The 62,661-nt window shown below is 38.9% G+C and overlaps 3 protein-coding genes, 1 long non-coding RNA gene and 1 pseudogene across 5 annotated transcripts in view; all 5 read right to left on the bottom strand.

Annotated features, from left to right (window-relative positions):
- Positions 1 to 8,156: 8,156 nt before the first annotated feature.
- LOC148733151 (sulfotransferase 1C2-like) lies at positions 8,157 to 17,045 on the bottom strand. Of its 2 annotated transcripts, none has more exons than XM_088758106.1 (5): positions 16,909 to 17,045; positions 11,350 to 11,495; positions 10,111 to 10,485; positions 9,436 to 9,530; positions 8,157 to 9,040 (listed from the first exon to the last, which is right to left on the bottom strand). In XM_088758106.1, the coding sequence occupies exons 2-5, from the start codon at positions 11,489 to 11,491 to the stop codon at positions 8,747 to 8,749; spliced, it is 906 nt and encodes a 301-aa protein (XP_088614232.1). In that variant the 5' UTR covers positions 11,492 to 11,495; positions 16,909 to 17,045; the 3' UTR covers positions 8,157 to 8,746. The 2 variants fall into 2 exon arrangements, with proteins under 2 accessions (XP_088614232.1, XP_088614231.1); XM_088758105.1 differs by lacking the exon at positions 16,909 to 17,045 and adding an exon at positions 13,446 to 13,621.
- Positions 17,046 to 18,293: 1,248 nt separating this feature from the next.
- On the bottom strand, positions 18,294 to 35,190 carry LOC148733150 (E3 ubiquitin-protein ligase UBR4-like). The gene is made up of 35 exons (XM_088757957.1): positions 34,832 to 35,190; positions 34,289 to 34,329; positions 33,805 to 33,946; positions 33,652 to 33,733; positions 33,429 to 33,525; positions 33,250 to 33,326; positions 32,991 to 33,045; positions 32,694 to 32,764; positions 32,010 to 32,100; positions 31,435 to 31,493; positions 31,244 to 31,287; positions 31,069 to 31,149; positions 30,849 to 30,882; positions 30,118 to 30,157; positions 29,120 to 29,246; positions 28,660 to 28,728; positions 28,012 to 28,188; positions 27,301 to 27,419; positions 27,012 to 27,084; positions 26,592 to 26,695; positions 25,606 to 25,717; positions 25,048 to 25,176; positions 24,574 to 24,663; positions 23,961 to 24,086; positions 23,454 to 23,525; positions 22,975 to 23,036; positions 22,213 to 22,303; positions 21,917 to 21,951; positions 21,178 to 21,372; positions 20,851 to 20,935; positions 20,395 to 20,534; positions 20,096 to 20,186; positions 19,468 to 19,560; positions 19,326 to 19,392; positions 18,294 to 18,566 (listed from the first exon to the last, which is right to left on the bottom strand). Exons 1-35 carry the CDS (start codon positions 35,099 to 35,101, stop codon positions 18,499 to 18,501), a joined length of 3,309 nt encoding a protein of 1,102 aa, XP_088614083.1. The 5' UTR covers positions 35,102 to 35,190; the 3' UTR covers positions 18,294 to 18,498.
- A 1,732-nt stretch (positions 35,191 to 36,922) lies between these two features.
- LOC148733149 (uncharacterized) lies at positions 36,923 to 46,777 on the bottom strand. The gene is made up of 3 exons (XR_016000625.1): positions 46,161 to 46,777; positions 45,661 to 45,743; positions 36,923 to 39,315 (listed from the first exon to the last, which is right to left on the bottom strand). It is a non-coding gene; the product is annotated as an uncharacterized LOC148733149 (long non-coding RNA).
- A 4,945-nt stretch (positions 46,778 to 51,722) lies between these two features.
- Positions 51,723 to 62,661, bottom strand: part of LOC148733147 (uncharacterized) — a 56,590-nt gene continuing 45,651 nt past the window's right edge. Inside the window, exon 13 of the mRNA XM_088756519.1 lies at positions 51,723 to 53,963. Within this exon, the coding sequence (XP_088612645.1) occupies positions 53,908 to 53,963 (56 nt within the window). The 3' untranslated portion in view covers positions 51,723 to 53,907. The remainder of the gene's footprint in view (positions 53,964 to 62,661) is intronic.
- On the bottom strand, positions 54,437 to 56,442 carry LOC148733148 (uncharacterized; annotated as a pseudogene).

Below are 62,661 nucleotides of genomic sequence, written 5' to 3'. Positions count from 1 at the left end.
TGATAAACCAACTAGGGTAACAAGGGTAACAAGTGATACGTCTTCTCTGATTGACCTGGTAATAATCAGCAAGCGTAAAGTGATTTAAAACACCAGAGCAATCGAGCTTGGAATCTCAGACCACATGCTTGTACATGCATCAGTCCAAACAAGGATCAAGCGACCCCCTCCTAAAATAATTATGGCTCGTTCTTATAAAAACTTTGACCAAGCCAAATTTTCAACGGATATCGCTGAGACCCCTTGGTCTGTATGCGAGGTATTCGACGACCTGGATGATTGTCATTGGGCGTGGACGCACATTTTCGGTCAGATATGTGACGGACACGCGCCCTTGCGCAAGATCAAAGTCAGAAGCCAGTCTTTACCCTGGGTTACTCCGCAGATACGCCATCTGATGAACTTACGCTTTAACACTCAGTTCTTTAAGCCAAACAATTCAAAAATTACGCACGATGTTAGAGTTGCTAAATGCAAGTTCTCCATCGATCTTTTTGACGAAGTAAAAGATTGCAAGTCATACTGGAAGTTGGTCAAAAAAGCTGCTTACAGCTCAGTGCCGCAGCCCATACTTGGTATTAGGTCATCAGATGGGGATATCGAAAAATCTGATCACAAGAAAGCGCAGATCCTTGATGAGTATTTCTCTACTCTTGGTGAAAATTTGGCAAACAATCTTCCTGTTTGTAGTCAGGAGAGTGGTAATATCTACTTCTACCGCTTTACTCCCTACATAACGAATATTTCAATATCGTATGATAATGTTGCTAATAACATTAAAAAGATGAAAACAAACAAAGCCAGCGGACTGGATAATGTTTCCCCAAAACTACTTAAACACGCAGGAAAGGAGCTGATCCCACCATTATAATAATAACTTTAATAATAATAACAACTTTATTTATCCTGGTAAGAAACCGGTCAGTCGATCAAGATATAGATCGATTATTATCTCTTTATAACCAAAGTGTTGCAAGAAATTCAATCCCTACCTTGTGGAAAAACGCTAACGTCTCTGCCCTCTTCAAGAAAGACGATGAAACTGACAAAAAAAGTTATCGACCAATTTCCCTACTATGTATGCGTCCCAGGAAAGCTGATTAAACAGGCTGTTGCCACCACAATAACTACTCATATTTCTGAGCATAATCTCAGCCACTCTCACTGGTGGGCCTACAAAAGGGCCACTCAACCGAATCGTTGTTGGTAAAAATGTTCGAGGACTGGAGACGTGCACTGGATAAATATCTAGTGGTTGGTATCGTCTTCGTTGACTTCCGCAAGGCCTTCGGTTCCATCTCTCATCGTGTCCTTTTGAAAAAGTTGCAAAGTTCTCTTTATGCACTTGTTTAACGTCCCTGGATTAATGATGTACTATCCTGGACTTTATTTCCTTACAGAACTGCTGTCTGACATCCCAGAACCGGAAAAGTTTATTTCTGAGCTTCTCGCCTCACTGCCAAAGTAGATCCCCACTCTAAAGAGCCAACTTCAGTTAATCAGACCTTGGAATTAATCGCCTGTAACCGAGACTTAAAGTGTTATAGATAAATCTTTGGAATAATTTGGACTTTTAACTTTGATTCAAACTTACAAGGCAGCAACGAAGCAAGATTTGTGACGTCAGTTAAAGTTCTTTGTTTAAAGTGCAACGAATGTTGCAACCCTTCCTCAACAGGGGGTGAATTTTTTTAACCACTTCCATTTCCTACCTAACTGGGAAATCAACAAAATGAAATTCTATTCGAATAGACGCCCTGAAATGCATCAGTATTGTGGCAATGAGCCAGTGGTCGACTTTCTTCGAAGCTTGTATTATACGCACACGTTTTCGAAGCGAATTTTAATTTGAACGCCAAAATGTCACCCGGACGACTATTCGGGACTTCCCTCATTTTCTGTAGAGTGACCTTTGATTTGTCTGAAAAAATCGTGTCACTCTCTAACCCAAGCAGCCCAGTCTCCCTCCTCCACCACCATGACGACTTTTCGCTTATCTCCAGTTGTCTCCCTAACGTATTCACAGATGTCCTAATTTTTGGAGTATGCAAACCCGATTCCAAGAAGATGAAGAGAAGATCTAAGGAACAACTTATTATTTCAAATTCTGAGAGCGATACTTTCAGTTTTTTTATTGTTTACATCATGGGTAAAGGTATGTGTTCAATCATGTTTATTAGACGATCCGAGAAGCGAGACCTCGCCCCAAGTGTCAGTGTGTCTTTCATGGCCCAATGACTCTGGCGCTTACCCCAGAAGAAGAAGGGCAGAAGAATGGGCGGCGAAAGCTTCCCTAAAGACGATAACGAGGAACTACAGACGAAATGCAGTGCATTCCAAACAAGGACTTAATGTCTTTGTGCCTTTCTCTTTTTGCGACTTTGAACCCTTCAGGCCTTTTGAGCCGTGATCCAAGGTGCATCAGCGGGTACCTGCCCCGCTAAGACTTGACCCCCTTAAAGTACTTAAGGATGACGTAAACCTTAACAACTGAAGGTGTCTTAGGGAAAGTTGCAAATTCCTTGGATTTCTTGGTAATAGATATGAGACACACAAAAGCGTTGATACACAGCCGTTGATCTCGTTGATCGTGTACCTGAGTCACCTCCCTTCTTGCAGAACCTTTAGTGCTTCGCACAAGAGTCATCAACATTGGACCTTTTCGAGTGGTGTGTGAAAAATGAAATACGCTATGATTTTGTGAGCCTCGAATTAGTAAAATAGTATTATTTACAAGATAACAATTCTTTTCTTACCTCACAGCAATTCATCCGTGAAAGATGATAGAGAAGGAATGGGGCTGAAATTCCTTGCAAATTCCTTGGATTCCTTGGTAATAGATATGAGAAACGCAAAGGCGTTCATAGACAGCAGTTGATTTCGTTGATCGTGTATCTGATTCATCCTCCCTTCATGTGGAACCTTTAGTGTCTCAAATATGGCCATATAAAGTATATCTTGAAACAAAAGCTTTAGAACCAAACAATGACTTATTAATTACAATAGCGAAATTCACGAGGTAAATTGGAACACAGTCGATTACTGCACAAGCGCGAAGTTTACATATTTGGCGAAAGTGCGTTTAAGTCAAATCTTACCCTGGGGAGGAGGGAGTTACTATTCGTTCAAGGTCACTTGCTACTCAGGGAGGGTCGGTCAAGACACAAAATGTCGCAACTGAGAGACTGACAAAGAGTGGTGAACTGAAATGAAATTTGAATCAGTGTGAATGGTTACGAATGAAACTTGTTTGAATTAAACTCATTCCGTGAAACTGAAAGGCAGTCCAATTCCACATCTCACACTGGTAAGCCGCAGATGCAAGAGCGAGTTTTTGCTTGCGATGGTGATGCGATTTTTTCTAAATTTGTGGCGCCGCCAGCGCGCAGTGCAAATCACCCGTGTAGCCACCCGCGCGCAAGTGCTGCGATGGTGACAGCTATTACATCGCTGAAAAAAAATCGCGAGAAATTCAATGAGTTGAACTTTTCGTGACAAAATCACAGACTTTGTCACCCGTGTAGCCTTATTGACGAGGTTTTTCATTCTCTGGGAAAAAGAACAAACAAACAAAAAAAAAATCAAAAACCGAGATGAATTTTGAATTATTCGAGAGATGAATAACCGAACGCCACTGAAGGTTTTATGTACCATGAAGATGGCATCTGATTTTCCAGACGGCAAGAATTGTTTTCACTCTCCTGATCTCAAACGACATTTTCCACCGACGATGAATGCTTACCTGCTATAATTAGGGGATTCCCCTTCATAGATTTTCATGTCACGCAATGTCACCATACCATCATATCCCTAGGTCTCAACCCGTACCGGTTTGTTTTGAGAAGCATCATGTGTCATCCCATACGTGCATCAGACCCGAAAGATAGTCGTTGTCTCGCTGGAGAAATGTGTCTTCCTTTTATGAATTGAACGATTTTTCTTCCGTCATGATCAGCGAATAAACGTGCTTTGACTTGTCTCGCATCAATCAGTATACATAGCTACGTAAATCAGTATGCATGTAGATAAGATTTATTCAGTAAACATCGGTTAATTATACCGTTGCTGAACAAACAAAGACTGATTAAACCCGGCCCGAGCCCGCTGCAACCTATTTTGAACCCGCCCAGGCTCCTTTCAAACATTCACTGAACAACTTTACTTACAAATACAAATTATGGGCAATTGTTTACATTAATCAAGAGTTCAGAGTTCTCCCCCTACAGACTCTATAATCATAAAATAAGGGCCGAGGAAACGTGAGCTGAGAAATCCTTTGATAAACTAAAACCTTCAGTTTACTCGATAAGACGTGATTTACCCGATAGTACTCGTTCTTTAACGACGACACCCAGATAATTTTTTTTTTATGGATACCATTCTGTGTTTTTCCCACTAAAAACTAAGGCGCACATGTCCAATTTTTCCGGCGACTAGTCAACAGAAAAAAGTATTTGAAAATGTTAGACATCTGAAAGTGATGCACTCTTGATCATGAATCATAAAATTAGAGAATGAATGAAGTCAAAACACGTCATGTCATCCGAACTAAACTTTTCTCGTTTTATTTTTGCTCCCACTCTCGTGCTGTCTCTGCCTTACGATTTCTCAATGTGGATCCGAATAAAACAGCACTGCTCAACGATTTGCCATAAATAGATACATCTATATTGTGATGTCCTCTGAGGACGATAACTTAGACTTTTGACTCCAGTTTAGCGTTCAAACGAATCAATCAATCAATCAATCAATCATATCCTTTATTTAAACACGATGAGGTTTAACGCTGGGGGCTTGTGGGATCGAGTGAATATGATTACAATAACAATAAGAATAGTGTCCCTTAAAATCACTCTACAAAATAATAAGAATAATAAAAGTGATTTACATTATTTATCTCTAGGTAAATTGACTACAGCGTTTAAAACATAAAAATTGTTAAAAGCATTTAAAATCCTGGTAGTGCCTGGGTAGTGACTGGACTGACTGTGCGCTGAACTCGAGATCCTTAAAATAAGAGTCCCTCTTCACTTTGCGATAAAAAACCGAAAACTGGTCTATGAAATGTTTCGAGACAGCGTTCCAGAGTATAGCGCCTCTATAGCTAATGGAGTTTTTAAGAAACTGCGAGTTAAAACGCGGGACAATTATATTATTACTCCTTCCAAAGTTGTATGTGGTGCATTGTTTGTTTCTTAAGTATGACAGAGCTGTAGGTGCTTCACCTATAAACACGCTATGGAGCAGTTTAATGAATGAATGAATGAATGAATGAAAAACTTTATTTATGTGTCAAATCGATCTAGCCGAGGGTAAGAAACTCTCTACTAATAGGGGACACCTAAAATCAATACAATAAGTTAAATTCAACTAATTTAACAATTTTACAATAGATAAAATTTAAATACGTCATTAACATTAAGAACTAAAAGTTTAAACTACCTTATTTTATACTCATTATTAAATCAAATAAACACATAGAGCGTTCCCTGAGCCAGCTAATTGTTCATGTGCTACATAAAACACAATTCTCACAATCGTATTCTAATTTAGACGAAAGGTTAGTTAAACAGATCTGTTTTTTAAAAGATTGTAGAGAAGGTGAGGTTTTTATGTTAGTTGAAAGTCGATTCCACAGCAAAGGGCCGATATATCTTAAGGAATTTTTTCCATAAGTAACAGTATTAAATCTAGGAATGTGGAAATCTGCACCTCTGAGGTTGTCAGTGGAACTTTTCAATGAAAACAAATTTTTGACAGTCGGTGGGCACAGATTATGCCTCACTTTAAACATCATGCAAGCTATATTTGCTCCGAGAGGTTTTTCCCCGGGTACTCCGGTTTTCCCCTCTCCTCAAAAACCATCATTATTTGAATTTATTTAGTTTAAGTTCATTTGTTGCTCGGAGATATAAGCACTTGCGTGCTACCTTGAAATTCGAGGATAAATAAAGTTGTTATTATTATTATATATATTATATTATATCCTGTAGCCCTCTTTCATAAAGAGATTTTAAATTAGCCTTCTTAAGTAATTGCTCATATGTAGATTTACTATCTCTGAAGACTGCACGCAAACCCCTCTCCTGAGTGCGTTCAAGTTTTCTCTTGTCACTTGCTCGGCAAAAATTCCAGGTGAGATGGCAGTAGGTGAGGTACGGGATGTATATAATAGAGTTTATAATAGAGGGTTAAAGTATTCCAGTTCGAATGTCGGTAAAATTCCTCAGTAGGCATATCTCGGGGCAAGTTGTATACAATTCTGGCCGCCCTACGGTGAAGTACTTCTGGCGAATGTAGAAGCTCTGCATTAGGGCAGCCGCCCCAGACGACTAGTCCGTATAGAACTATTGGTAGTATTATCTTGAAGTATAAGTCCAATCGGGCGTTTCCGTTCAAGAACGAACTCCTTTTCAATCGGCAAAGTTTGTTTACAAAATTCTTTTTCACATTAGTAAGGTGGTGGGTCCATGAAAGTCTCTCGTCGATAGTAACACCCAAAAGACGAGAGTTTTTCACCCACTCGATCCGATCCTCCCCAATTGTCACCAAATTTAGTGGCCCGATGTGCGGTTTTCTCATCAACAGCATAAATTCACACTTTGCCGAGTGAGGGGTTAAAGAGTTCTCTAGGCACCAACTGTTCAATTCCGATAAAGCTTTGTTTAAAGAAGTGAAAGTGTTGTCGACAGTGTCCCCGATGCAGTAAACGGTTGTGTCATCTGCGTACATGTAGACAAAGCCAGAGGTAACAGCACTTGGTAGATCATTGGTGTGCATTGCAAACAATGTTGGGCCAAGTACCGATCCTTGGAGAATCCGTTACATTTAGCACATTTGAGTGTTGGCCGTTTACTACCGTGAATTGAGTTCGATCAGCTAGATAATCTGTCAGCCATAATAGAAGAGAACCTTGTACTCCAAATTGAGAATTCAACTTACGCAGCGGAATAGCATGAGATACACAGTCAAAAGCTTTTCTGAAGTCGACAAATGCCACAGCAACCACTTTACCAGCATCAATAGCTGTTCTCCAGATTTCCGACAGGTGTACAAGCAATAGTCCAGTTAAGTGCCTCTCACGGTAAGCTCACTGTTTATCTGTAATTAGGTTATTCTGGAAAACATGTCGAAGTAGAGACTCTGATACACAAGATTCCATTATTTTGCCTGGAACACTAAGAAGCGATATAGGTCTATAGCTGTTTGTGTCAGCTTCGCCATCTTTTTTATACACTGGAATCAAACGAGCCTTCTTCTAGTCGGTAAAGGTTTCTCCTAGGTGAGCGCTGATTGAGAATAGATCAACCAATGGAGAGACAATCGCAGGCTCAGCTAGTTTTAATAATTTAGGCGCAATGTCATCAGGACCCGCAGATTTATTTGGATTGATGGCTTTCAATTTACGTCTGACAAAATCTTCGCAGATGGTAATTTCAGTCACAGAGGGCCCTAAGCAACTGATGCGATCGCCCTGGTGTGGAGCATTTCTGTTGGCTCGTCTAAGTCTAGTGCCGATATTGGCAAAGAAGTCATTTATTAGGTTAGCCTTTTCTACGTCGTTGACGGCAAGGATTCCATCCTGCCTCTTTAAAGGTCCAATTCTATTTCTTCTGACGGGATTTGTCGCATCTGCAATTAACTTCCAGTAAGCCGCTGCAGATTTAACTTCAGCTAACTTTTCCTTGAAGAACTGCGCCTTCGCGTTTCTTATCTCAGATGTAATCTCGAATGTGTGTCGCTCTCTAAAGTGTTCTCAGTAGAGCATATTTTGGGCACTGAAAGGGCTAGAACAGCATTAAACAGCTCTCACCTTTCCCCGCGTGTTGACACCAAAAAGTCTTTTTCTCTAGTTCGCACAGGGTTGGCTGATTTCTTATTTAGAGAACCCATCAAAACACCGATACATATAGCATCATGCATTAGTATGACACTGTGAAGAGGTAGTACCCTGACTCAACCGAGCCCCTGTCAGTATTATCAGAAATAGACACGACATTTCAGTTTAACCTCATATTAGCCAGATTAGCTGGAGATTTCCAGGGGGTCTTAATCCGTGGACTGATTTCGAAGATATAAAGCAAGAAGATACTTAATTATGTTCTACAAACTATAGTTTATATTCTCTTGCTTTTTGACATAAAATACAGCAAAAGTCTGGAAATAATAGATATGTATTCCATATAATTTTTTTAATTTAAAATTGTAATATTGATTTTGTAGCAGAAAATGCGGCCTGGACGACTGAAAATACCAAAAGATGAGACAAAGAACCTGCCTTCTGGAAAACGTCAAAGCCTCCCCCGTGAGCATCGCAATTAATGGTCATTTTGATAGTGGAGAAAACTACACACTGCACAAACATGCAAATCGATCACTTTTGCCGTAGACCTTACAGGACATGAAAAAAAAATTTGTGCCTTGAAAGAAAGTACTACCTGATTGTGGTTCCAAAGTCGCGGCTGTTTACGAAAAAGGTTCGAGTTGAATTATTTTTGTGCCCCAAAGGGAAATATACGCATTCTTCTAATAGCAGTTTTTTCGCTGCATGTGTCCTCTTTTCTATGAGAGGCTTGATTTGGGAATAAGTAGAACAACTCAGTAACAGGTGAATTCAATTCATTTCAGCGGTTTATCTTCATCGTAAACGTCATTCTTGAAATCAAATCAAATTTCTAGCTTAAGGTACTCTTCAAGCTCAGTCAAGATTAATTTCGATTTGCATTTCTGTTTCATTTTCGGGTTACTATAATGACAGCAATTCTTTTAATTTAGCAAGAGTCTCAAGATCTCCTACTCTTTCACTAAAGACTTTGTCAAACAACTCGTTCTGTTCTTCAGTGAAGTAATCTTTCCATCCTCCTACTTGACCTTTTCTTATAAAGCCCTCCCCTTTTATTCCTTCAAACCAAGTAAAGTTGGTGTAATTCGAGCTCTTCATGGCGTCAAAGGACGTTTGTCGGACGATGAGGTCACGTGTTGCAGGAGAGATTTCTTTACCAATGAACTTTGCAATCTTGTCAACAGCATCTCCTGGATCCTAAATGAATGAAATTTCATAACTTTTTGGTGCAAAATTTGCAATATTACTTTCAATATCAAAAATTAAAGAAACGTATGGAAAAAATCACTTAGAATTGTCACACCATCAAACATTTTTAAAATCTTGCAGAATTTACCATCTTACGATTTTTTCATACTTATGTTATTTCGAGTATCTACTGATTAGTACCACAGCAATGAATTTTTTAACGATTGACGAGTTCACGTGAGCGAGCCATGCGCAAGGTCTTTGGAATTGATCACTGCCGCAGCAAATTTTTCATAAATTTCTTACAAAGAGTAAGAAAATCGATCGTTGGAGCTTAATGGAGGATGCTTTAAATCGATTACTTGGGGTTCAAGATCCATAAATGGTTCAGTACGGTTTCTTACCTTTATTCTGTCCTCATACGTAAGAAACAAAATGTTGGGATCGTCTCTTTGCTTCCACCAGCCTAACACGTGATCAAACTGCAAACCATATTGAACTGCACCGTAGAAAAAGAGAAGGTTCTTTTGAGAACGCACAAGTTTTCTATTTTCTGTTGTTGTTGGTTTTCAAGATATTATCGGTGATTGATTGTGAAAACTCGCCGCAGCCCCTCAACCAGTCATCAAGGTTCAAGCCATTCGTCTCAGTTGCGTCAGTATCAGTCACTTAAAGTCTGTCTTTTTTTTTATCTTCATTTCTCGCCGGTTCCTTTGAAATTTTTGCCGTTGTTTTGATGACTTGTTGTGATTGTTTAGGTTTTGGTTTGCGTCACTAATGAGAATGCGCTCTGCGAATCGCCAATCTTGGCATGGATGCCTTAATACTGGTCAACCTCGGCAGTCTTAATTTTGTCCTTATATTATCTTTTTATCATATTCTTACGTGGGGTTGGGCCTTGTCCATTACGGTATGTTGGCTTGCATGAAAATCACTTCCCATTCAAAGATTTATAAATGTCATACTTTTATAAGATTGTATTAGGCAAGTGTAGGTGTATATGTTGTGCCTTTAATGTGTTTATACGACGCCTTCTGCCACAGATGTTTATGTACAGCAAAAAAAGGGGCTCTACTTACTATTTCCATTGATAAGACGTTTGAAGGCCTCGTCCCACGTGGGAATTTCCACTGAGTAAGGCATGTTGTGGAGGTGATGATACATGGACACAAACACATCTTTGGGATTGCGCATAACATAAATGTATCGAGGCTTGTTAGCTTCATCAAAGCCCTTAGGTACCAAGCAATAGGGAAGGTGAGTTTTGAATACACGAGGCTCGGGGAAGCCGTTAAACATGTTCACGGCGGACTCTGCATCAGTCACGGTGTAAGGAAAAGATTTTATTTCCAGAATAAACCCTTCTAGAAATGGAACTCTTTCATCCAATCGACGCTCGTCAATTTTACCATCATGAAGAATCTGCCACACGATTTCCTGAGTCCAGGTCGAACCTGCGGTAAATTTCGACAGAAACCTGTGCAATTTTTAGGTAATTTTCAATTATACTATTTTCAAATGGCCAGCAACACCTAGTTTCTGTGTGGGATCCAGAAACTCAATTTTATTTTCAAAAACGAACAAGACCCATCGCACAAAGAAACCCCATTGTTTTCTATGAGAAGCAAATGTTTAGTATTAAAACTTATTTTCTGTGATCTTACACATTGAAGAGTCAGTGCTTAATCGTTTGGGTGCATCATTCAACGGATTTCAAAAGTGTTAATAATAACGCAAGTCTAATGAACACAACAACTCACAGCGAGGTAAACCGACACCAGAAGATCAGCTTACTCAAATATAAGTGTAAGTTCATGTACTCCTGTCGTGACAATTGTTTTCAGGGGTTGTGGCTTTCATTTGTTGTTATTGTTGTTTGTATGTCCTCGTTCTTAACTTGTCACCCTGCGATCTTGTAAAAAACGTGTTTTTTGGGGATAGGGTACAAAACGAAATGGCTAACGAGAAAAAGGAACGTTGGGAATTGGATTCGGAATGATCGTAATTTGAGGATCTACTTCTCGGCTCACTCCATAATCAAGACATTTCGTTCTCTTCTTGTCTTAAACCCAATCGAAGCCTGTTTCAGTACAACGTTACTGTCATGCTCTTCGTTGTTGTTGCCGCATGAATATGTCTTGCTGCCTTTATAAGCCTAGAGTATTCACAATGAGGACAACGAACCAAATGACTACAGACCATTAAGATAGATCATATCCCCTGCCCAGTTGGCTGAATGTATCAGAGCAAATCGTATTTTGCGTTACAATAATTTTCACTTCAAGTTAAAAGTAAAGGCCCCTGATACTTAAACAAACCTGATCGTAGATATGACGTAATAAAGATATCCTCCTTCTGGGCCGGCAACTTAGGAAGAATGCCAATCATTTCTTTTCTTACATAATTTCCGGGCGAAAGAAGGAAGTCTTTAAAGTTCAGCAGTTCTGTCCGATCACCCATGAGTCTTTGAGATAATTCACAAGAGATAGAGATTAAACAATGTTAGAATCATTCTGAACTGAATTCGCTTGATGAAGTTTACAACGTAGGCAATGATTTATAAATATACAAATGTCAGAAACTATTCAAGTTGAGTAAGAATAAAAAGTAAAACAGACTTAGATAATGGGAAAAAATTCTTAGAATCGAGATCACTTATTTTTAAGGTCAGAGGTGAAATTCGACAAAAGCCAGGCCAAGCGTTACGTTCGCGAATGTCTTCGCGGATGTCTTTGACTTTCTTGCCGAGAATAATCTTAGCGGTATCTGTTAACGCTAAAGTGCAGTGAGACCCTAGCTTGGAGAGAATCGATTTGATGTGATGCTTGAGGAACTCACTTTCTGAGTGGAACGTATACGTATTCAACGCTTCAGTTCAAGTATGTAACGGAAGCTCACTCATACATGATTTAGATACACAGAGGATAACTAAATTTTCGTCTGGGATTAACAGCTTTTGCCCAAAATTAAGAAACGACCGCAAATGAAAAGGAAATGAACAGCACGACCCAGACTGTAAATAACCGTGCAATTCTGCGGAACCGCGTGGGCGTTCATGTAGAGCTGAATCCTACGCGAGGAAATCCATTAATCCATCATCTCTCTTTTTGCAAGAAAACCTGAACATCTCTCGCCGATTCTGTTAAATCTTCACTGGCTTCCGATACATTATTATTGCATTTAAAATTCTACTCATCACATACAAAGCTCTTAACAATCTTGCACCATCATACATTCTTGATCTACTCACACCTTACGTTCCAGCTCGTCAACTACGTTCATCATCTAAACATCTTCTTGTGATTCCTCATTTTAATTTGAAGACATACGGTGCAAGATCTTTTTCTTTAGCTGCCCCCACAGTCTGAAACACTTTGCCGTCCGAAATTACGAACAGCTCCTCAGTGTCCGTTTTTAAAAACAAACTTAAAATTTTCCTTTTTAAAAAAGCATCTTTATAATTTACTATTGTGTCGCTCTTGTTAGGCGCTTTTGAACTTTGAGGATACTAGCGCTATATAAATACTGTATTATTACTATTATTAATATTATTATTATTAACCTTTTATTCGTTTGATTCAGTCTTAGTCAATGAGCAATAAATTGCTGTTTCAGAAAATTTTATGATGTTTTTATTTGGGAAAACTTATTCGGAAAGCATCCCTTGGTGAAACAAGTCGAAAATGGTATGTAAAACAAACATTCTCTAGAAATACGAGCTACTTCCTAAATGACGCCATTCTACTGACGTAATGCGGTTGTCACGTTATATTCAAACAATCATTTATCTTTGGTTTGAAGAAGTCCAACTCCGGCATCGCGCTTAAAAACCTCCAGTTTCAAAATAGCCTGTATCTGTTTCCGTCGATTTTTTTTACATTGAGTGCATCAGTCCTATATTTATGCCTACAAATTTTAATCTTAAAAGCACAGTCCGATGATTTGCCGCACAAAAAGTTTCCTTTCAAAGCTTGTTTGTTGTTCGATGTTATCCTGATATACATTTGGTTACATTCAGAAACCCGAAATACATTTAATATAATGAATTCTCTCTGTATTGAGCCACACGGATCCTCGGTGGAATGTATCTAGTACTAGGACGTGCAACCTTTTTGCCTCCTATTTCCTTGTCATAAAGATACTTCCCGTGAGGCCGTTACGATTTCTCAAATTGGAGCACAATCAAAACAACTTTGCTTAACGATGCGCTATATCGGATATCAATCGCAGTATTTCGATCCACAGTTAGCGAATGGATTCCGCTCTTGGAAGTGTTTTCATGAAATGTATATCATGGAAAGACTGGCAGATCTCCTGGACAAGTCCATGCATGCCTTACCTGTTGAAAAATTCGACATGTACAGTGTAGCGCACATTTTAGTCACTGAATCGAAGAACAATAAACAGCTCTCACCTCACTTAGTTTGCTGGTTCAGAAAGGTGTCTTTCAATCTTGGATGGGGTTAACCGATAGCGAACTGCGAGAACTCCTTACATGTAATTACAACATCGACTCGTATGGCATCACGCAATAATGAAGTAGGAAGTAGTGCCCAGACTCGACCGTGTTCCCGTCAGTTTTTTTTTCTTTTGACAACGTCTGAACCGGAAACAAACAATAATTTTGATTCACATAATAGTCAGGTTTGTTGAAAATTTTGTTGGAAACTAAGGAACTTACTTTAAGACAAAAAAGATGTTTGAATGTGTGAAAAAGGAGCATACTTTCAAGCAAATATGGTGAATTTGCACTCGTTTTAGAAGACATCAGACATGGTTTGATAATACTCTGGTTTTACTGAGGATTTGATGATTCTAACCGGAGAATTACAGTTTTATCAACTCTCGTATTCAAGATTCTTTGGGCTCGTTTGGTCTCCATTTCAATTTATACGTCTGTGGTAACGCCCCAAATATGATCGGAATGTCGTCGCGAATTGTATACAAATTTCATCTTTTTTTTTTTTTAACAGAATTAAATATTTTATTTGAATATTGAAAATCTCTCCGTTTTTTCCGTCCCCATATTTCCAAAAACTGGTCACAATTTAAGATTGAATTTGCTATTGCTTAAATATTTGCAAAGGTAATCAATTGATTTCGAGTGCAGTTTGGAATAAATATGCACGAGGAAGTTTTTTCAAAAACCAACAAAATTGCGTGAGACCGTAAGGCGAGTGAAATTTGTGGTCTTATTTGCGGTTAGCGAGCCACGGGGAACTCTTGCAGTTACGCCGATACGGCGCTGGAGCTCCATGAGTGAGGCGCTCGAAAAGTAGCAGACTGGACTGGTAGTAGTGGACTGGACTGGACTTTACTTTTTTGTTAAATTGTATTAATATTAAATGGAGTTAATATTTTAGTAATTATTTTAAAATTTTTAAAAAAATAAAAATTAATCTAAAAAACTACCCGAACGCTCCTCAGCGATAGCGCGTGGCTCACGTGATATAAATTCTGTTCTACGTGCAGCCTGCCGGTGAGTGAAATATGCTTTGTTTCCAACCTTGCAAAGTGTTGACAGATTCAAAACACGGAATAACGAGTTACAGTACCTTGTATGCGAAAGAAATGAATAAATAAATTGGAGAAAACGCCTGACTGAAGTACATTTAAGGGCACGGTTTTATTGATACCTAACGTACCCAAATCAGGCGTTACTCCACTAAAATAAAAAAATAATAATAAAAAAAAAAAAAAACACAACAACAACCAAAAAGTAAACCACCAGGAATTTGTCAACGGAGTTGACTGATTGTCTCCAGTGACAACACTAGCGTATGTACGCTTGGATCTAGCCTTCTCTTCTCCATTGTCAGAGAAACCGCTACTTCCACAGTTCAATTTTTAACACAGAGTTAACAGAAACGAAATAACTTGGCAATCGCACTCGAGAGATTACGTGTCTCATCGGATTGTTAATCTTAAACTTGCCAATACGGTTGTCAACACACCTTTTATTAACCTATATAATCCAGATATTCCCAGAACAGAACCTCTGAAAACAAACCGTCTTTTTTACTGACAATCGCACGCCAGATACCGGAAGTTTTCTCGCGCGGGCCTCGCGTGGACATGACCAAATAGACGAATTTGAAAGTAAAATGTTGACATCGAATTATTCTGTAAAATGTACTACAGTCAGGCGTTTTCTCCAATTTTTTTTATTTATTTTTTCGCATACAAGGTACTGTAACTCGTTATTCCGTGATTTGAAGCTGTCAACACTTTTCAAGGTTGGAAACAAAGCATATTTCACTCACCGGCAGGCTGCACGCAGAACAAAATTTATATCGCGCGAGCCACGCGCTATCGCAGAGGAGCGTTCGAGTAATTTTTTAGATTAATTTTAATTTTTTTAAAAATTTAAAAATTATTAGTAAAATACTAACTCCATTTAAAATTAATACAATTGAACAAAAAAGTAAAATCCAGTCCAGTCCAGTCCAGTCCAGAGTCCAGTCTATATTTTCCAACTGGCCCACCGAGAATATCGCAAAAAGTCAAGATTACAACGGAAGGGTGATTAAAAAAACCTGACCCCTAAACTCCTGGTGGACAGTTGTGCACAGTTTGTATTTTGATCAGATATAACTCGTGATAACTTCAATAAATATTCATAACAGAGGGGTTAATCAAACAGAAGGCATTAGGTCAATAGGGAAAACTTAATTACTTTTTCAGCTTCATTAACCGGGGACGCTAATGATCCGCTCTAATTAACACGGTTGGCAAACATCACGCGAGAATATATGACTGAAGTACTTTGAAATAAATTTTTCTGTGACCTTTTAAGTTTGAATTTGCTATTGCTTAAATATCTGCTAGGGTAATCAATTGATTTCGAGTGCAATTTAGAATTAACTATCTGAAACAGCAATAAAGTATGTTGGAATAGAGGACTTTTGGGTAAAATTATCATATAATATTTTAATTTATTGTAATCAAAAGATTTTGAAAGAGTCTTGCCGATACAAAAGAATCAATAGACATCTATCCAAGTATCCTCTATATCTCATCTGGCTCAGTCGCTAACATCTCTGAAAAAACACCATCCTCCACACGTCTAAGTTTCGTATGGTAAGAAGGTGAAGGAGGCTGCAACGTTTCCAACTGAGCTTCAGCCTTTCCATTAATAATCCCAGGGCGCTAAAGATCTGCTCTAGTTAACGTGGAGGGCAAACATCACGCGGGAATGTGTGACTGAAATACTTTGAAATAAAGTTTTCTGTTGCCTTCAAAAACAACTTTCTCAAAGAATATTCATCGTTGACGGGAATTAACACGCTCCTAAGTCACAGGATCCGATTCTAGTTTCAGTGGCACAGAAACTCAGAGCTGGATGTTAATTCAAATATGCAAAGGACTAGGAATTTGCACTTTCGACAGTCAGTTGTAATTGAGGTTGGTAACTATGGCGCCTAGTTCACCCTAAATTACGAACAGTTAATCCCTCCCAACCGAGGTAGGAGACGACGAAAATTGAAATCAGTAGCGTACTTTCGCTCGATAAAACATCTCGGTTATTCGATGGATTGCCTTTGTGAACCAAGTTTGACACTAACAAAACGACGAAGAAGAGGTCTAAACAGAACCTTGGTTAATCAAGGCGGCTAATTAACCCGACTGCAAAGGCAAGAGTCGTCACTGATTCACCTTCTTGAAATGACTGACACACCCAGGAAAACATCAGTTGTCGCTTTCAAAACGGTTTTTTCTACTTGATAGATATAGTTTTCAGTTCTAAACGTGAATCAGTGCGATGTCTGTTTTACTTTAAATTGAAATGTTTCACAGCTCAGATGTTCCTGTTGTGAACAGCATCATACAGGAGGGAGCTACAACGCAAGCAAAATCATCATCAGCTCAAAGCTTACCTTACAGTCGGCGTGTGGCGTAATAGAGTGACAATGACATTAACAGATTTTACATCCACACTGAATTCTGCCAGCAACTATAAACGGATGACTCCAAGTGTCTTGGTATTTCATGCGTCCTTGAACTTTCAGCATAAGACACTTCTTCAAGCGTCTAACTGATTTGCAATTATTTCAAAATTAAAATAATCTAAGATTAGCTTCGTGGAGAGAGACGAATTTAAACCTCATTCCTTCTCTATCATCTTTCTCAGATGAATTGCTGTCAGGTACGAAAAGAATGGTTAAGGAAAGAATTGGTTATATTGAATAATACTATTTTATTAATTCGAGGCTCACAAACTCATGACGTATTTCATTTTTCACACACTACTCGAAAAAGTCCAGTTTTGATTGACTCTTTAGCGAGCCACTAAAGGTTCTACAAGAAGGATGACTCAGATGCACGATCAACGAAATCAACGGCTGTCTATGAACGTCTTTGCACGCCTCATAGCTATTACCAAGGAGTCCAAGGAATTGGCAGCTTTCTCTCAGATACCTTCAGGTGTTCAGGATTACGCCTCCTAAGTGTTTTGAGGGGATGGAGTCTTAGCGGGGCAGTTTCCTGCTGATGCACCTTGGGTCACGGCTCAAAAGGCCTGAATGGTTAAAAGTCGCAAAAAAGAAAGGCATAAAGACAGTCCTTGTTTGGAATGCATTGTATTTCGTCTGTAGTTCCTCGTTGTCGTCTTTAGGGAATCTTTTGCCGCCCATTCTTCGCCCCTGGAGAAGTGGTAAGCACCAGAGCCATTGGGTGTTGGAAGACAAACCGACACTTAGGGCGAGGTTTCGCTTCTCAGATCGTCTAATAATCATGATTGAGCACGTCCCTTTAACATAATGTAAACAATTAAAAAGACTTAAAGTAGCACTCTCAGAATTTGAAATAATAAGTTGTTCCTTTGATTTCTTCATCTTTTTGGAATCGGGTTTGCATACCCCAAAAAATTATGTGACTGCGTTAGGGAGACAACTGGAGATAAACGAAAAGTCGTCATGGTGGTAGAGGAGGGAGACTGAGGTGATTGGGTTAGAGAGTAGCACAAGTTTTTCAGACAAATGAAATGTCACTCTACAGCAAAATCCCGAATGGTCATCTGGGTGACGTTTAGGCGTTTAAACTAAAATTTGCTTCGAAAACTTTTGCATATGATACAAGCTTGGGAGAAAGTCGACCCCTGGCTCATTGCCACAATACGGCTGCCTTTAAGGGCGTCTTGTCCAACAGAATTTAATTTTTTTAATTTCTCAGTTAGGTAGGTCATTGATAGGGTTAAAAAAATCCAATCCCTGTTGAAATAGGGTTGTAACATTCATTGCATGTTAGACAAAGAACATTAACGTATGTCACAAATCTTGCTTTATTGCTGCATTGATTGTGATGCTTTCTAACACACTAACTTCTACAGGATTAACAAAACTCTGTAAGTTTGAATCAAAGTTTAAAGTTCAAATTATTCCAAAGATTTATCTTTAACACTTTAAGTCTGTTACAGGCGATTAATTCCAAGGTCTGATTAACTGAAGTTGACTCTTTAGAGTGGGGATCTACTTGGGCAGTGAGGCAAGAAGCTCAGAAATAAACTTTTCCGGTTCTGGGATGTCAGACAGCAGTTCTGCAAGGAAATAAAGTCCAAGATAGTACATCATTAATCCAGGGACGTTAAACAAGTGCATAAAGAGAACTTTCTTATCGTGGAGGTCATGGCTAAATTCGTTAAGAAAGACGTGACTATTTGTGATCAAGGTTACACAAGAAAATAAGAAGTTGTACGAGATGGATACACTGGATGAGGATCAAAATGAATAAATGACAGCGTAAGAATGTAGCATACACAGTGACAGTTATCATTCGACGAAGAATAGCTGCATATCGGTGTAAGGGTAAAAATCACGGTAAAACGATTTAAGGTAAATTTAAACGATACCTCGTTATATTTTGATCAAGGTTTGATTGTGTTGTCATAAATAATACAACTTCTCCGATTCGGAATAAAGCTATATTCTTTTTTTTTGAAGCACTCATGTCCTACTTCTTCTTGAGAATTATTTCAAGATTCTTATAACTACTAAACACTACACAGTTTTCAGAATCGTTGCATATTCTCCTTTGGCAGCATAATAATTACATTAAGGTTTCAACTGAGGCCTAAATCTACTGTATCAAATAGAAGCTTCCAAGCTTTGGCAGAATCTCTGGATGATGCCTAAACAGAAACCACTACAAGTTTTAATAATAATAATAATAATAATAATAATAATAATAACAATAATAATTAGATGCTTATAGGGCGCATTTCTAATCTCAATGCGCCTATAAGCATCTATTTTCAGAATATTTTGCACCAGCTTTATCACAACAGCAAGGCACATACCTGCGACATCAAACAACTCCATCAGTGACTCTGATGGTAAAAGATCCGTCTGATAGAAGGACAAAATCTGTAATATAAAACACATTTAACTGTCATTTTGCACTACAAAAAAATGGAAACTATCGATAGGTACTTTTCTCACCTTGTCACCGCCCTTTAACACGGCTTCATCGTTGTTTCGAATGTAATCCAACATTCCTTGCGGCCATCCGTTATCATCCGCCGCCAAATGTTTCTAAGAAAAGGATAATACGAAACATGTGATGGGCCCGATTACTATTAGTTATTAGTTTGATAGCCCGATACTATTAGTCATTAGTTTGATATGTTTACCGTCATCGAAACAAACATAAAAAACTTCGCGAAGAGAAGATCAAACTAAGAGACCCAGCTTCCATATAGAACCTGGTTCACACTAAAACCCAGGGTTGGCTATTTTCAGGTCTCCCGGGATTTTCTTCTCTTTCTGAGGATTCTGTTTCGGGCACTTCTGATTTCGGAAATCCCAGGAGAGCTGGGTTGACAATTTGCTCGCGCAGAGAACCTAGAGGAGGATCCAACCAACAAGGATGAATAATCTCTAGTTTTCTTCATTTCCCCTAGTCGTATACACATGCTACACAAGTATTGATGACAGTCCATTTCATCAAGGAACTTGTATTTGCATCTATCGATTCGCCATCGGCTGGCATCGGGCAGCTATTGATTGATTCCTTTAATTGATTCTGATCCATTGGTTAGGCGTAGATTAGCGTATTCAGCCAACTCACTTTCAGCAGCTGATGAAGTCTATCGATAAGTACAAAGTACACGATATAGGGTCGGTACACAGAATATTCAGCCATGTTTACATTCGATATCCTGTATGACAAAATAAAGATAGACAAGTTAATACTCAGGCAAATAGGGCATGATCCAAACATTGTGATGAGAGAATTTTAAGAAAGTTCTACCCACATCAGCGGGGAAATAAAAGCCCCAAATCCGTTTTTTGGGTAAAAAAAAAACCATCGCACAACGTAGTAAACATAAACAACTAACAGAAACAGAGTAAACTGGCAGCTCATACTTAGACGTTCCCGAGGGATTTGTATGCCGAGCATGCGCAGTAACGAGAAGTCTTTTTAGGAAAGTGATCTTTGACTGATTCCAGTTTTCCAGCGAGTAAACAAACAGCGACAGTAAAGTTAGGTAAAGCGGACTGTCCACCTGAAATGACACAAAGGAAAATAAACTTGAAATGACAAAAAGGAAAATAAACTAATCACTCACTGGCTTATCAAATTCAAATCACTTTGCAAGGTGGAATGAAAAGGTCCTCATCAGCGATGATAATGTCAAATTTAGAAGCTTCTTCGAATAAGAAGGCATGTTATCCTTGTGGGATTTGATGGTGGTTTAAAAATCTGATGGGCATAAAGTTTTAAAGCCATTCATAGATTCTGATGTTTTATTCTGTAAGTGGCCTTAGCTGGGTATACACGTAAGAAACGCTGATCACAGCCGGGGCGATTAGGTGACTTACCTCGAACGACGATTCAATCCATTTTTCCACAGGCATGTCCAGGAAGGATTTCAAGGTTTTCTCCTCTCTACTCAACTGCCGCGTTCTGAGAGAGAAAGATGAAAGATGAAAAGTTATTTAATTCCAGGTGAAAAAATATGCCAACACAGAATTAGCCGAGTCACCACCCCCCCTACTGCATCTCAAACACCACTCACTTCAGTCTTCGTGTAGCCGTACCCCTCCCCCCCCCCAAGGAGAAACGGACGGGAGAAGGGTACAACTACAGATAGACTAACCTCGCTCGTGCAAGCATTACAACTAACATGACAAGTTGAGGGCTCTTACGTGTTCAGAACGTAGAGTATCATGTGCATGGCATATGGTACAAATTTGATGTTTGAGTCTCGTCCTCCGCCGCCAGTGTCCTCACTGAATGATTTTTCAAACGCAAAGCGCTGTAGCAACAAACGCAGATCGTGAATGGAAGCGTGATATGTCGGCTCCAGATGACCAGTGCACTCTTGAATGTAACTGTTGTGTCTGGAAAAAACAAAAGACTCGATCTAGAAATGGAAGACTCCAGTCATGGACACTACTGACACAGTAATGAAATTTAACATTGAATGGATTTCTTCCGTTCTTTCCTGAGCTTTTTATTTTTTTCATGGGGTGGGTGGTTCCTATAAAAGATCTACAAGCTCCTTTTAAAAAGCTGGACAATAAAGGGGGACAGAGGACTTACTTTTCTATTGTTTGTTTTCTAAGAAATGTGTACACTTAATAACAGAGCTCAAACAAACTGAAGGGACACAGTTTGTGACAAGTAGTTTTGTTTTCGATTCTACTTTGAGATCTGAACACCACGAGAAAATTACTGGTAATATTTCTAATATCATGAAAATCTATCAGGTGAATCTAATAAACTCTTGCGTTTGGAGAAACCTTAAGGTTGATTTAAACCAAAGCTGCAATTTGAGCGAAAACTTTCACTAAGGTCATCTATTATTTGGCCCTGACTTACTATTCGACTATTCAGAACATGCACCGTTCTATGATCATTATATAGCCAAAAAGGCACACTCACCTTGCCAAGCAGCTCGCAAACGCTGATTCAGAGACCTGGTAAGGAAACACAAAAGTTAAATTGTACAACTATCAGTGCAGGCTTCTTCTATCAAAAGGGATTCATTAACGACTCTGCCATGAGTTAATTCAAAGTCAGGAAACTATTCCATGAGATGAGCCTCATAAACTCAAATAAATTCGACAAATTACTATACGCTTTGAAAAGCTAAAACATGTTGAACTCCTACGACAGTTAGTAATTAGCATTCTGCTATTTTGAAATCATCGACCATAAGATTCTGTGGGATTAATTACCTGAGGACCCCAGATTGGTAAAAGACCATTGCACTTGGTGTTCGCATTCTGAAGGGCGGCGCTTTCCCACTCATCACGACCGCGAGCGAGTCTGTTAGCAAAAACAAACATCAAAGATTCACTTTGTTACAAAAATAAATAAATAAAACAGCCAAACAAACAATACAACAAGGCAATTACCTAAACGGCAATTCAGGAGACAAGATTGTTACAACACTTAAAAACATTTTTATGACTTCAAAATAACATTATAACATAACCAAAGTAAAGCGCGCGCTCTGATTGGTCAATTTAGCGTCCCCCATTTGCCCATGGGTGTACGCTGCTGACGTGAGCAAATGCAAAGACTATTTTTCCGCGCGCGCTTGTTTTTTTCTGGTCGCGTAAGATTTGTTAAATAAAAGGGAACTCTTTAGCTACAATGTATCAATGAGATGTTATAAAACAAATGGTAAACACCACAGCGTACACTATTGAGTTATGGATGCACTTTGGAGGTTTGCTAAGCACTCAAGAAGCTAGAGTCACTCTCGGCTATCGCCTCGAGCGACTCTTACGCTTCTTTCGTGCTTAGCAACCTCCCGCGAGCATCCATAACTCAATAGTGTACGCTGTGGTGTTTACCATTTGTTAATTGAAACAAATGACAGAAAGAAAATGATAAAGTATGAAAGACATAGACAGACAGACAATCAGACAGAATTAGAGAGGGAAAAGAACATTTTTTTCTTTTCAGACAAATGAATTTAAGATTTTACTCACCTCACAGCGGCCATGTGACAATCATAGTGCACGATATTGAAGTGACTTACTGTAGAATACCCCTGCGGATACAACAACAGAAACTAAACATACCAAAGATGTCACTAAATCTGGTAAAGCCATGCACGCAACCTGAATACCTTGCCCTGTAAAATAATACCACACTCGTCTAAACTGAAACCTCCAGTGTAGCACATAATAATTACTCTCCTTAGAGAGCGGTTATCCGCACTTTTCTCCATCCTTGCCAGTCCGTATTTCTTTTTGCTCTTTTTCTAGAACTTGTAAACTTCTTACTCGTAAACTTGTAAACTTCTTACTCGTAAACTTGTAAACTACCTTTCCTACCATCACTTCTTCCCTTGTTGACTGCTCTATAACTTCTAGCAAATAACTCTGAGTATAGCGAACAGCAAGACAAATTTAAACTCTGAAAAAAGAACAACAACTTTCCAACCAAATCCGCAGAGTTTTCTCACCTGTGTTTTTCGTTGTTTGTTTTCGAATTCCTCTAGTATGCATCGTTTAGTGAATGTGTAGATACCGAGAACCTGTAAAAAGACTCCAAAGTTAAGCAGGGACAATTATTTTACATTGTGAAATGTTTCAATAGCTGAGCTGTCTATACTTCCATGTTTCAAGAACACATTTAGCCTGCAGTACAGGCGTCTTATTAGGCCGAGTTAACATTAAGAAGGGCGCGATCATTTATTCAACCGGCCATGTTTAATTTGGAGTTAGAATCGACAGTAGGGGAGGGGGCGGGAAGGGACGAAATTTTCACTCCCCCACCCTCACCCTCCCTATTCTTTAACTGTCACTCACCCCCTTGGTACGAGTTTCTTTCCCTCCTCCCGGCTAAAATCAAAGATGACGGCCCTAATTTTCGCTGAGAAAATACTGAGCACTCGCTCGCCAGAATTACGTCTGCTTTGCAGGCTAGAAGATGTTCAAAGCAGAGCGCACGTGTCAAAGGTACAACAGACCTTTTGTGGATGATATTTGTATCCCTCGCGGCAAATACAACACGCAAGTCCGGACTCTTCCTGTAGTTCTTCCATCTCGCGAAGTAAATTTGACGGTTTGGCGATCATTTTTCCTCCAGAAGTTGTCTGAAAAATAATTGATACTCAATTAAAACAACAAAATTACAATCCATATTTTGGGGTTGCTTTGCTCTCAATATCCATGTATCCGTCACACCAGAGTTAATAGAGGTCCCCTCTATTAACTATGGTCACACACACAAAAAATTATATTCCAAAAAAGAAAAAACAAAAACAAAAACAAAAGGAGGAAAGCAACTGCTAAAACCTCTTGAAAAAAGTAGAAACCTGATGAGGAACCCTTGTATAGCACGAAGATCCCGATATAATCAGCAAATAAACTACTTAGAGTCGTAGGAATATACCTCACGACTAAGTCTAGGTTTATAAGTCGACCGAACAAGAGCAGTGGAATTTTGACGACAAACTTTAAGCAAAGGGCATTACCTCCAAAAGTAGAAGTCAAAAGGATTTTTTATTACCATTAAATTCAATGTCGCAACTCAAACTCAGCGGTCTATTTGCCAACCACTAAAGAGTATATTATATTCACCTGCATCCCAAGAGCTCCCAGCTGTTTTTCTCTCATGGCCATAGCGAGCTTCTTCTTTTCATTTCGAGTTGAGCGGCGAACTTCCTCCACCTGAGAAGAGTTTCACAAAGCAAGGTTAACCCAATGAATTCACACAAGTTAAAAAAAAAATCTTTCACCACTCTGCAGAGTAATACGCAATATACAGTAGTTGCTAGAGATGGTGACAGCGACAGACGTTCAGTTTCAAAGGTTCAGTTTCGAAAGCTGCGATTGCTGGGATTGCTGTTACGCTTGCCTTACTCTGATGCTCTGTGTGATTAGTCAATAAAAACATTATTGTTCTGATTGAACGCTATGGTTACCTTGATGCTGTATCTGTGACACCTGACCGAAAAGAACTCGATTTCTTTTTAATTACAGATACGATTTCACGTTTTCATGTACGGCCATTTGAAATAACATTTAACGAGTCCAAAGAGGAATGATAATAACCTTCTTTTCAACATCAGGATGCTCTCTTAGCGCCTCCATGAGGTTTTCTGCCAACGACCCAACTTTTTCTTCAGACGACACTTGCTCAAGGCGATGTATGGCTGGCACTGCTGTCTTGCCAACTAGAACCTAATTAAACAGAAAAGTTAACGTCTGTTACTAGAAATGACGATTTCAGATCTATTTTAGCTAACGCTCATAAGTTAAACAAAATCAAAACACAACACAAAAAAAAGCTCTTACAATTTTGTAATTAAACACCATATAACACTTCGATAGCTAACTACCTATTACGTCAAAACTGTTTACAAAAGTAGCAAAGGAAAGTCTTAAGATACGATGTTCGCTATTCCGCAATGCTAAGCAATGTTAGCTTTAGGGGTCGGCCAATTACAGAATCAATCACACAAAATGGAACAATCGTAAAAGGAGAAACAACAACACAAAATTATGTCCGGCAGGAAAGAACTAAATTATGGCAACGATCAACACAGTTCCAAGAGGTGATTCACATGTAACATCAGTTCATCACCTTCCTAACCAATCAGACCACTCTACCTGAGTATTGGCGTGTCCCTTACAGAGACCAGACAAAAGTCGAAGAACGTAAGGAAGAGACGGTCGCGCAAGAAACTCTTTCCAAACATCAGCTTCAAGAAGATTTGCTTTGCTGTAGAACAAGGGAAAAATGAAAAAAAAAAATGATGATATGAGCATCTGCTACACGCATCCACAGCCATTGTATTGTACGAGAGGACAAGATGTAAAATGTACACAGAGAATAATGAAGGGGGTGGGGGAGAGAGAGGGATAATGGGAAAAAATGAACTAACTACTAATTCCTCCTTAGTGTCGATCATACAATTCCCTACAGTTGATTTCTGAGAGCTTGGTGGTTATCACGACCATATTCCCTTAATGATATAATTCATAATTCTTGCGGTTTGTTGAGGGCATTCGTTTTAAGCTTATTCGTGTAAGTAAAGAGTGAAAGAGAAATATTTAAGGGTTCAATCAGTCTGTCTTACGTTTTGAAGCTAAAGACCCAAAGGGATAAGTCAATTAGCTGCCAGTACAGCCTGCACATTATGAGTTAACAATTCTTCCTAGATGATTGTACATGAGGTAACACAGTAACATAAGCATGCCTTTTCTCCAAACTACTCTCTATAAATTTCCTATAGGCATGACAAAGAGCATTTGTTCAACAGTCTAGGGCTTCTTAACCCTTGAACCCCTAGGAGCGACTAACATCTAATTTCTCCTTACAATATCACCCCTGAATCACACATTAAGGTCATGAGAATTTCGGAGATGATAACTCACTAAATAAGCTCTGGATTGTGAAACAAATTCTCCTTGCCGACACCTTTGGAAATGTAGAGAGAGCAGTATGGAGAATGTGCATACTGATGTCGGGAGGGGGGAGGGAAGAGGGTGCTCATCACCTGCATTGTCAAACCTTAAAGATTGTTCAGTAATGATAAGGTACATGTCTTATGGTTAATGAACGAAGTCAGCGCAAACTCTGTTATTCTTCGTACCTAAAGGGCTTCTGAGGTGTTTGTTGTTCCAGGTATGTCATCGCTTTATCAACAATTCCATTCTCAATGATCATATCCTTTAGCTTGAAGCCATTGTGATTGTTCTGCAAAAAAATAAAATTAGCAAGAGATATCAGAAGCTTTCTAAATGTTTAGAGGTCAAAAAGGGAAGCAACACTAAGACAAAATAGGGGTAGACAATATTTAAGGTTACATATCAGAAAATACCCTGAAAAGAACACGGAGATTACGAATCGAACTAAATGTCTTTACTACCACATGAACATCAGAAAACAACAATATCAACAAAAAGAACTAATCAGACCCAGAGCTTCTCCAATCGGAATCCAGGGCACTTTGCATTTGGTCACCACATTCCAAAAAACATGCAAGGGTCCTAACCTCGCTTGCAAAGCTTACCTCAATTTTGCTTGCTATACTGCAGAAACAGTCGCAAAATAGAGTTTCGTCATTCGAGCGCTCTTGATCAAATCTATGCAGAAGAAGAAACAAATTAGAAGAACAGCGTGTCTTTTTCATTTTACATAAAACATTTCCCAGCACAATACATTGTATTTTACAAGCCAGACAAACTACCAGTGAACTTTCTTTGTAGCATCAAGAGTTCTTTCGGGTCAGGCAATACGGGAATCTGACAGTTGAGACTATGAAGATTACACTTCCTGCCCACAGTTGGCTATGAACTGACTTCTCAAAGTCAAGATAAGGCAAGAAATGGTTGATCAGTGTCCTCATGTTCCCTTCATCTCCAAATGTCAAGAAGGGAATGATACGCATCATTGCTTTAAGCACACTGCTGTGCGTCCTCTGTGAAAGCAAAGGAACATTACATGACATCTGCGTTTAATTGCTTGGTAACATTGACATTGTTGAGACATCGTTGGGTAATGGAATTCAATAATCTGTGAGTTTGTGCGCAAGTATGACTTGGAAGGCTGGGTAATGACTGACAAGTCACCTTTGTCAACAACAGCTACGCTAAACTCAGGTAGCGTTTGGCAGTTTTAGTTTTGATATGAGTCTACAGGATTGCAGTTCTGTCGAGAATCCCGCTGCCGATATCGTCTATAAGCAGGAAAAGTGAATGCTACAGGAGCTCATGGCAAGTTCGCGTCTACTTAAATGTGTACCAACTTTTCGTGGGTCGTTAAGTTTTCACGTATCCATACCATTGTTCAGGTTCATTGCCAATTCACCGGAGAATTTCATTTACAAGTGTGGGACCACTGTAGAAATCATTCCACCATATACACAGCCCTTAAATAATTAGATAAACCTCTTTTGTTCTGCTCTGCGTTCGCCCTTCAAGGGCTGGACGCTATTCAGGGTAACTTTTTAAAACAGGCGACGATAAGTGAAGAAGAGGGAGGGAGCTCAAAATGTCCAAAGTATATCGTACCACGTAAGGACTTGTAATTCTGTTCAGCAGCATGTCCAGCTGAGAGCCATCCCCCTGCTGGATGGGGATATCAGGTGTGGGAGTGCTGGTAGCTTCCTGCAGCACAGTCTCCATGATCCCTAGCACGTCCTCTGCGATGCTCGCACCACCTCCGGAATCAGCTTCCAGTCGAAGAGCCTGTGTCATAAATAGCAACTGTCTAACTAACTAATTTGATTATCAAGTTTTCTTGTGCTGTGCTGATTCCTTTCGGATATGCGTCCATCGTGAGATTAATTTTCTCAGAAGGCATTCAAGCGATAAGATCAGCTATGGAAGGTAAGCACTGAGGAAACACCTCAGACTAACTAATGGTCCCTGGTGTTCTGATATTTTCAGTACACTAAGCAACAATCAGGTGACGAGTAGGAAAAACCCATCCTTTCTTCCGTACCAATTAACAAGGAAATTTATAGCAGCTTGAATTCTTAGTCAGATCTTGGGAATGAAAGATGAACGTAACTGTCTCTGAAGCTAAACCTGATTCCACAAACACGGTGAGGAATCTGTCAAGTGTTGTCATTCTTCGTATTACTAAGTCGCAACACATTTGTAGAAATTAAACATTTGTGACCAATAAACAAAGTTAGAAATAAAATAAAACCATACCTGGTTTAGCGTTCCAAGAAGGACGTTGAGCGTGTTCAAAGTTGGGAGACACAGGTATTGCCTATTGACCTGGACGGAGACAGTGAATTCTGTCAGTTTTACAGCACACAAATACGTCATTGCGATAAAATATTATAAAGCATGACACGACGTTTCGACGTTTCCAGAACGTCATTATCAAGTAAACTAAAATAATAAAATCGAGTATATATATAATGAAGCGGTGAATAAATTACAAAACGTTAAAAAACGCTTCACCGCTTCATTATATATATACTCGATTTTATTATTTTAGTTTACTTGATAATGACGTTCTGGAAACGTCGAAACGTCGTGTCATGCTTTATAATATTTTATCGCAGTTTTTCATTGTCAAATGTTTTACCAAATCTTTACTTATTCAAATACGTCATTATACACGTTTCATGAAAAGATCACTACGAAGCAATCCATAAGTTACCTTGAGTTTCACACAATATCCCATGAGCTTCAGTATAACTGACACCAACTGTTTGCCACGTACAAGATCCTTAATACCACTTAACCTTCGAAAGAACGTAGCGGTAGCTGTTACTGACCAGTCAAATCACAATTAGCCACATTAATTACATCACTATGCATATTCTTGATACCGTTCTCTTCTACACATTTCCTAAGTTGCTGACAAGGAGAATTCGTTTAATAATCAAGAGGTTCTTTAGTTGGTGACCATGTCATTTATTCTCGTGACGTTATGTGTGGTTTAGGAGTTATATAGTAAGGTTAGCTCAATTGGTTAGAGCGCCGGATTGTGTTGTGCGGGAGGTCGAGGGTTCGAGCCCCGGCTGGACCAATACTCATGGTCTTAAAATAACTGAGGAGAATTTGCTACCTTTCTATAATATCAAGAAATGGATAGACTTTCAAGCCTTCTCGGATAAGGACGAATAAACCGTAGACCCCGTCTCCTGCAGGGTTAGGGGTAGAAGACGTTAATTTTCCACGCACGAGATCACTGTGTGGTGGATTTCCTCCCCTTGGGTGCGATGGGTGGGCACAGGGCTCCATTTAAACCAGCTATTTGCTGAACTGGGCTACCCCGTCTAAATATTCGTAAAGAACTAAAAAGAATAATTTGATGCCAAGGACACTTAGGGGCCAAAGGGTTAAAAACATTTCCTGTCAAAAAGCATTTCATAGATCGAAGCTTTTTGCATTCTCTTCAGCTTCTTTACACCACCGTTTAGGTTTCTTTCGATTAAACAGGACGTTGAACTATCTCTAGAGACGAAGCCTAACTTGTATGTGTTTGGTAGTGCGAAAGCATGGCGCACGACCGGAAAGGATTTTTAGGGGATTGTCAAGCTACTCCACGGGACTATCAAATCAGTCTGTGGGAACATCAGTACTCTATTATTAGGAGAATAAGACAACGCATCGTAAAGTTTTCTCAACAAGGGATAGCAAAGTTGACAATACCTGCTCAGCATCGCTTCAAACCCACCAGATGTAGACAACTCTTGAAGAACAGAGGTATAAAACAAGATGAGCAGTATGGACACTCATCATAATCAGTGTTGAGACACCTTGTCAATATTAACTCTCGAAATTTCTCGATACACAAAAGTTGTCATTGGAGAAAATTTTGTACATCAGAGAACCAAATTCAGCAAATTAAAGAGGTTTTGAACGCAAAGCCACTCGGTGGAGTCTAGGCCTTAAAGATCCCTCGAACGGTGAAAAACGTTTCTCTCACAATATCAGTGCATTGTGAAGAAAGATAAGTAGGTTGGTAAAAACTCGAACAATCAGGCCCATCCAGCTTGGGCTTATCCCAGTTTCCACAGTACCAAGCAACCAAGAGTATTACTACTCCTTCCTGGATGGGAAGCCAGTCCATCGTAAGATGAACCCCCCCCCCCCCCGTCACAATACCAGTGCATTGTGTAGAAAAGGTAGGTAGGTTAGTAAATCCTCGAGCCAAAAGGCCCATCCAGCCTGGGCTTATCCCGGTTTCCATAGCATGAAGCAACTTAGAGCATTACTATTCCCTCCTGGATGGGACGCTAGTCCATCGCAAGATTATTCGCCCTCGTCCTCCCCCCCTCCCCCAAGCATTTCATCAGGCTTCCCTGACAAATGAACCGAGTATGGTTTGATTACATCAAAGTTATATTTTAAAGAGATCAACACAAAAACGCTTTTTTTACCTCGCATTCGGTAGATAATCCGCATCGGTTCACCCTTAAAACAAGAATTTAAGAAGTTAGAATTAGTGAGGCATAAGGTAACGAGCATAATACCCTAAAATTTTAACAGGAAGATGAGGAACTGAGAAAAGATCCGAATCCATGTCCCACTAATCAAATACAAGTCAGACATTTCGGCAGTGAAACTCACAACACAGATATACCACATATCTATACACACCTCTCCTTCAGGACACCATATTTTCTTGTAGACGTCCTTTACAGGTAAATCCAGACTAATGATCTTACTGTTGACAAGCAGCTGAAACGAAAGATACAAATTAAAATTACTCATCAATCATATAATGTACTTGAATGATCGCGACAGATTTTTTCAAAAAACTGAGGAATGTTACCTCCATTCCGCTGTCATCCTCCAATAATGCCACAAATTCACAATCTAAGGTAACATAAATAGTTTTTTTTTATTACATATAATACCTCTACTCGTTTCTATTACAACTCACGAAGGGCTTCAGATTGGATAAGTTTACAATAATGGCATTTAGCTAAGAAACTTTTAATTCGATAAAAGTTATTTAGTTACCGGTGCACATGTTGTTCTTGACATCTCTCATGAGCGGACCCATACCAGGCTCATTACAGCTGTGGAGGAAGAGAGGGTGTAAAACCAAAGTGATGATATAAAAGCAAGCACTTAAGAAGGCATTTAGAGCGAGTGTTGAACAACCAAACGGCCAATTACAACAAAGCGATAACCGAGGATCCAATGAGAATTTAGTTACAAAAGGTGAACTGACGAAACGCGGGGAACCAAGAAACGATGGTTTTTAGTTTGGCATTGCATGGTTGAGAGGGTGGGGCGAGCGTTCTAGACCAATCACAAAACGGAGTGAACCAAAAACAGAGCAGTCCTTGATAGCAAATTTCAAGACGCCACTAAAAATTGCGTTTTAGCTTAAATATTGTTTTCGTTTCTTATCGCTGTAACTTCTCCAAGGGTTTGGGAATGTGGTAGGTGTCGAGACCAGCGATCAAGTTTGGCAATTATGTACCTACTAATCTAGATTAAAAGCTTAAGAGTTTATTTCTGGTCTTAATGTTTACTTTTCTTGTGTAATCACCCTGAAAATTGCTAATTTTCAACTCTTCACCACAGACCTGTAAGGATTTCCTTGCATGCGTCCTTGAAGGAAGTCCTCTTGTTGAGGATCTTTCTCCAGTGTAAGGAAGAACTCGCCAACACCATTCTCTTCCTTTTGAAAGAGGAATATAGAAATCAGATATTTGACACTAAATAAAAATGCTAACTCCGACATTGCATGTCACAGTTGAGCAAAGTCAAGTATTTTTGAAGGAGTTTTATCAGTCAGTACTCTCCAATAACTCGACAATTTTCTTTTGGGACGAGAAAAACGTTCTTAACTTTAGGGATTCAACAAAACTTTCCTTGCGAAAGATAGAAAAACGTACACGAACCCATCATAAACCACAGGAGAGAATGGATGGCTACGGTTATAGAAGATTGTCACGGACTGAAATTAGTGAACTTTAACCCTAGAACTCCCAGAAGTTATTAACAAGTAACTTCGCCTTGCAATTCCAGTGTTATCTTGCATACAGGTAATGAGAATAGACGAACCCATCAGCTAGAGGATGTTATGTGGATATCACACCAAACTCTCCTCTTTTACTTTATAAGAACGCTATTGCATTCAGAAGTGAGAAATACTAATTGGATCTTGGAGCAGGGTTAAACGTCTAGGCTAACTGTTTAACTTTTCAAAACGTTCAACTTTTCAACTCAAGAGTAGCACTGGTAAAACTCTGGCAGTTGTAAAGTACTTATGGGAAAGATAAGACTGCAAAGTCGCTCAAAGATGAATACTGGAGTCCTGAGGTCAACCAGACCATACCTGATAACAAATATCAAATCATGTAAGAACACATTGCCATAAACTCCCTCCCTAGTTACGTTCGAAGAAGCATGTGCAAAAGTTGCCAATCTTTCTTAGAGGTGGGTGGGCTGCGCATCGTTGAATCAAGAGAAAGAGTAACTAACATGATTGTCACAGTGATACTGTAGTACTTTTTCAAATTCTGTAAAATTTCCCAATTACGAAAGGTGCAAAATCAACAAACCTCTTCAGGGTTTCCACACAAATGGCCATGAAAGCCTTGGTTTCTGTCTCCGTACCTGAAAAAGATTAATTAAAAGTGTTATTTTCTCTTTTTGGGTTTTAGTGAAGAGAATAAGAGAGAGCTATCACCCATTACCATCAAATCACCACATCTTCATCGCTCATGTTCCCTGACTTTAAACAATTTTGCCAACTTCTTGAAGTGACAGTAAAGATCTTTTATAACATAACTGCAACGGTTAATGTTAAATTCCACTTACCAGTGGTCATTTCCTCCAATAATTCTAGTAGAATCTCTTGCGTCTCATCAATCAGTTTTGTGCGTTGGACAACCAATCTGAAAAGAAAAGAGAAATGAAATTATACAACAGAACACCGAAAGAGGCAGTCAAAATTGAGCAGCTACCCCTTGTCTCCTACGTTAAATAAACAAGGTTACCTTCGCAAGGACAAGTAACCATTTAACGCTGTGGCTACCAATCGTCCTTTGAACTTTTGTTTGATCGTTTCATGTTCAAGGAAAGATGACATCAATTCTGTGAAGAAAAAAACCTACAATTAATCAAATCAGAAATCAAGTCAATGCTCTCTGAATGACTTAAAAGACACAGTACTACACTTCTGCGCCAGCACTTTCCATGACCTGCTGGCCATTTCCTTACCAGCCAACATCTTCAACGCATATCCCTGAGACAGATCAGAACTGAGGGTGTACTGCTCCAGGTATGTCAAATGCTCTATTTTCTAGAAACAAAAAGAATGACCTCCATTTTAGCAACTTTAGAGGAGAGAAGAAATGAAACAAAAAATTCTACCTTTGTTAACAGCTGACCAATTTGCAGCAGAGCTCCTTGCAGTGCCAAGTAAAATTTCCAGTAAGTAGGCTGAGTCAACCGCTGATACAACTGGAAGAATTCAGCCGCATTCTCTCCTGAAGTTCGAACCTCCTCCAGATAACTGTAAAACATGGTAATATTATTAAAAAAAAAAAAAAAAAAAACTTCTCGGGCGACATCACAAGCTAACGCTTCTCATAACAGTTGCCTGGTTTCATAAAATTAATTGAGCATGAACGCTGTAAATTCACCTTGGCCCATCAACATGCTTAGTATTTATCAGGACTATCCCATAGCAATCTTGGCTCTGAGTTGCAAAAAATGTCTTTTTCGTGTGCGACGGAGTACTCGCTGGTGAATCCTAACGCAGAAATAAAAAATGAGCAAGGCAAGCCCTTGGCAATCGAGTTAAGCAACCTTCCCGATTTGCAAAGTTTATTATCAAAACTCAAAAATTAATTACCTTGTGAGCAAGTCCAGCATATGCTGCTGTCGGCTGGGTATCTAAACAAGAACATTCAAATCATAACTTGGGTAGTGCGCTTCCTGGATTTGAAAGCAACATTCCGGCAGTAAAGCGTGATTATAGGTTACGAGAACGCTTACTGTAACACCAACGTAGTTTTTGAACTTACACTTTAGATCCTATTTGGTAAAGGAAACTAAGACATTCGCAACAAACGGAATCAAAGTCGGGTGATCAAAACGAGATTTCCATGACTGCTTTTAGTTAAGATTATGGCCGGGTATCTGTATGGTAACCATGGATACAATTTGTGATGAGATTTAGAAACTTGATAATCGGCAGGGAAAGCCTGGACGTGCTCTCGCCAATAGCGGCCGTTTTTCGCTCCTACAACTATTTCACTACCAAAATATACTTCTTCGACGTAACACGACTCCATCCGACTTAAACCATGGTAATCTAGCTGCTGTTCGTTTTTCCCTACGCTACCAATTTCCCCTTTCCACTTTTGAATATTGTTTTTACTATTTGTACGTTTACCTGACACAAGGACTCTATCATAGTACAAGCCATCTCTCGAGCCGCCCTGTTAGACGGAGTGAACAACACTTGTCTCAGCCACTCCTCCTCGCGCAGATCCTGCTCATCACTTGTTTCGTTCCTCTTGGTCCTCTCTTTCCATTTCCTGCCATACTTCTCCATCAAGTGTCGTTTTCGTGCTTCACTGCGGCTTTCCCCGGTTGTCACTTTGGATTTGGTGGGCGCCATGGCTTTCCAATGAGAATAAGTATGACTGGTATCTCCATCCATCCACTGCTTGGCTTTGATGCGCACGTCACTATAACCTTGAACAGAGCCCAACGATTTGCAATCTTTGTCCTTTACGAGGGGGGGAAAAGGTAAAAAACCGCTAAATGAACTACTACGTAAGCTTCAGCTCAAGGAGCTCACCTCATGGTTTAACAACCTTAAAAAACTACCCCATTTTTTCAGTGTATCATTTACCATCATTATCAATTATCGCTATATTCGACCACACTGGTTTTCTTCTGGTTCACTCTTACATGGTTGGTGTTTGTCCATCCATGGCTTTAGTGAACCTGTAGAAGCATTAACAGCTCGATATTGCTTGATGGAAAGATCGTTACATTTAATGTGATAGGTACAATTGCAGTTAGAAGACCGAATTGAGCGGTGGTTCACGGCGATAGTTCTTTGGCACGCCGGGCATTTAAGTTTGTCGCCAGGATTTCTTTCCACGTCTCCGGCTCTTAGGAGTAGAATACTATGGGCCGCTACAGAGTTATAGTAGTATAATATCTTCCTGGGCAAAAAATTCCTTCGCCAGCACCGCTTTCGGCTAAGACCAGCCACAAAGTTGACATGGAAAGAAAGGCGCCCCAGGTCAGGTCGATTATGAAACAGAAAATCATCTGCCTCCCTCTGCTTTAAGGTGTAATTTTATCCAACGAAAGTATTTGTAAGTTTAAACAGCATAACATCCGAATCATTGATCTCGATCGTAGATGATGTGGGTATAAAGAACCACATAGACAGGACCAGCGAAGCAAAAACGTGGCCGGCCGCCATGATGGAAGAGTTCATGATACTGCAAAGATAAGAACTATAAAATTATTTAGTAAAACTAGCAAAAATGGTGGCTCATTATATATCTTACTATTGTACTGAGTCTTTGTTCTTTCGCCGATTTTCTTCGAATGGATAAAACTGATTACATGGTAAGTGAACTGTTCTCAATTGGTCACCATTTTTGGAATAGCTTATTGTGTTACGAATTCTTATGCAGACCCTGATCGATCGTTTGATTTATTTGAACTATCTGCCATAATTTGGTGTAATTTATCTCAGATAATCTTGTTGAAACGAATTGAAGACAGAAACGATTAGCAACTGATATAATCCTGGCTACGAAATGCTAACACTTGGAGTGAAAATTTCTAAGCTCTGATCGCTCATTTGTTTAGTATGTTTAGTATCACAGTTATAACCCAGTTGATGTCGCACAAAGGTGATATTGAGGTGGCACTTTAACAAAATACTTAGGAGAGACAAAGGACTCTGAGTTTTACTGATTTTCGTATTTTCTCAACGTCAAAACTCGCATCACTGAACACCATCGACCTACACTAACATCAAGACTGACGTTAAAAAACTTGTTTATTAACTTGGGGAAGGAGACTCCTCACAACAGATGACTCAAACTATCGGCACCATATAAACGACTTGAAGAAAACCAACACGGTCACCAACAGACCAAACAGAACAAACTAACCTTACCGACTGATCGAAATCTAACAAAACTGGCTAACCAACAGACGAACGCCCCTGATTTGAGTCTGACAGCCACCTCAAAACAGAAAAATCACTCTCTTTACGAGTAACATTGGTAACGTTCGACTTAAAAACAATAGTTCAGTTGCTTTTGATGACTTGTGCTCAGGCGAGTCACTACTTTCGAAAACAAACCTTATCAGGACTACTTTCACCTGGACGATCGATATCTTACTTCACGATTGACAACTGAGTGATACCTAGAGTAAAATTTGGTCGAAAACGTATTGATTCTAATAAATATTCATCCTCGGCATTAACTGAATTAAATTGGAAATATAGGAACTTTTGTAAGAAATAGACAACTTTTTTGAGAGACATGTTTCGGCATGCTTATGCCATCTTCAATCAATGAGTAACAGAACTTGAGTAATTATATAGCATACAAGTAGATGAATAAAATATTTACAGTATGATGTAATACAAAAGCGGGTACTAATTGCAACGTGACACCAAACATCAAAGGTGTGAACTAAAACGATAGAAAAGTATTATAATGCTGTAATTGTTTGTTAAGTTCAGGTTTGGTCTTATTTATATAAAAAGCTTCTTTGAGTTTGAAATCAATTGAGTTGTTAGCAGAATTCAGAATACTAAAGCAAGAAAGGGAGTATTTGTTCTTACAAGAAGGAGATGTGTTGAAATGGTTAAAAATATGCGAGTTTTTATCGCTTTCCGTGTGCTCCTTTATCCTAGTCAAATTACCTTCTCTCTTTCCGCTCGCTGCTTTGCAGCTCGTTGGTGGGCGCTTCGCGCTGAATTATCGTACTCCGGGAGAGAGAAGAGAACCTCTGGGACCAGGGTAGTTACTTTGTGCCATCAACTGAGCCTGGTTCCACTTGGAAGCAACATATGTTTAAAAATCTAATGCCTGGTCACGGGTTCTTGCGACAGAGAAACTGATGAAGTCAAAATTTCCTGCTATGTAAACCAATTTAAATTGACTCCTTTTTACAACTAAGAATTATGGCTTTTCATGTTTCAATGAAGAGTTTGTTCAATAGAAATTAAAATGGCGAATCGTCTCGCAAGTCGTTGAAAAGTAGCTTACAGGTTGGAGGAAAGTGAAGGTGAAAACAGCTGTTTGCTGAAAGGTTGCCGGAAAAAGCACAAAGTGCACTCGACAATCCTGCATACCATTGTGGGTAGTTTTCAGACTGCGGTTCCTTGATGACACGGGGAAATCTGAAAACATCACTGCAAGGAAGAGGCTTAGGCATAGCGGCTTTGATGAATCTACTTTATTGGCGAGCTTGGTCTTTAATTCAATGAAGAAAATGAAATCAATGAAAAAAATTGAAAAGCAAGTACTTTTGATTCCTTTTCCGCGATGGTTGTCACTTTGCTGGTTTATATGAAATTGCTTCCTAAATTAGAATTTTCTGGGCGGTCTGTAAAATTTATCAAGTTGCATTTAAAAGAATAGATCACTTGTTACCCTTTGGACCAGGCAGTTGATTTTAAAAAATATCATGGTTTAGTTAATCCTTATTTAGTTGAAGTGGAAGATCTTTTGGGCAGTCACTTGGTGTAATACAGGAGTTTGAAATTCTGGATACTAAAGTAAATTGAAAGAATTTAACGACTAAATCTTAAAACAATTGCATTAATAATTGGATGTGAAACGTCTTTTCTCTCCCATGAGGCTAATCTGATTGAATTCAAAGAATTTATACTAATTTATTTTTCAAATCGCTTCACGAATCAGTCTAGTTTAAAAATTTTTAGCCTAATTGTTATATGTCGCAGCTTTTGAAGGCTAAAATCAAATTAAAAGAGTCGCTCCAGCTTCTTTTTGACGCTATTTTATCAAATCTTTTCGCAAATCTAATAGAAATTTGAACTCTAATTATAAAATTTCTCTGCTACTTATTTCTCAAGAGTTTAGCGAAGTTACTTTAAAAAAGTTGGAGCCTAATTGTAATGTCTTAGCTCTTGTGGCTAAAATCAAATTCAAATAATAAGCTCCAATGTATCATATTTTTTTTTAAATCGAAATTTGGTAACAAACGAGAATTTTTTAACCTCAGGGGAATCTAGCTTAAGGAATGGGATACACTTCTGATGCTTTTGCATCCTGTGTTACATTCAAAATTGGTGGCTCAAAACAAAAAAGATCTATTACTCCGAAAAGGACGTTATGGCAAGCCGAAAGCTTAAAAAATCGATTGTAATTTTTGAGATAAATTTAATATCACTGATTGGACACTCTAGAGCTTTCGTTAGGAACCTCCACACATCATCTCATTCAAAGAATTGAAGTGTAAACAAAAGGTATAGAAATAGACGAGTCAGAATTTAATATGAAGGAAATGAAACTTCCAAGATTGTTCTGATTTTTTTCTCGAAAACGGAAGAGAAATTAGCGATTACTCTTAAATTATTTTTGCGCGAGATATTTTTTATTATTTTTTGTTGGAAAGTTTAAAGGAAGCCTTGTGAAAATTTTGCACCACGGAGAATTTAAATCAAATAAATTGCTTTGTGGACATGAAACTTGTGGTTTATTGAGGATGTATTGCAAGACAATAAAAGATGAGCTTTCGATTTTGGTGTTCGAATCGAACTAAAATAAAATGCGCTAAATCTGTTTTGTAAATCTTGTCTTTCACTTAGATCAAACTCTTTCCAATTTAATTTGTTTGAAGCATCAGGGATATTCAACAGTCAATCTGCAAAAGAAGAAAAATAACGATGAAAACCACAGACCAGAGAAAAAAATATTAACATTGGACAGAATGCAAAAATTTGGGAGTCAATAAGCTACCGTATCCCCCCTCCTCTCCATAAAAAACTGTTTTCAGATGTTTCCCAGTATTTACAAAAGCTGCGTACGTTGTGGTAACAACGTTTTGTCTTCCGCATGTGTATTAAGACAAACATTTGCTTACACAAGACAAATGCGTTTATAATAAATGTTAGTACCACAAGGTAGACAACTTAAAAAAAGTCTTAAGAAAGTTATTTGAAGGACGCCGGTGCGCGGTGAGGGAGGGTGGTTGGAGAAAAAAAAAACTGTCCAACTGGACTTTTGTAATGTCACTGTATTATAAGATTGTAAGAAGAAGATTGTAATATTACTACTGTAATAAACATGTAATTTTGTAGATGTCTATACCACAGTGTAGATGACTTCTTTCAAGAGTCTCGAAAACTGTCTAAAATGGGCGGGTGTAAGAAGGGGACCGCTTTTGGTTTGTTTTCATGGTAAATATCTAATCAGTTGGTTATAAGTCTGGTAACGCATACCATTCAAATTTACTTTTCGTCGCAAGTGCTCAGAATGTTAACAATGATTAGGCTCCAAGATTTTTATTGAATAACGTTAAAAAAATATTTATACGAGTCAACGATAAATTTAGCACAAAATAGGAGAAAGTTTTGAACGTATTCTGTCAATTGGTTTCAGCCTCAACAGCTCAGAATCTGAAAAAATTGGGCTCTAAAATTCTTATTTCTTATTGAATAACTTTTAAAAAGAGTAGTATATCATGCAGTTGATAAAAATACTCTGAAAGAAATTTAAGAGTCAAAAACCATTCAAATCAAATAAAATCATTCTAAAAGTGCTACAGATACCAATGTGATAATCCAAAGGAGGAGAATTCTAAAAGAGCGAGAGATAATAACGCTACAATCCAATAAAACAGACTTCTAATAATCTGCAACATACTAAAATAGCAATCCAGTGAAAGAATCGAAAACGTAACGTAACAATCCAATTAAGAAGAATTTTAAAAGTGCGGGGGAAAGTAACGTAAAAATCCAATGAAGAAAACTGAATTTAAAAACGCGCTCTAGATACTAACGCATTAAGGTGATTCCTCAGAAAAAATTTTTTTTAAACTTTCCTAAATTGTTCCCTTACAATGTCTGTTTAGAAAAACGCAATTAAAAAGATGGGTCACCTTGCTTGTTTAAGAGATATGATGGGCCAAACTTACCCCATTTATGCATCCACTGGCACTAATCACGTTTAATCGGCTCACGGTATATCTTGAAGTTGCTGGAAGCAACGATTTTTGAGGTAACACTCACGATTTTTGAGGTAACACTTTGAGGTAATACTTCGCCCCCTCTTTCTAATAGTTACTCTTAGATAATATTTTAACTTCATTTTATTTTATTTTCTTTTGATTTTATTTACTTATTTATTTATTTATTTTTTTTTATATTTTAATAATAATATATAACATATATTTTTTACAATTTTAAATTGAGTTTAGGAGCGTGCTGATGTTACAGAAGTCGCTCCCTCAATTTTAACACCTAACTTTTATGTTCATTTTACACACTCATTCCCACCCTTGCATACACTTTGTTCCTTTTTTACCCACTGATCACGAGTTTGCTCATCAGTGGAATGGGAACCCATTTTCATGGGATCCCATACATCAACACCAAGGGAAGCCACAAAGGGTTGCTAGTGAAACTACTGGTTAATATATTTAATACTATACAAACTACAACCCTAATCTAGCACTAACCTTAACCCTAAACCTAATCTAACACTAACACTAACCCTAACTAACACTAACCCTAACCCTAATATAATTCTAATTCAACAAACCCTAAGCAAACCCTTGCCTATTACTAACCTTTACTCCACCCAAACCCTAACCCTAACCCAACCCTACTATAACCCTAACCCCAACCCTAACCCTAACCCTTACTAACACTAACCCTAACCCTAATAAATCTCTAACCCTAACTATAATCAAAACTCTAATAAAAAATAAGCAATTTAACCCTAACCCTAAAATACTTCGCCCCCTCTTTCTAATAGTTACTCTTAGATAATATTTTAACTTCATTTTATTTTATTTTATTTTGATTTTATTTACTTATTTATTTATTTATTTTTTTATATTTTAATAATAATATAAAACATATATTTTTTTTTACAATTTTAAATTGAGTTTAGGAGCGTGCTGTTGTTACAGAAGTCGCTCCCTCAATTTTAACACCTAACTTTTATGTTCATTTTACACACTCATTCCCACCCTTGCATACGCTTTGTTCCTTTTTTACCCACTGATCACGAGTTTGCTCATCAGTGGAGTGGGAACCCATTTTCATGGGATCCCATACATCAACACCAAGGGAAGCCACAAAGGTTGCTAGTGAAACTACTGGTTAATATATTTAATACTATACAAACCAACGATTTTTGAGGTAACACTCGAAAAAGAACTTAATGGGTAGTACCTCTCGAGCGTATGGAACAAACTGATGTATCATTTTTGGAAAAATCACGCAATATTCAAACGACATCGACTCAAAACTTTCTTCGAGTCGTTGCTTTTAAGATAACAATTTGCATCCTCCAGTAACGAGCTTCAAGGTGCACGCATTTAGCTATATCTTTCTTACTCTCTGATGATTTTTTTTCCAATTTAAAGGGAGTAATTTTTTCACAAAAATTATGCAAAAAAATTTAGCTCACATTTTGCATTGTAAAACGATAACGTGTACACAAAACGCACGCACGCTTCTTTACTTGATTACATAATTTTTATGCGTGGCACAGGATGCACAGTACAATACTGAAGAATTAATTTAATTTAATGAAAAAGAATTCTGAAAGTGCGCAAGAATCTAACGTAAAAGTCTATGAGAACAATTTGAAAAATGCAACAGATACTAACGTTTCGATCCAATAAAACAGAATTCTAAAAGCGCACAAGATACTATCGCAGCGATTCAATAAAAGAGAATTCTAAAAGTGGGCCGGATAGTAACGTAACCATCCAGTGAAAGAGTGTCCTAAAGTGCGCCAGGTACTAACGTAGCAGTCCAGTGAAAAAAATCCTAAAAGGGCACGAAATGCTAACGAAACAATCACACAAAAGAGAATTCTGAAAGAAAGCGAAACATTAATACGACGATCCAATAAAATGGACTTCTAACAGTGTATAGTACACTTATGTAACAATCCGATAAAAGAAAATTCTCAAATTACACAAGAACCTAATGTAACAATCGATCAAGAAGAATTCTTAAAGTGCAGGGGAATGTAACGTAACAATCCAATGAAAAGAATTATTAAAGTGCACAAGATACTGACGTAACAATCCAATCAAAGAGAATTCTAAAAGTGCGCAAGACACTAACGTAACAATCCAATGAAAGAGAATTTTTAGAGTGCGTGAGATACTTAAATACCAATCCGCACAAAGACAATTCTAAAAGTACGCCAGCTACTACGTAACAACCCAATCAAAGAGAACTATACAGGTGCGCGAGGAGCCAAAACAACAATCCAGTGAAAAAGAATTCTACAAGTGCACAAGATACTAAGTAACAATCCAATGAAAGAGAGTTTTTAGAGTGCGCAAGATACTAAAATACCAATCCGCTCAAAGAAAACTCTAATAATGTGCTAGATGCAAACGTAACAATCCAATCAAAAAGAATTAGAAAAGTGCGCGAGGAGCTAAAATAACAATCCAATGAAATAGAGTTCTAAAAGTGCGCAAGATACTAACGTAACAATCCAATCAAACAGAATTATAAAAGTGCGCCAGATACTGACGTAACAATCCAATCAAAAAGGAAAAAGAAAAGTGCGCAAGATATTAACCTAACAATCCAATTAAAAAGAATTCCAAAAGTGCGCAGGATACTAAGGTAACAATGCAATGAAAGAGAATTCTAAAAGTGCGCAGGGAGCTAACGTAACAATTCATCAATGAAATAGAATTCTAAAAGTGCGCAGGGAGCTAACGTAACAATTCATCAATGAAATAGAATTCTAAAAGTGCGCAGGGAGCTAACGTAACAATTCATCAATGAAATAGAATTCTAAAAGTGCGCGAGATACTAACGTAACAATCCAATGTAAGAGAGTTCTGCAAGTGCGCAAGATACTAACGTAACGATCCAATCAAAGAGAATTCTAAAAGTGCACAAGACATTAAACTAACAATCCATTTAAAGAGAATTCTAAGAGTGCACAGGATATTAAGGTAACAATGCAATGAAGAAGTATTAAAAAAGTGGCCAAGATACTAAGGTAACAATCCAATGAAGGAGTATTCAAAAAGTGCGCAAGTTACTAACATAACAATCCATTTAAAAAGAATTATAAAAGTGCGCAAGATACTAAAGTAACAGTCCAATCCAAGGTAATTCTAAAAGTGCGCAGGATACTAAGGTAACAACGCAATGAAAGAGACTTCTAAAAGTGCGCGAGAAGCTAACGTAACAAGCCAATAAAAAAGAATTCTAAAAGTGCACAAGATACTAACGTAACAACCCGATGAAAGAGAATTCTACAAGTGCGCAAGCTACTAACATAACAATCCAATCAAAGATAATTCTAAAAGTGCCCAAGATACTACCGTAACAAGACACAATGAAACGGAATTCTAAAAGTGCGTTAGATAATAGCGTAACAATCCTATCAAAGATAATTCTAAACGTGAGTAAGATACTAACGTAACAATGCAATAAAACGGAATTCTAAAAGTGCGCAAGATAATAACGTAACAATCCAATAAAAAATCATTCTAAACGTGCGCCAGATACTAACGTAACAATTCAATCCCCTCTATTAACTATGATCCAATGTAGGAATTTTCTAAAAGTGCGCGAGATGCTAACGTGACAATCCAATCAAAGATAATTCTAAACGTGCGCGAGAAGCTAACGTAACAATCTAATGAGGGAGAACTTTTGGAGCACTCGAGATACTAACAAAACAATACAATCAAAGAGAATTCTAAAAGTGCTCAAGATACTAACGTAACAATCCAATCAAAGAGAATTATAAAAATGTGCAAGAAGTCAACGTAACAATCCAATGAAAGGGAATCTCTAGAGTGCGCGAGATATCAACGTAACAATTCAATGAAAGAGAATTTAAAAAGGGTGCGAGATAATAACGCAACAATCCAATGAAATAAAAATCTAAAAGTGCGCCAGATATTAATGTGATATTCTAGTGAAACGGAATTCTAAGTGTGCGAGATATTAGCGTAACCCTCACCATTCACATTTTTCAAAAAAAAAAAAAAACCAGACAAACTCAATATTTAATTGAACTCACAGAATATATCTACTTAAAAAAGGTCAACTGCCAAAGGCCCTGAAATTTAATCTCACTGGCCGTAAATAAAATTACCCGTCAACCGCTAATGGACCCTGCCCCCTCCTCCCCCCCCCCCCCCCCTCAAGTGCTCCTTTTTCGGGGTTAATTTATCTTCTAGAATAAGGATTGCCTTGCAAAAGTAAAGCATCCTGAAAACATTGTAAAACTGCCAAATGAGGCCTTAGGTAGTATTACGTCTATCTGGAGGTTAAAGAAGTAGTAATCTCTGAGTGAAGCCAAGCTAGATTTAGGCAATTATTTTGATGCGAGCAGGAATTCGGATGCAAAATTTGACAAATTCTAGTTCTTGGATGAGCCCCTGAGCAGACACGAAACATGCTTTTACCTTGTAAAATGTCTGCTTTTTGCCAGTAGGTAGTCTATTTAAAAAGATGTAGGAAAAGTTGGATGATCGATATCATTCTTCAGTTACTCTCTAATCTTAGATGGAACTTAAAGATAAAGTGATAGGCTGGGTAGTTCTTCGATACTGGTGAAAATTAGTCATGGAAGAACCAATTCATCAAACGAACCCTGCTGGTGAAAAAACTGCGGAAAGCTACTTCAATCAGAAAGAGTTCCAGACAAGAAGAATTTTACCACAATTGGCAGCAATGTCGCGATCTGATTGGCCAATTTTCCATTGCGATATGAGTACAGACATCGCTACTCGCGCGAACGTGTCACGCAATGTCTCTACTAGCTTTCAGAATGGTTTTATTTGACGTCGATATTGTGGTAAAAAGCAAATTGACAGTGGTTTAGCATGGTCTATGCTCTTACAACGATATTCGCCATCACAATGGTTTAGAGTGTTTTGCAAAGTCACTCGGCTGCGCCGGTTTCGCTATAGATCCAGGTTAAATCGTTTAACCCAGACGAATGGGCCTTATAACTAATTTGAGATAAATTTCAATTATCTAACCTTGTTAGAAGTTGTTGTATATTTCTTTCCTTTCTTGAATTTCTTGATCTCAAGGTGTTCTCATTTGTTATCTTGGTACTGTCCTATGGAGGAAAAAAAGAAATAAATATATTATGAATGCGTACATACCTAAGTGCTTTTCCTTCTAAAGATAACAAAGAGGAAAACCCGGATCGAAAACGTCTTGTAAACCCACCACATTTTCCGCTTACAAGTTAAATGTTCTTATATACTTTTGAACAAAGGCATTTAGAAATTTTATTGTAATAACTAATATTCCAGGACAAAAAGTTTAATTAATTGGGAGTAACCTAGCTAACTTTGACTACTGGCCATTTAGCTTAGAATTACATAGGTATTTGACAAGCCTACTATTGTCATTATAATTTTAGATCAATGTTTGTCACCAAGAGATATGGAGCAATAGAGTTGCTTCATTTCAAGTTAAGTTTGTTCTAATTCACCAAATTTAAAGGCTTCGATGAGATCTAAAAACCAACCTCATTGGATGTTATCCTTACATAAAGTGCGATCTCTCGCTTTGCCGCTACAGGGTTCTGTCCTCGTGTACCGGTTCACAAGAGCCAATACAAAAGACCAAACAATACACAATAGCTAACCGATAACTCCTAAACAAAGAAAGAACAATGGTAATTCCCTTGTGAACCGGTACACCAGGACAGAACCAGCTACAGCCATGTTTAAGAAGAACTGTCATGGCGGCTGCTGCTGAGAACTTGTCCTTCACTGTACGTGCTATGCATTTGCATTACGCTTTTCCTTGTTAAATTTGACTCTGTAAATTAATTTCATAAGGGCCACAAAAAGACTTTGGAAAGCTCTGCAGGAAGATGAACACTGCGTTTCTATCCAAATGTATCTTTCAACGAGTTATTCGCCGATGAAAGGTCATGCCAACTGAAAAGCAATAATCCTTGATATGGTATCTGAGCGACGTACTTGAACCAACATGAGAAACACTCGTCGATCGGGACAGAACAGACAATATCTAAGGTAAAAGGGTCAAAGTGCCGTGTTCCTTGATTCCATAGACGCTCAAACTTCTTGTAGTTTGTAAGCTCTTCCACGTGCAAGACTGAGCTCAAATATGTATATTAAATTTGAAAATCATTTGTGATTCAAATGAGCCTTTCCGACCTCAAAAGGCGGGTTCAAAGTAATCAACACCGAGTTCACCAGTCTGATCAGTTCAATCACAAAATGAATTAGGATGCCTGCTTTAAATAGATTTTGAACTTACAGAAGTTCAATCGGGAGCCACAAATAGTGTTGTAGTTATTAAAATGTCAACTCGAGCTTAAACGAACTAAAACCTAAAATTTTTTGTCTGGTCAACATTTATTAGTCATTGCAAAAGCATATATACCGAGGTCATATGCTTCTGGCCATTACCTAATGATTAATCAGAACTCCACGGTCTATCGATCTCCTTTTCTTATCCACTGGCATTTTGCGTCAACAAGATGGCGCTGTTTTTCAATCTACATCAGTTTGCGAGGAAAAACGTTACAGACGAAGGTTCTGTCCTGGTGTACCGGTTCACAAGGGAATTACCATTGTTCTTTCTTTGTTTAGGAGTCATTGATTAGCTGTTGTGTATTGTTCGGTCTTTTGTATCGGCTCTCGTGAACCGGTACACGAGGACAGAACCCAGACGAAGGAGCTGTTTGATTAGGCCAATTTCGACGTAATAAAGGCGCCTGTATGATTTTAACATATGTACTTACATAAAAGCAATATCTTCAGGCCTTCCTCTTGTAACTTTAATCACTGTAAACACAATGAAGTGTCTTCATTGGAGCCACTTGTTGATGTTGGTAGATAAGCTACAGTCAGTCCTAAAGGCAATCAATTGTTTTTTTTTGCAAGAATTGTATTTTCTATGTCATAACATTTGGTGTCTGTTTGTCGGTTACTTTCCATTCAAAAAATTCCGAGATATTTCAATCATTTTTACTGAGGTTTTCCGAACTCCAAAGCTGCCTTTTCAATTACGCTGGCAAGTTTCTTTTCAGTTTGATTAAAACGGAAGCCTCTGTCACACCTTGTCGTCCCTCCTTTTGTGATGTATACGTGGTGTTGATTGTATCATGGAACGTAAGAAAGACTGCATGCTTCACCTATAGATGTGATAGAGTTCATGGCGTTACAATACAAAGTTACATGTGTTATAAAACAAATATAAGGTTGTATATTTGCATATCAAGAGAGCTTGAAAGCCACATGATACATTTCTAGAAAAGCATAGCTGGTCCAGTGGGGTAGAATGCATGTGTGATGTCCATATTATTTCGACAGTCTTTTTTATCCATTATTATATGGTATGTCACAGTTGTGAAGGAATCCGCGAACTGGAAATGATCCACAACACAAAGAGAAGTACATCATGCATGTAGATACAATCTTGTAAATGTAATGATAACAATACGCAGTTATAGTCAATGAATAATCAATAGCGTACAATTAACACATCATTTACAGTGGGTCACTTTTTTTGCCTTGTATTTCATTTGGTATCCAGCTGATGACACAGAAGAAATGTGACTCCAACCATTTAGTTAAATGGACTGTCGGACATTTGGTGTGCCAGATAGACCTATTTGAAGACTGAGTCAATAGCTTGGTCAAGCAACACTTCAAGTAAGGTGTCTTTCAATGTGAGATGCTGTTGTGAGCCAGTACTTTGATCAGCAGTGAAATAGTTGGTTCCTTGACCTTACTCTTGCCCATCAAACATCAAGTATTGACTAACTAGTTTGTAAGAGTAGGGGAATTCACTTGCAGATCAATTTGGCCCCACATCACTATATATGGAAACAAACATCTTTTTCATAAAAGGATCCAATACATATATGGACATTTGACTGTAACTACATGTACCTCACACCTGAAATGAAAAAAAAGACTGAACCCCTGAGGAAATAGATCATTTTCTTTTCTGTTTTGCTGTTGTTGTTTTTTTTAAGATAAGAGCCTTAGAGAATTTTTAATCACTTGGTTCCCCATGCTCTAATCTACATTATTATTTTGGTGAATGAAGAAAGCCATCCTAAATACATGTAATAATTACCTCCATAAAAGGGTTGCAATCTGTGACATATTCACTAAAATTTTCTTTAGATAACTGCAACTTATCATCAACAAGAGTGAAAAGGTACACCACGAGTAGATATTATTGAAGATGGGTGCCCCGGGAAATGCGAAGTAACTGTAAGAACTTTCTTTGGAGAGCGATAAAAAGGCAATTTTTTAATGCTAGATCTATTGAGAAGTACATTTAGAACATTTAGAGCCTCATTTACAAAACTAGTGGAGGTTCCCTTTCAAAACTGAGGGAATTCAAAGTGATGTTAAAAAAAAGTGAGACTGTTTTGGGTGTTAAACGTAAACTGAACACACATTAGTTGATGGATTGGTCCTGCAGTAAAACTAAAGAAAGCGTTGAAACGTGACCTGTCATCCTAAGTTTAAGAATAGATCAATTATACTAGATTATTGTAAAGCAGAAATATGATCCTTGTAACATGCAAAAATTTGCAAAGTGTAATCTCAACAGACCAGGATTTACGTCGGTAACTAGGGTAGAACGAAACATTATGCTCACGTTCGAATTAAGGTGTTTACTAGAAAGGAAACCACGCGCCTTCCCTCACATATTTGATCACGTGAAAACTAGCCACCAATACGTATATAAGCACTTTGATTTAGTAAATAAAAGTAGTTGTAATCAGGACTAGAGTGTTTGCGAGTCTCTCTTCGTTGAGGACCCAAAAACCGGCCAAGGCTAGAGTAAAATAAGCAGTCGGCACTTATCTGTTGGTCACGAAACCTTCCGACCTGTTGTAACAGTCCTCTTATGCCACATGGCCACCATACTGCTAAGAATGTCGGGATCATGGGTAATAGATTACTTTCACTTAATATTTGGATTCTCATGATAGGAAAGGCTGAGAAAAAGAAATAAAAAATAAAATAATACCTGCTCTGGTATACTCTACAAAATTCTACTAAATGTCTACTAGAAAACAGATTTACAGGTATGCTGTTTTTAGGTGGAGGAGGCAGGAAACTACCAATAATTAATGAAAATCAAATAGGATACCGGCCTATAGGCCATAGGCATTAGATGACAGGATGAAGGAAATTGTTCTTGAGAGACCCAAAGTTACCAGGAGGAAAATACAGGCACCCTATACATGAGTATCCAACTACATGTACAATGCTGCTTCTTTGGTGGGAGTAATCCATTCTCCCTCCACTTGTGAATTGGTTCTCGCTTACTGTAATTCTTATGGAGGACCCCTCTTATAATTTTCAAGACAACCTGTCGATAAAGTTAGTTAAACAAAGTGTGATAGTAAATAATGATTAGTTACCGGAGGAATGAAAACCTGAGAAGGGTTTGGGTTGGGTCATGTTATAAATCCGTTTCAATTCAAACCTCCCTTGCCTTTTCAATCATCCGTCCCCATTGAACCATTTAGCATTTTACTCCATTTTACTATCTGAATACGTGGAACAGGCTAAGGACAACTTATCCAGCCCATTTAGAAGGTTTAATAGGAGGTTTAACAGGCCTTATGCATTTTTACATCAGTATACCTAGTTTCACCTCCAAGCCCCCCTTTTATAAGGTGTGGACTTGTGAGTTTTAAATGAAAATGTGTTTCCACAACGCTGAAATCAGAAGAATACCCACACAAAAACAACAAGAAAGCGGCAACGATTCATCAACATTTAAGTGCATAGAGGCTTAGGTGTTATGAAGTTGTCGCGCATAAGATATATTGGAAGGACTTCTGTATAGCTTCATATATATTTCACTATGCACACAGTACTAGATAAAATAATTAAAACAATGGAAAAACAATGATTGTCTTCGGGACTCTGGCTTTGTATTAGAATATTATGGGATTATGCAGAAATTAAAACCATAAAAAAAAAAAACGCATTTCACATTTTCTGTTCAAAACCACTATTGCACATGACGGTGTACAGAGGATGATTCTAATTGCGTTTTTCTAGTTTGACACTTATGTATCGAGAACATCAATATAATTATTTACAAACTTGCAGGAATGTAAGAATAAGGGAGCCGAAATAACCCGAAAACATCATAACAAATTACAAACAGTTTGAAAGTTTTCCTAACCTTCAACACGCTGCTCATGTTGATTTACGGTCACTTCGTTCCATGGCCATATCTTTCCAAGTCAGTTCACTGCATCTAAAGATCACTTCGTTCCACAACGTTAACGAAAGTGACTATGGAACGAAGTGACCGGACACCCACCCTCTTATTTACTCGTATATCATAGGCTGGTGGGTCTCCATTTGTTTCGCACCGCGGGGTAGCGTGCTACTGTAGTAGAAGATACACCAAGAAAAATAGCGTCCACGGGATCTACCAGTTGTTTTGAACTAGTTTTAATGCGTAATTCCACACAGGCTAGTTAGTCAACTCAAAGCAAACGAATACACGTGAGTTGACTAGGCACTATTCTTTCAAAAATCACAATTCTTTAGGAAAAGATAGTCGATTAAAAACTTCCTCTATGTAGTTTAGATATACTTACAATTCTGTAAGGCATAATCCCGTTTCAGACAGGCTATTTTCTATTTGTAGAGGCACGATCACACTGCTTCAATAACAGAATTCTCTACTTTTTGATTTCCGATTGATTTCCCCCCGATCACGTAGCTAAAAGGCTCGCTCTCATCTCATTGGCCCAGCGCTAATGTGGTTAAAGGATTATATTCGATGACAAAGGAAAACAGACGCGCGTGTGCTGTCTTAGCCACAAGTATCTAAAATTAAGCATTTGTCAACGGCGTGCAAAACACCATTTCTGAATTTTGTAGCCTCTCGAGACACTTTCCATATAAAAATTCCTCAAAAGGGAGGAAAAGATTGTACTTTCTGAAGCCAAATAATTCCAAACGTACCTTTCTTGATCATTTTTTCCGTCAAACCGCTATATTGGATTCTTCTCGGTAAAACCTCACAGCCACACAGTTAGAATGAGTGTAAACAAGATGATGATGATCTTTTAATTCCATACTCTCGCAGCTAAGGCTGAATTACAGTATGGGTCAGTATTACATAGGTACAACATTAAATATACATCTTATTGATAACGAACAGTAACAAAATTATTAAGTCTGTCTGTGGCCCCCCTAAACCGATCTACTCGAGCATTTCCGGCACGCAAAGAATAACCACGATGGACCTCTGTGGCTCGAGGAAGGATGAAACTTATAATTATGTTCAGTCCTCCTTGCCCCAGCTATGAACCTGGAACACAGTTCAGCTCTGCGAGCCACGAGGGGTTACAGTAGAGCCTCACTAAGGCCAGATCCATATTCAAGATGGGGGAAGATTACCCTAAGTGCTTTCCGCCGGTACTGACTCGACGAGCTCATTAAGGTACTCAGGAAGATATTCCCAAACAGGCGCCGCGTACTCCAAGACCGACCGTATTAGGGAGCAATAAATAAGTACTAAATCAGTCTAGGGGACTCCTGCCTTTCCAAGCACTCTAAGAACGTAAAGGCGCTTGTTCACCTTCTGCACAATGTATTCAATGTGGTTCTTCCAGGAGAGATCTGAGGAAATATGGACACCGAGTAACTTGTAACTATCTACCTGACTGATACTAGTACTCCCAAGAACTAAGCCTTGAGGAGAGGCAGGCAGGTAATGAAGAAAGTTTACTTGGAGCCCTTTACATTTCTTGGGGTTTAAGCGCATTCCCCGTAGTGAGGCAAAATCGCTAATCTAGTTAACAATAAATTGTCTGGGGGAGCATCTAGGAATTATTTAAAAAACTGTGGTGTCATCAACATACTTTAGTCGATTTGGCCAACTAGACACTAGGCGATTAACGAGAACAGCAAATAGTAGCGGGGAAGATTTTGTGCCCTGAGGGATACCCCCATTGCGTACGATAACATTTGACTAGACATTCCCAATTTTGACACGCTAAGGCCTATTAGAAAGAAAGGATCAAAGGAAGGAAGGAAGGAAGGAAGGAAGGGAAGGAAGGAAGAGCTGACTAATTATGCAAAATCGTTCTCCTTCAACAGACCTATACACTATGAGGCGCCATCTTTTTTTCTTTTTTATAGGGTCGAAAAAGTGTTGTGAGCTTGCAAGGAATTGTTAATGCACAGGCGTCTCAAGCTCATGTCTCGAAGAAAAGCGAAAGATTGGAGGTCTGTCTGAGGATGGGGTCTTGGACTCTTTTTCAGACCATCCCTATGGCATTTCCTTTGTTATAAGTAATTATTTTATTTTGCTAATTTCCATTAAATCATAATGAATAAATAATAAATGAAATTAAATGCGTCACGCATTGTGTTGAGAATTTGAATGCGTTATAACAGGAATAACAATGATCGCAAAGCAAGCCCAAAACGGCAGAAATCGCCAAAAACACAACGGACACACAAGGAGTGAGTAGTTTTTATTAATTTTACGTGTAAAAGATTAATATTTCGGAAAATTAAGTGTTGTAAATGAACCATATTTCGTTCCCCGTACTATTCCTTATAACGCACTCAAATTCTCAACGGTTCCACGCGTAACCTAACACCGCGTCACACAACGTCTGACGCTTTCATGAAATAATAGAGAGATTTAGCAACGCGTTTATTTGAAATGGCAAACGCCAGCTAGCCCTTTCACGTTTCACGTTAAATAGCATAAACTTTGCTGCATTAGCTAGGCGTGAGTTCACGCCATGGTGGATTTCAAGGCGCCCCTGTCTGACTTACAAGGAATAGCTTTGGTGCCCTTTTCCGGCAATTAGCTTCCTGCGAGAGAAAAAGTAAAAAAAATCTTAGGCACACGGCAAACGCGAAACAAGTTTCTTTCACGTAGAAACGGCAAAGCACAACCGGCAAACGTGAAAAAATGGCGGGAAAAACAGGGTCACGTGGTCACTCTTGCCGTTCATGTTTCACGTACCCGTGGTGCTAAATCTCTCTAATCTTACGCTTTTCCTCGACACGCGTGCTTAGGACGCCCATGATTAATGTATTAAAATGGCTGCAATTCTTTACTCAGTACATATCTGACTAAAAAAATCTCGTGCAGGACATTACATTTTGGTCAATATTCCCTTGTATTTGCTTCTTTTTGATTCCTCTGAACCCCTTTTCCATAGTCTCCATAACCTGACATGTTCACTTTATAGTTCTTTAACTCATTATTGATGTTCTTTCCTAAATTTCGTATTTCTTGTACCTCAGCTGATGGTAAATTCCACAGGAGATTGACCCTAAACGAGAACCAGGAAGGACAAAAAAGGTAGAAGAGGGATATAAGCTTTCTCCATTAACATCTCCACTATTTGGCGGATTCACATTATTTTAGTAAAGTCCAATAAGAATGTAACGAGCCGAACACCTTTTATCACGGCGAATTCACGATAAAAGAACGTGTTTCTTACTAAAAATCAATGACAGCTTGTTTAAAGCATTTTGCAATGTCAAAGTGGACTAATGTGATGATTGGTTTTTGCGCACAGCTGAACTCTCGCGGAAGGCACAACAACAATGGGGGAAACTAGCTTAGTAGGGGGAACTCAGCAGTAGGAACGGAAATTCGTCTCAATTTCTCGGTACACAGCGATCTGCTTCAAGCGAGCTTTTACGGATGTCAAGGATGAGACAGCTTTTTGGTTCCACAGTAGTTTATTATTAGTTCAAATGAATAAAGGGCGAAAGTTTCCAAAGAAACTGTGGTGCTGCGTCGGTGGGGATAACAAGGTGGTAAAATTGAAGAACAGCTCCCAAAAATATCTGTCTAGCGTTAGCCCTTCGTCAGAGCGAATGGAGGAATTGTAGGTCGTGTGTGGGTTTGTATGCAGAAAGTGGAGCTACGCTATTGGTGGGAACATGGTGAGGAAAAAAACACGAATAAATTAGTATACCTATGGGATTAAGATGCCGATTTGAAAGATAAACTTTTGTTCAAGAGTTTTGCGGCTTTCCGAGCTAACTAAATGTATGAAAAGGCCGCAGATCGCCATATGCTGCTTAGAATGATTTGGTAGATTAAAGTGTATGGCGACTGATTTCGATGCGTCCTTGTCATTCCTTTTCACGTCGCGAAGGTGTTCTCGGAATCGGTCACCTAGTCGTCTTCCTGTTTCGCCGAAGTATATCTTTTTGCAGTAAGTGCAAGTTATACAATAGATGACGTTGGCGGAGGTGCACGTGAAGTGATCAGTGATCTTAATGGATCGTTTGGGTTCCGATATTTTCTTAGCGTTGTGAATGAAAGGACAAGTTTTGCATCGTGCGCGAAAGCATTTAAAAGTACCGGGTTAGTCATTAGTTTGGAATGAACTTCTGACCAAAAAATTGCCTATGTTTTTGTCGCGTTTGAATGAAATGAGTGGAGGTTGCGAAAAGATAGTACCAGTCTCCTGATCGTTTTGAAGTGATTTAAAGTTTTGAAGAATAATGGATTTAACTGAGTGGTTGTGTGGGTGAAATGTGGGAGTGAATGGAATGCGGTCGGAATTTTCCTTCTGGAACGTTTGTAGAGCTGACCGTCGATCAATAAGTTGGGCGCGGTGGTGACCCGCTTGAACGACAGAAACAGGGTAGCCACGTTTTTCGAAAAACTGTCACATTGATTCTGATTTGTGGAAAAAATCAGAGTCATCACTACATAAACGACGAAGTCTTAGAAACTGAGAAAAGGGAATAGAATTCTTGAGATGAGATGGATGCGAAGATGAATACAACAAGTAGCTATGTGAGTCTGTAGGTTTGTAATACACTCTAGTGCATAAACCGTTGCCTTCTATTGAGACTCTGATGTCTAAAAAGGATAAAAATTTGTGGGAAATTTCCCAGGCATATTTTAGAGCCTGGTGAAAAGAATTGACTGCGGTTATGAATTGAGTTAGCTCCTCTCTGGTAGAGGAGGTAGCACCGATACAGTCGTCAATGTAGTGACCGTAGAGTTCAGGTTTGGACCCGCTGTATTGGCTGAAAAATTGGTGTTCGACAAAACCTACAAAAAGATTGGTATATCTGAGTCCCATTTTGGTACCCGTGGCTGCGCCATTGGTTCGTACATGTTTGAAAAAGTTGTCCCCGAATGAAAAACAATTTTTTTTTTTGAAACACTACTTCAGCTAAGCAAAGTAGTGTTTCAGATTTAGGTTCCTTAACAGTGCGTTGATCAAAAAAAAAAATGTTTGAGGGCCAGAAGACCTTCGCTATTAGAAATGACAGTATAAAGAGATGTCATGTCCATAGTGAAAGGAAGTTTATCTTGGCCAAGGAAATTAAAGTTGCGAAAAATTTGAAGAGCGTGCTGGCTGTCTTTGATATATGATGGTAAAGTTTTGACGATGGGAGCCATAATTTTGTCTAAATAGCTAGAAATAAGTTCGGTAGGGCAACTGCAAGTCGAGAGACAATGGGACCACCTGGGTTGTTAGGTTTGTGAATTTTAGGTAAAAAGTAAATACAAGAAGTTGTAGGAGTGGTTATGAGGAGCTTTTCTGCAGTGGCCGGCAATTCTTGTTTAGCTATGAGTTCGTTAATCGTATTTTTGACGGTGTTTTGATTAATGGAAGTGAGAACTTTGTCAACCTTTTGATAAAAAGAGGTGTCAGAAAGTTGCCGCAAAGCTTCTTTTTGGTAGAGTTCTGTCCGCCAAACAACTACTGCGACGCCTTTATCGGCCGCTTTGATAACAATGTCTGCGTGTTTTAGACTTTTTAGTGCCGACCACTCTTCTGAGGAAAGATTAAAAAATTTAGTACCACGATTGAAATTAAGTTTGTTAATATCGTGGCGACATTTTTTGATGAAAAAATCTAATGATGCGAATTGGCCCTCTGGGGGAGTCCATTTAGACTTTCGAATCTGAAGTATTTCGAAAGTGTCTTTGTTCAAGTGTTAGAATCATTTTCTTTGTCATGAAAAAAGGCTTTTAATTAGCTTTTAATTTTACCACATCTTGTTTAACTGAGAATTCGTCCTTTGTTTTAGAAATGAGAACAAAATTTAAGCCCTTACTGAGGACGCATTTTTTCTGAATCGGAAAGTGAAAGATTTTCTGGAATGGTAACTACAGTTTTGAGGTTTTCTGGTAATGAGGGGTTAGTAATTTGGGGACTGATAAGTTGGTCAAGTTTTAGGGCTTTAATTTGGTTCAAATGATGGAAAAGTTTGCAATTATTTTCCTGCCAAAATGTTTTTGACACAAAAAATTTAAGCCCTTACGAATTTTTCTGAATCGGAATGGCTCTGATGGTGATTCTTATAATGTTGCGTGAAAAAGAATTTTAGCTATTTACCAAAAACGTAATCACCTCACCGAACAAATTTCACATTGGCGCTCAGAACTTTCCAAAATCTGTCCAGCAGTTTTAGGACAATCTATCCGCGCCAAACTTCAGGAAACCAATTCCAAACTTGCTAAATGTGAAAACAATTTCTAGCCTGAATGGTCCAGATCAGAGGTGGAAGTGGTTAACAATCAAGCAAGAGTATCAGCACTTGAAGATCGTGAACTTACGTGACACCGACACAGGTCCAGTGTAATTCACAATTGGAACTAACAACTCTGAATTGACTCTACCAAAACAAATTGTGAAACCCTCTGGTCAACCGGAAGTTGACAGAGTACCTTATTATATCAGTGCAGTTGAGATCCTACTTGGATGGGCGGAGACTAACTGGTTACCCGTTGAGCGAAGAGTAGCCTCTCCATACAATGGGTTCAAGGTGTATGAAAGAAGTTCAGTTGAAGATGAGGAGCTGAAGCAGCTGGTCGTGGTTCAGTCAGAGATAGAAACGTTAGTGTGGTGAAGCAAGCAGATCCAACCCGTTCGATTGAGGACAAGCGAGCATTGTCTCTAGTGGAAAAGACAACCTTTAAGAATGCGAGTTAAGATGCGTATGTGTTAGGCCTACTTTGGAGAGAAGAGGAACCGTCTCTACGCAACAATTACGAAATGGCAAAGAAGAGACTGCAATCCTCAGAGAAGTTTGAGAGCTGCCCCGAGGTCAGAGAAAGATATGCAAAGTCAATCCAGGATACATTGAGAAAGGCTATGTGAAGAAACTGAGTGAAGAGGAAGCACAGTGCGATAGTAAAGTGACTTGGTACTTACCACACAGATTTATCATTAACCCCTAGAAACCTGATCGTCTCAGAAGAGTATACGATGCATCAGCAAAATTCATGGGACAAAGTTTGAACGATAAGATGTACACAGAACCAGATCTTCTCTCCTCTCTGTTTGGAGTCTCAGGTTTTGCGCAGGAAGAATTGAAATGGCTGCTGATGTGAAAGAAATGTACCACATGCTTCGCCTCCCTGACCATGATAAGCCGGCGATGAGATTCTTATGGAGGGACTCTCTGAGAGAAGAACCGAGTGTGTATCAGTTCGAGAGAACAGTGTTTGGAGAAGTGTCTGCACCATCCAGAGCGAACTGAATGGTATGAAGTACGAGTGGGATGATGAGTTGAAAGAAGCTGACCTTTGAGAGTGACGTGAATGGTACAGGGAAGCAGAGAAGCTTGACGAAGTGAGAATTCCAAGAACTTTACTTCAAGAACAGAAACCAATCCGAGAAACAGCAATTCGTGTATTTTATGACGCCAGCCAGGATGCCTATGGCGCGTGTGCGTACCTAAGACGTGCGTTGACAGATGACACAATAGAGTGTAGTCTTATTGCGGGAAAAGGCCGTGCTGCCCCTTTAAAGTTACGGTCTGTCTGCGGGCTGGAGCTCATGGGAGCTCTAGTAGCTGTGCGATTAGCTGAAACACCGGTGAAAGAAATGACCGCAAAAATAGAGCAGATAGTCTTCTGGAGTGACTCCTCCACAGTCTCGCATTGGATCCGCCAGATAAGTTCCACTTATAAAGCATTCGTCGGCAACCGGGTGTCTGAGATTCACACAATTATGAGCAATCTGAAGGCCATACCGGGGGCGGGCACAGTGTGTTGGAGATATGTGCAGACAGAGGCTAATCCTGCGGATGACATAACCCATGGACTAAGTCCTACAGAACTCTGCAAGGGCTTTCGCTACAATAGTGGACCCAAGTTCCTGTATGAATCAGCAGAACTATAGAGAATAAAGTCAAAGCACTCTCCGAGACAGATGAAGTGAGTGAAAAGAAGAAAGGAAGATGGGCTGGAGCAACTCAGGAAAATGAGGTCCTGTTAGGATGGAAACATTCGTCACTGACCAAACTAAGAAGAGTTACAGCTTATGTGATGCGATTCGCGAACAATGCAAGAATTAAGAAGAAAGTGCGTCTAGTGGGAGCACCTACGTAGAGTGAACTGAGAGCTGCTCAGATTTATCTAGTGAACAGGGGGAAATTTGAGTCATTCAGCCAAGAGATACAGTGTCTAGAGATAGGCGGGGAGATCCACAAGAAATGTAGAATTAAATCTCTTGATCCACAGAGAGAAGATGGTTTCTTAGTTGTTGGTGAAAGACTGCAGGAAGCACAATACGAAGACATACCTAGACCATACAAGACACTACATCCCAAAATAATTGACTCACGCCATGAGCTTGCACAGCTGATCGTGGAGGAAATACATCGTATCTATCACCACCCGCCAACTGGGCACTTGCATAATCAAATAAGGCAGGAGTATTGGATCATCCATGGTCGTCATCCACCACACAGTAATCTCGTGCAGGGGAAATTAACGTCTCTCCTGCAGGAGACGGGACCTCCATTTACTCTTCCCTATCCGAGAAGACTAGAATATCTAACCATTTCTTGATGTTATAGAAAGGTAGCATATTCTTCTCAATTATTTTAAGATCTTGAGTGTTGGTCCGGCCGGGGCTCGAACCCTCGACCTCCCGAACAACAGTCCAGCGCTCTATCCATTGAGCTAACCGGGAGGCGGTGTGAGCTAACCGGCGGTTAGATTGGCAATCACTTTTCAATAGCTCCCCCTCTATACCCTGTATACCCTGTTGGCGACGATTTATCTCCCTTCTACTCACCATGAAAACCATGTGATACCCCCCAAATCCTCCAACCTTCCCTTCCACAGGCGATAAACGATAACTGGTCCCTTAGTCGATAAAGGAACACTGAGATAATAGGAACCTTAAGCAAACTACGACGGCGACGGCAACAGTGACGAGGGAAAACAAAAGAACCAGTGGTCAGAACGAAAGCTAAGCATGTGCATTTTCAGACTTTGTACATTTCTTAGCCGCCCTCTACTAAACAACATCGTGAAAGCACCGAAATTTGCTGAAAACAGAAACCCCGACGGCAAACTGTTAAGTTTGAGTTTACGTTAAAGTTTCATTTCAAAGGTAACGCTGCTTATATTCGTTATCTTAAGGTTACCTCTCACCTTCGTGGGTGTCCTTCGGGAAAAAATTCGTACGCGCGCTGGTTTCAGGAAAACCCTAACAAACTATATATCAAAAGAAACCTTAATAAACGCAGTTTACGATAAAAATACAATTTAGACGATTTTTTGTATTAAGGGAGTGTCAGGGGCCGGTAAGGCGTGAAACGACCGAGGATCCTTCCATTGAATTTATCAGGTATGGGATCCCGCAGCACGAGCAAAATGGCTGTACAGTCTTAGTCACAAGGCATCAATGAACCAAAGTGCGTCAGGCTTTCCCGATATTCTGATTGGTTGTCTAGATATCTGCATCTCAGGCGGTGTGCGCACTCTGTTTGCGTTGCATCATGGTCGTAAAACAATTGAGTCATTTACATCTTGACTCGTTGGAGTGAACTTCTTTGGTAGCAGCGAAATAGCGTCAATATACGTGGATTGTAATGGAGATTCACTCTCTGTTGCCGTTCATTCGAAAGTTAAAAAGTCTGATGGGCCTACGCGACTCCCGTCATTCCTCCGTGACGAATTAGTTCTTAGGAAGCAACTGACGTTATTAAGAAAGAAAGATTCGAAACTGCAATCTGCCTAAGAATCTCGACGCAAATGGCAACAGTTACACTCACAATCGATGGCAGGATGAATAATTTCACAGTCAAAAAATATATTTCTGGACGCAAGTTATTTAACAGGGAATTGAGTCTTGACATGCATATACATATTAAAGAGACAGAGACCTTGTAACACACAAGCATTTCCCACCAAGCGTAAATATGGGATTTGTAAATGGAGAAGCCCCACGCCCCCTAAGAACGAATTTTTCTTGCTCTACGTTTAGTAAAAAAGTACAGAGTTTTAAAATACCCTTCAAGAATAGAGGAAACCTAGATGAGGGTTTTGAGAAACGTATCTCTGGAGTTATTTCTGCAGGAGAGAAGTAGACTTTAAAACATGGAAAATAGCGCGCGCATTGTAACACAATCTCATCCGGCTTTGCCAAACCTCAAGAACATACAGATGGGGAAATGACACCTCAAAGCTGACCCTTACTATCACATTGCAAAGGAAAGTCATCAAGAGCTAAACTTTGAGGGTAGAAGATTCAAATGCGCTAGCGAATGGTAGGAGACACTGGCCTATCAACACTTTTTAACGGTCGACTGCCTTTTGCTTTCCGGCTTTCCGGCGTGTAGCCTCACGCAAGGTAGAGGTTTTCATGGATCAAGTGACTCCTTTCATTGCTCTAATTTAACTGTCCTTAATTCAATTATCAAGATAGAAGATTTAACACACAAAACTCGCGATTAGTTAATTTTCCTTCACTTAGGAAAGTAGATTTACAACTCAATTGAGTACGTATAAAAAATGTCCTTGCAGTAGTAACCCTATGTAACGCAACACAACAAGGGGCCTTTCCGCTTCGTAAAAGCGTCTCAAACACTACTTACAATGCATAAAACATTTGTACTGTCGGGGTGCATTTTAGTGCGTTTGGTCAGAACTGTTGAAGAAGGATCAAAGGGGTCATACAAATCTCTGAAATGCTTGAACCTACGATGTGCAACGAATCTGACCTTCTCGAAAACTGGTCTCAAATTACTTGCTAAAAAAACAGTGCTTGCGTTTGTCCTTGAGAACGATAGAATTCGCGACAGATACGCGCAAAAAATACTTCTACACATTCAGAATATATAAAATTATATTCACCTATAGTGAAAGGAAAAAGAAACGACCTAACTTTTGCGGAGTTTTCAGTCAAAATCTGCCCATTTTTGACGCTTTTACCGCCAATTTGAAAATAACGCTAACACAATGCAATGCAATCAGAGTGCGTACACCGCCTGTCCGCATCTAAAGTTAGAGTAGCGTAGAATATGCGAAACATGTTGCGTAAATTGACATCACGTGAAAATTCATTTCAAATATCAAAATTTCCTAACACACTTTCGTTTGTCATTATCCCTGGAATGTTTCGGCGAAATTTCACGAAATCGAATGTGAGATTTTAGCTCCTAAAGGTTGTAAACAACTAGCGCTACACCAGGAGATTATCTCGCCTCCTAAAACCGCGAACCAAAGGGAAGACGGGACCTCCTGGCGTCAATGACAATAAATCAAGAGTATCGCATGGCAGTCACGTTTTTTATCTCGCTCTGTTGAACGTTGAGTAGTGGGCTAAGTTGGCAAAGGAAAAATCCGCGGTAAAAAAGGTAAAGTTGGAGAAACTGCTGAATAGTAAAACAGTTAGTCGAAAGACAGCTTAATAAGGAATACCCTTATCGCTGAAATGAGTTCCCTCGGGTAGGTTTATTCATGATTTCATACGATGATAATAATAATAATAATAATAATAATAATAATAATAGTTTATTAAACTCTCTTGCACTAACTTACTGAATTAACGAGTTATGATACAATGAAAACTTAATAAAAACCACTAGGTACATTTATGTACACATTAAGTACAAGTTATATACACCACACGGTACATACATCACATTTGTTAAAAATACTTAAAAGTTAAAAAGTCTTCGGTGAGCTTCGTTCTACAGGTAGTAACGTTTCTGTAAAGATACAACTAGTCTGATTTGTGCCTAAGATTA

This window comes from Stylophora pistillata, chromosome 4 (assembly GCF_964205215.1).
Source record: "Stylophora pistillata chromosome 4, jaStyPist1.2, whole genome shotgun sequence".
Taxonomy (NCBI): Eukaryota; Metazoa; Cnidaria; class Anthozoa; order Scleractinia; family Pocilloporidae; genus Stylophora; species Stylophora pistillata.
The sequence above is the reverse complement of the archived record's forward strand: the minus strand, read 5'-3'. Positions and strand labels throughout refer to the sequence as shown.

Coding starts and splice junctions, on each gene's coding strand:
- LOC148733151 (XM_088758106.1), bottom strand. CDS start 11,491: ATGGGTGATCGGACAGAACTGCTGAACTTTAAAGACTTCCTTCTTTCG. Junction 10,486..11,349: donor TACGTCATATCTACGATCAG/GTTTGTTTAAGT, acceptor AATTTACCGCAG/GTTCGACCTGGACTCAGGAA. Junction 9,041..9,435: donor CGTATGAGGACAGAATAAAG/GTAAGAAACCGT, acceptor TCATTCATTTAG/GATCCAGGAGATGCTGTTGA.
- LOC148733150 (XM_088757957.1), bottom strand. CDS start 35,101: ATGGATGGAGATACCAGTCATACTTATTCTCATTGGAAAGCCATGGCG. Junction 34,330..34,831: donor TGATAGAGTCCTTGTGTCAG/GTAAACGTACAA, acceptor GTTCTTGTTTAG/ATACCCAGCCGACAGCAGCA. Junction 33,947..34,288: donor ATGCTGGACTTGCTCACAAG/GTAATTAATTTT, acceptor CATGTTTTACAG/TTATCTGGAGGAGGTTCGAA.